A 72,089-nucleotide genomic window follows, 5' to 3' on the forward strand; every position below is an offset into this window, starting at 1 on the left:
TATTAACTAGGTAACTGGTTTTCGAACATAAGTAAATGTTGTTGACAAAAACGTTTTGCATTTGTGTATTTCGGACGAAAAAATATTAACAAAACTTTTTTAGCAAAATTTGTTTTACACAGTTGAATTTGTATCAAATTGTTCTAAATGATTAAAAAAGTTGTCATTAATTATTTTGAAAGTTTTCAAAATGACTGATATAGGTTTAAAGTTTTTTTTTAATTAACTGATAAAATGTTTTCAAATTAATAAAAGTTAATGAACCAACTTTCTTGTTAAGATATTTTACAAAGCAACACGTTTACAGTTGATCAAATACAAGTATACAAAACTTGATAAGACGACTTCCTTTAGTCTTAATACTATAAAAAAAAATTTAACTTACAGCATAGTTGTATTATATATAAATAATAGCAAAGACTTTTAAACTTGGAAACAGAGATGAAAAGTTTATTTCGAAACAGCCTACTTTTAGACAATAACACTTTTTTTTCATTTAGATCTTATTTTTAGATATAATTTGTTGTTAGTTTAGTTGGTTATTAGTTAACAAAAGTAAAAAAGTCTAAACAGTTCACTGTATCATTTTGTATAATTTTTCATCATAATATTTTAAATAACAACTAAGTACGCAAATTAAACTATTTGTAAAACATGAAAAATTGTTTTTTTTTCGATTTTCAGTTTCTAAAGTTTAAAATAAAACTTGTTATCAAAAACTTTGATAAATACTTATCATGATTCAATTAATCCTCATTCTAATTATATAATTTGGCTTACAAACAAAACTTAAATTTAAGTTTTATTAATTTAAATTGAACTTAATTAGAAATACTTGTTAATAAACAATCAGGTGAAAACAAATATAGTAGTTTCAAAATTAGCACTAAATGACTTCTTATTTTTAATTAAGTCTAGGTTGTAAACGAATTTCTAAAGATAAATTTATTTATTTTAAACTTAGAATAGTTTTTTTTTGTTGTTGAAAAGCTTTAGTGTCTGTATACTTGACAAATACCATAAGTTCACTTAAAACATTGCTACAGATAAATGCTTGATTACAATTTTAAATTTTAAAGTAGTTTTTTAAAAGTTATGTTTTACTAAAACTTTTATAAACATTAAGATTGAAATCACTTTTATTTCAAAATATTATTTGTTTATTTGGTTTTAACAGTTCTTTTTCGAACAGATAATTAAATTTTTGGCGCCAATTATCATTTTAGATTACTTTTAAGCATTTAAAAAATATTATAAATTGAATGTTTTGTACACAGTCTAAAAATAGTTGCAGTTTTTTTTTTGTTAAAACAGTTTTTAAAGTTTGACAAGTTTTTTTTTACTTGCTGTACTCAAGCACTTAAATTTTGTAACAGCAAAATTAACTTCGGTTTCAATAAGCATTTTTTTAATTAATTTGAATTTCATTACATTTACTTTAATTCTAGTTCTTCTTTCTTCGTTGTTCCAAGTTTGGTAAGCGTTTATATGATTAGGTATCATAATTAATTAAGTTCATTTAAGTGACATTTTTTTAGAACAGTAAGGTTGTAAACAAGTTAAATTTTGTTTTTTATAAGTTATGCTTGTGTTTATTTTTTTTAAGCTTAAAAAGTTTTTTTAGTTCAAAACTTAATTTAAAATTAATAAAACTATACTTTATTTAACTCACTATATTTTTGCATTAGAAAATCATTTATTTTTTTAACACATATAAACCAATATAACTGGTTGTGCTTGGTAATTCATTAACATAAGCAACAAACTTGCTTAACATTTCCATCCTTTTTTGTCAAACACTCTCTTAGCAAGACTCTTTCTATCAAAAGTTCAATTAAATTATTAAATGAGTTAATGTAAAACAAAATCCATGGTACATACTTTATTCATGCAGAAATATAAACTCTTAAAAAAAGAGAGATGATGTAAGAAAAAAGTTTTATAACATAACAATTTAGTTTTTGAGCTTAAATTAGTTAAATAAAATTCATTTAATTTGTGATTCATTTTTTAACAGTTGAAAAGGTGTTGATATTTTTGTTTTATCAACACGTTAAAATATTTATAAACATTTGTCAGTTAAAGTTTTTTTTTAACCAAGTAACAAAAAAATTATTTATTTACAATTGTTAAGTTTTCTTTAAAAACTCAGTTGTTTTTCATTATCTGTTTTACAGATTAGTCATTACTATAATGTGAATTTTTTTTATTGTTGTAAACATGTAAGTTGGAACAATCAGTGTTGTCAAAAAGCCTTGAATTATAGAAAAAATCGATTTTGAAAATTTAGGCTAAAAAAATCTCAATAACTTGAAATTTGAGAATTTTTGACAAAACCTGGAATTTTTAACAACTTTTACATGTGGAGTAATAAAATTTCGATGTAACACAAAAAGTCTATCGTTTAATATTTCTTTATGTTTTTACTTTTTTTTTATGAATACATTTTAAGTAGCGTAACAGTATCTTTTTAATGTTACTATACTGTTTTAGATAGTTTTTCCTTAAACTAAAATTAGACCCAAACATTTGTACTTTAAAGAACCTGGAAGGAGCTTCAGAAAACCTGTAAATTTTTTTTTTATAAAGGTTGAAGATAGCGCAAGTATATTTTGTTTGATATATTTTATGTTAATACAAAACAGCAAAAAAGAAGTTTTTGCAAAACAAATAATAATTTTGGTTTTAAGTATAATGACCAACTATTTTACTTTCTTTTTCTTTAATATCTCTTGTAGGTAAACAAATTTTTATAGTTTCGCAGTGTAACTTTAGTTTATTGTATGTAAAACCTTACACAGAAATTATCATAGTCACTAGTTAGTGCACAGTAATTAAGTAAAGTATTATCTCTTTACAACTTAGGTATCCTATTTAACATGTTGTTTATACCTAAGTTTCTCTTATAGATGTTTTATCACTATGTTATATTTGAATGTACAAAAAACACTTTAAATATCATAGTAGTAAGAAATAAGGCTTGTTTCGTTTTGATTTTGACACATTTTGATTTATATAGAAGTTTTCTGTGCAATTTAAATTAATCTCTATACACACTAATGTACAGAGATTCTTACTTTTGAACCAATTATAAAAATTTAGAAAGTTAGTAAAAACATCTCTAATAAATATTCCCAAGTAAGCAGTATTTGTTGCAGCAGTGGTATCATCTTAAAAGATCGATTAAAGTCTTATTATGATTTATGCGGCTTTATAACCTTCAGAAATTTCCTAAAAACGACTTGTTTGTCATTGAAGAAATAAACAAAATAATTTTTTTAAACTTTTGTTGAAAATGTTTAAGAAATTTAACTGTCCATTCAACCTGACTTATAATAGTAATATCTGCTGTATATATTCATTAAACTGCAAATAAACTTCGTTATTTATTTATTTAGAACAGGGTTTCCAAACAAACAAGCTAGTTTGAAAATTTGAAAAATTTACACTAGGTTAAACCTGTTTTAAACATTTTAAAAAACTCTGGTGTGTGTGCGAAATTTATGTTTCAAATACCTTGAATAAATCTTGGAACTCTCAGAACAGATTTGTGAGTTTAGTGTAGTTTAATAATTGTAATTTTTACTAGTCTATTTACATACTATGTACTTTTTTAAGATGATAATCTTTTTTTTTGGGAATTAAGTTTTTGTTTGTTAAAGCAAGTTTTTAGCTTTTTAAACTGTTAATAAACTTAGGCTGGTTTGATAACCACTTAGACATTTTTGCTTTTAAAGTTGCAGGTATCTAAAAGACTAATTAATTACTAATAAGGAATTTTCTTAAAGTACTAAAACATTACTTATGTTAAAAAAAATTGTTTTAATCTTTTTCACAATACAAATAGGTATTGATTTCATTTAGTTAATTAGTTACATTATTTTAAAACAGGGTTTCCCAAACTCATTTTATAAATCGCCCACTTTTCAGAAATTCGAAAAATAATCGCCCCCCCCACGATTTTACAAAGTAGTTTTTTCTTGAGTAGAAACTTTTGAGCCGAAAAAGTTGTGTTCGAAATGTAATTTAGTCTGGTACTTCTTATGCACGCACTTTTGGGCTGTGTTGAAAGTAATGTACAGGGCTTGAGAAAATAAGTTACATTTGTTTTCTTATAAACCCAGTTAAGTGTATTAAAATACTTAATTACTAAAAAGCCTTGTGTAATCTGTAATTAATCTTGTTTAGATATGAACTGTTTTAAAACTAATGAAACTTTTAGGGTAGTGGTGGACAACTTTTGTAGTCAGCAATTTATATATACTAAAAAATCTTTTCTAGTTTCAACTCGTTTAAAAAATGTAATTGCGGGCTGCATAATTTGAAAAATAACATATAAGAAAATTAAAAAACTCGAGCAAAATTGTAATAAAATGATTTAGTATTATTCTGATCTAGGAAATACTATTGTGAACTGAAAACCAAATTGAAAGTGTATTTCAAAATATTAAGTATCAAAAAACTAAATTTTGATTCTTTTGCACAATTAGTTTCCAAGTTACTTAGCATGTCGATATTTGACTGGATCTTAACCGTACGTTACCCATCTGAAATCTTAATTTAAACCTGACATTATAATAATCTCTCATATAACGAATTTCAGACATTTAGAAGTTAATACTAAGTAACTTGTTTAAGCCGCACAAAGTACTAAAATTATTTTATAAATAGGCATATTCTAAAATTACTATACTAGAGATTAGGAAACTATAAAAAATGAACAGTTTATATTACACATAATAAAATAAATAATAAAACATAATTTATGATCTAGTTTGAGAAAGTTTGACCGACTGGTTGATTATCTCACATGAAAAGTGAACAGCTTCAGTTAATGAAGTAAAGTTATTAATTTTAATGCTAACATATATTATAAGCAAGTTACTTGTAAAGTAAAAAAACTTTATTTTAAACTTTTTAAACTGCATTTTTTGTAATAGAATACCATTAAATAGTATTTGACTTGGAATAACCTTTAGAAAACTAAACCTTAATTTTAACATTTTATTTTTTTTTATATATATTCAAAAAAAAAAATCAAAAGTTTTACAGTTAATTCTGTGTACAGAAAGCAATCGATTAGAAAATCCTTTTAATTAGCTTAAAGTCTTGTTTTGTAACTGCAGCAGTCTTTTTAATGGCTTATTTAATACTGTTTTAAATTTTTTTTTTAGTCATTAGCCTATGATAATTTACCAGAAGAAAATAGTGAAAAACTAAAAGCTAGTGTTGAACTATTAAAATAAACAACACATTCTAATTGCTAATATATTTAAAATTAAGATAAAACAAAAAACACTTGTATTAATAATTTAAAATTCCTTAATGTATGGGTTTTTTAACGATAATAAATCAAGTTAAAAAATAAAATTGAGTTTAAGAATCTTTTAAATGAAAAATTTGAAGTAATTTCAAATAGAGACCTCAAATCTATACTCTTTTAAAACCAAAAAAAAATTAAAATAAAAACTTTAATGGTCATCAAAATTTATTTATTTATACAGATTAAACAAGTAATAACAAAAAAATTCAAACAAACACTTTAATCACTATGCTATAAAAACTTTTAATGTAATGTAAAACGACAAATATAAACTACAAAATTAACCAGGTCAAAATAAAACTAATATCAAATTTAAAACATAAATGATTTAATAAATACAGTAGAATTCCGCTTGAGTTGGCACTTTGAACGAAATCAAAATGTGCAAACTCAAAAATTATTACCTTTTTTTTTACAAAATGATAAATTTAAATATATTATATGCAATAACGTTATGCATAAACATAAAATCAACTAAAACATAAAACAAACATTCATTTAAAAATAGATCTATATAAGATATTAAATATTATGTATTTTTTGTTTTATTAATACTTAGTTAGTAATAGACTTTATTTAAGTTAAATTTTAGAAAATATAAACTTGCACTTTTTTTTTTTGGGTAAAAAGTGCGAACTCAAGAGGAAGTCTACCGTAATTAATATTTATTAGGCATTATGCAAATCTGTTGTAGAAGAAATAACTTAATAAAATTTAATTATAAAAAGACCCCTTAAATACAATACAAACAAGGTTAAATAAAAAGTATTTTGAAAGATTAAATAATACAAAAAAAATTTCATAAAATAATGTCTGCTACTGAAGTCTAATATAATGTGAAGGATGAGGTTCATGACTGCTTGCAAGTTTTTCTTGTCTGATTCTTAATCAGTAATAAAAAGCCTCCTTTACAAATATCTAGATTAGATCTCTTGCTCAAGATGATGATAACTGATCTAAAAGCTTTCTCAACAACATAGCTAGAGGAAAAACTATAAACAACAATCTATATTCCTCTCAAATGATTGGATACTTTTGCCTTAGTTTTTGTTGAGTCCAAAAGCTTTTATTTCGTTCTTTGGAAAAATTCACTTTTAGTTCAAGGTCAGTCACTTTTCAAAATACAATTGGAAATGTCATGAGGTAATATAACTATCACCTCATGATATTTCCAATTGTTTTTTGAAAAGTCACTAAGTTAGAAAAGAAATACAGTTTTACAGGGTTGCCAATTTACCTAGAAACTTAATAATATATAACATAGATTTTTATGAACGATTTATGATCCAAAATAACATATATGTCAGGTTATAAAATGGTTAGAGGGATTCCGATCGTTTATGATCTATGTAATTGTTAAATAAGAAAATATATGAATGAAAATATGTAATTTACTTGAAAGTAGGAGTCATAAGCACTTGACTTTTGTCTCTATATTTTACATAAATAAAATAAAGTTTTTTTGTTTAAGTTTTACCTCAGGGTCAAATATTTAATAGCAAGCTAAGATTAGTAAATAGCAATTAAAAAATTAAAAATTTTATGACAGCCCAAAATTTCCAAATCGCCCCCTTTTCGCCCCCTTACTAATTATCGCCCACCCTTTCGCCCCCTTACTAATTATCGCCCCCCGACTTACTAAAATCGCCCACTTTGGGAAACCCTGTTTTAAAAGAATAAAAACTATTTTAACAGCAAAAACTGTTTTCAACCGTTTATATTTTTTCTAAACAAGAAAAACTGGTAGACAATATAAAAAGATTATAAAAGTGGCTTTTAGAAGTTTTTCACGCTCGGTTTCTATAGAGTGTTAGGTTGGAAGTAATATTTAATAAAAAATATTAAGTTTAACTAAAAAACTGTTTAAGATAGTACAAAATTTGTTAAGGCTTGAATATATAAGTCTATGTAAATTTTGTTCCATTAAATATCTATAACTTAAATAAGCATTCTATGCGTAGCTAAAAGTCATTAAAAATAATTATTTGAATAAAAAATTTTAGTAGTGTGACGAAAACTAAAACTAAAAGATTATTTAAAAATCACTAAAACTAACACTGCAGCCCGCGGAGATTTTCATAACTTGAAATTTGGCCGGCAGGCACCATTTGCCTGCTGACCCCGGGTATACAGTCTAAAAATAGTACCTTTTTTTCTTTTTTGTTAAAACAGTTTTCAAAGTTTGACAAGTTTTTTTACTTGTTATACTCAAGCTTTTTAGGTTTGTAACAGCAAAATTAACTTCGGTTTTAATAAGCATTTTTTAAATAGTTTGAATTTCATGACACTTACTTTAACTCAAGTTCTTCTTTCTTAATTGTTCCAAGTTTAGTTAGTATTTATGTTTTTAGGTATCATAAATAATTCAGTTCATTTAAATGACGTCTTTTTTAGAACAGTAAGGTTTTAAACATTTAAAATTTTGTTTTTTATAAGTTATACTTGGGTTTGTTTTTTTTTTTTCTTTTTATATTGAGCTTAAGAAGATTTTTTAGTTCAAAACACAAATTAAAATTAATAAAACTATACTTTATTTAACTCACTATGTTTTTGCATTATAAAATCATCTTATTTTACAAACACATATAAACCAATAAAACTGGTTGTACTTGAAAATTCATTAACATAAGCAACAAACTTGCATAAAATTTTCATTTTTTTATGTCAAACATTCTCTTAGCAAGATTCTTTTTATTAAAAGTTCAATTATATCATTAAATGAGTTCATGTAAAACAAGATCATTGGTACTTTATTAGTGCAGAAATATAAACTCTTAAAAAAGAGAGATGATGTAAGAAAAAAGTTTAAAAAAATTTTGGTTTTGAGCTTAACTTAATTTACTTAAACTCAGTTAATTTGTGATTCATTTTTTAAATAGTTGATAAGGTGTTTTTATTTTTTGTTTTATCAATACGTTAATATGTTAATAAACATTTATTAGTAAAAGTTTTATTTTCGACAAAGTAATAAAGAAAAGTTTATTTTCAATTATTTATTATTTATTAAAAATTCATTTTTTCTTCATTATCTGTACTTTGTTTTTTTTTTTTGAACAATAAATCTTAAAATGCTCAATATAATATTTATAAAAAAAATCTTATTGAACAGTGATATTTTATTATAAATTTTAAAAAGCATATTTAAAGACCAATAATTACTATTTATACAAATAACTTTAAAAAATCATGTAATTTTATTACAGGATGAATATTTTTAAACTCTACTATAGACTTTTTACAAGCGTGAATTTTACAATAAAGGTGCTTATATATCTCAAAAATAAAATACAACTTGTGTAATTTGAAAATCAAAATAAAATTAAATAAATTGATTTAGAACAATTTAATTATCTATAATGAAACCTAAAACTTAATAAATATACAGTTTTTTTTTTGCAGTATTATTTAAGCTAATAAACCTCGCTTAGTTGTATAAGCATAAGCTTATTTTCACAACTTATATTTCTACTGTAAGTACTAATCACTTCCTGCGTCTATTTAGTTGTAAGTTTTTTTTTTTTTTGAGAAGGAATTAAGCAACTTAAGATGTTTTAAAGCTACTATAAAATTAAGTGCGATATAAAAACTTAACTTTTTACAGTGAAAAAACTATATAAGGTTTTCAGAAAAAAGTTGTATATTAAATAGGTTTTGCATCGAAAACTTATTTTATTTTAGTTTGTGTGATAGATTTTAATATCAAAAGACAACTACCTTTTTTTTACAATTAGAAAAACTTGTATTTACTGTTACAAAATTTTAAAAGTTATACAAAGTTATAGAACTTAAAACTTTTTCCAAATATTGTTTTAAGTATGTACAATTGTTTTAGTTTGCAAAATTTAAACTGGTTTTAAAACAGAAAACTTAACAATATATTTAACTAATTGAAATACTTATTCAAGTGTTTAAATTTACTATGGAACTACGTTATATAGCTATCCAACGTAATTATTTTAAGATATTTGGCTGTTTTAATAAACTAATAGTTATTAGTCAGAAAGTTTTGATAAGTTAAACTTTAATAAAGTATTAAGAGTTCTTCGGTAGTTAAAATTTCAAATTTATTTAAGAGTTGGACAGCTTTTTATTGATATTTTAACAAATAAAAATAATAAATTACATACTACTTACAGAGTTTTCAACAAGTGTGTATAGATTGAAAACCAAATGAGCCGCAACGCTGAAAAGGAGATTCTGTCGTTTACCGCGGTATTTTTCGGTTTTGTCTTCTTTGTATTCGGCCAATGGACGTCGAGCATGGTGAGCGTTACATCGCTGTCGTATGTGAAAGACTGGAGCGAGCTGAAGATACCTGAACAAATTTACAATAAAAAATATATTTGGGATGAAGACGCAGTACTTATTGAAAAACTGACTAGAACGTTTGTTTATCTATAAATTGTGTATAATTTTAATAAGTTATTCAAAGCTAAAAAAACTAAATAACAACTTTTTTTTTCTATAACGTAATACAATCATAAAGTAACATAAGTAAATTTAATATAACTTTTAGATAACTTTTTTTAAGTAACTTAAAAAAATGTAACTTTATTTTGATAATCATTTAAAAGATAAAAATAAAATTAATATACTTTTCTACTTATACTATGGCGTTTTGTGTACATATGTTTGAAATAATTTTTCTTTAGTTTGACTTAAATTAGTTTAAGTATAACAAAATTTCAATTTTTTCTAATTCTTATTAACAAAACACCGTTATAAAATTGCAGAACTGGATTTGGAATCTTCACAGGAAATAAAACTGTAGGTTAGTGAAGTTATATTCACATAGCTAGTTTTAAAAATTTATAAATATTTTACAGTTTTTTAGCAATTAATTTTGGATTAAAGTATTATTTATAGTTTGTTTATTTGTAGCTGTATAATATTTTATTGAGATCATTTCCGGCAACATAAAAAGTGTTTTTATGTTGATTAAACAAAGGTTTTAAGTAAAATTTTTATTGTGATTAAGTTTATATATAAATTGATATACATAATATTTAGAAACAATTATGTTTAAGGCCAAACGTAAAGAATAGTATATAAAAGATTTTTTTTTTAGTTTTATTAAAGTAAAGATGAAAGACTCAATTTATAATAAACAAAAAGTAGTTTAAAAAATAAACCAACAGTAGACAAGTTTTCGTTGCCAATAATCAAGCAGTGGAGAAAGCTGTCGCCCAACCAACAAAACAAGAAGCGCGTCAATCAGAACGAGCAGTTTTTCAACGAATACCTCGTTTCGGTCAGCGCTACTTGCAGCTACATCGTCAACGCGTTCTCATTGGTGGCCTGCATCACCATGCTGGTCAACTTGGGGATGGGAGGAAGCAGAAAAGTGATTCTGATAAATATTTTCGCCACCATCGCAGCAGGTTTGTGGAAAAGTAAAGTGTTTGGTAAACTTGGTAATAATTAGAAAAAATACTATTATTTAAATATTCTCTGAGAATTGATAATAAATATATATTTCTTTGCGGCAATATTAATTAAACTTGGTATAGTAGTTTTCGATGCTTCATAAATTAAGTAGAGCAAACCATATAGTTTGATGACTAGACATTTAACTTGCAAAGTACATGGAACAGTGTTTGTTTTTATTTGAAATATATAAAACTTAATTTCTTCTTCTAGAAATAAAGTTGTAACTAGAATCGTAATTAAAGTATTAGAACTTATACCTAATTTACTTTTAGCTAGGTAGTAAATATTTAAATTTGGAAAACATGTTTGTACTATTTGTTTGTAAACGTCAACGTTTATTAGTTTGAAATAACAAACCTCGCAATAAAAACAAATCGGCTTTACTTGCAAGATGTTGCGTTTTACATATAAAACATATTAAAATAATTTAGTTTAAGTTAATAAATTATAACAACGAGCACTTTAAACTTTTGTAAATAAAGTTATGTTTGTTTCTGATGTTTAGCTTTGAAGTTTTTGCGAACAAAGTAAATCAAACCAGACTAATAAATCTGTGTATATTGAAGTAAACAAAATAACAATTCAATAAAAAATAGTTCAAAACGTTAATTAATAATTTTTACAATACGTTATTATATGCTAATTAGGTAAAGTTTGAACTTTATTTATTTTTGATTATTAATCTTCTGGGAAATGTTATTGTTTCTTCAAACGCACTTTTATTGTACTTTAAAAAATTAAATGTGATTACAAATCAACTTACTTGCAGAATGTTTTAATTGAATGGTTTAGTTAAAATTTATGATCTAAAATATTAACAAGTTTTAAAAAAGTGTAAATAAAAAACGTTAGACTAAATGAAAGCTATAAAAAGATAGTTTAAATAAGTTTAAAGTTTGTTTGTTATGAAAAACATGTTGCTTATAAATATTTTGTTATATCCTTTGGGAAGTAATAAAGAATTTCCAACCGTATTTTTTGTAAGCTTACCATTTTTCGTATAACTGGTTTACACTAAACAATGCTACTTACTATAAATTTAAGAAAGATTGACATAAAAAGAGAGTTAAAAAAAAGTTGGTATGAAATTATATCGTGTAAAGGTGATAGTGATTTAAAGTATAGAAGTAATTAAAACATTAAGCGTGTTTAGTTTTAGAGAAACTATACTTTTGTTTTAGCTTATTTTAGCGAATGAACTTTTTTTAGTATAAAACAGTTTTTAATTTAAGTTAACAAACATACTGGTGTTTTTTGAATACTTTTAGGAAGAAACATTAGATTTAAAACTAAAACTTAAAACTTAATCTCTTTTCCAACATAAACTGCAACAAACTTTTTTTTTAAACATCATGTAAACAATTACTTTCTAGAAATGTGTATAAGTACCTATTTGAACTTTAAATTTACTTGTCTTGCATATAAAAGACTGATTTAAATACGATGGTTTGTTTTTATAAGTATGTTACTATCAAAACATATGTAAAATTATTTTTACTTAAGTGGTATAAGTACTTCAACGGTAGTATGTAGTTAAATAGTTTCTTAAATTGTTTTAAGTTTGTACCGATGAGAAAGTTTTGAAATTAATTTGTTTTAAACAGTTGTTGTTTGCAAGTGTTTTAAGTTTTGAAATAGATGTTTTATTCTACATAAGCTTTTTCTTTGTGCAAATAAACTATTTATGCTAGCTAGTATATATTTTAATCCTATACCTTTTCAAAAAATTTAATACGACGGAACAATGTTAATGAAAAAATATTTTTAAATATATTTAGCTCTACATTTGACAATTGCTTTTTAAGTTTTACCATTTTTTTTTAATTTATAAAACTATAAAAGATTTTGTTTTTATTTTAAAAGCCTAATCATTTATAAGAGTAAAATAAGAATTAAGACTTTAAATATAAGCTTAATTCAACTGTGTTTAAACTTTTACCTAAACCAGGGTTTTTCAACTTTTATAAGAAATAGGCAGGATTTTTAGACAACAAGTGATTTGCAGGCTGCCGTAACTTTTAAATATTGTACTAAAAGAAACTTTTTTTATAAAAATGCTAAAAAAAACTTTTCAAGCTTTTATATTTACTAAGGTAATAATTTAAACAAACTTATTTTCAAATAAAGTATACATCGGAACGGAACCGAAACCTTAGTTTGCCCACTAATGCTTTAAATAAAAGCTAACACTTTAGATCAAAGTTTTAACTTACAGTAGCGAAGCGTGGTCTTTTTTAGGGGGTGTTGCAGATTGAATTTTTCATGTAAAAAAATCCCCTAATTTTGACATTTAGATCGAAATCTTATAGGTTTTATAAAGGAATCGGCAACTTTTCAAACCAAATAGTCTTTAACATATCAGTTTAAATAAGCTTTTATTCGAACATAAACAATAATATACTTGCAAAATATATCTCATACCTTTATATATCATCACACTTTTTTGAAAACTATAGCTACTTTAAAAAAAAATAAAGTTTTATAAAAATGTTTCCGTATTTGCACAATTATAAACTTACCAGCTTAAAATTAACACTTAATTAATAATGAACAACAATTTTTACATGCAAAAACTTAGGACAAGTTAAACAATGACAAGGTTATTAAAATCTACTAACAAAAAAACAGCTATTTTTTAGAATAAATACAAAATAAAAATTAAAGTTTATTCAGATTAGCGTAAACGTTGTAAAATAACTAACATTTAATAATTTCTATTAATAAAATATTTTTTTAATGTAATACTAACATAAACATCTAAATATTTTTGAAATTAACAAAATACTAAACAGCAAAGTTTAGTCTAACGTAGCTTTCAATATACGTAATAATAAGTAAATCAAAACTTATGTAAAATTTTATAGTTGCAAACTAAAAAAACTAAAAGTTTTAAAATAATCTACAAACTTTAATATCTTATAGAAAACAATTAAGTCTATAAAATAAGATGGAATGTAATAGTTTGAAAAATAAACAATTATACTAAATAAACTAAATAAAAAAATCAAAAAAGGTAAAATAAAACGAAAACTTTTTACTAGATGTAACAAAAGCTCAAGGGTTCCACCCCACGTGACGCCCACGTGACGATAGTAAGAAATTACTATAAGATCACTTAACTTTAGCTATAAGGTTTTAACTTTTTTGAACGAAAAAGACTTGATTTTACTTTAATATATTTTCACTTATTTTTAGTCAAACTAACCAAAACAAAAACCATGTGCAGGTTTAGTCAACTTCGGGTTGATAGTTTTGGTGAAGTGTTGGCCGACCAGTTTCCTCCAATCGCTGCACGATGACATTCAAACCGGAAGTAACCAGCACGTTAGCGGATATCAGAACGGAATGTCCTTCTTTTTGATCATTTTCAGCTTCCTATGCTTTTGCACTGCCACTTGCTTGTCGATTTGTGCCAGGAAAAAGTATTCCTACTATTATTCAGCAAAACAATTTGTGGAGTTTGAGTAGTTTAGGATTGTTATTTGTTGCATGTTAACTAATGTCAGTCATTTTTTTTTTAAGATTTTTTAATACACTGAAGTCATACAGTTTTAATAAAAAATGTTGGACTTAACCTAGTTTACTTTACAATTGCTGCTTATGTTTAAAGAAAACCGATTTGATTTAGAGAAATTGTTTTTATTTTTTGATTCTAGCTACTCTTCTTTTTACTTTTATTTTACTGTTCATACAATTAGACTAAATTTTTTATTGCTGTTAGTGGGTTCACAAAATTATTTAATTTAAAACTAATAAAACAATATGATTTAAAGATACTACTGGAAATATTTTTTAGATTTATGTAAAATGAATTGAAACATTTTTACTGTTAATTTCAAAAATTTTTAGTATTTGAACAATATTTAAAGAGTTTTACAAAAGTTTTGAAGTAATTATTGACTAACAACTCTTTTAGGAGAAATAAACACTAAATGATAAAAAAATATGTTCATGTTTTATCATGCTAAAAACATATGCGCGGCATAAAATTTAGAAAGTTATACTGATTGAAGGAAATTTTGCAAAACATATGTAAAATATTTTAGTGAATAAATAGATTTCTATCAAACTTTTGTATACAGCTTAAAAGTTTTAGCTATCAAGTATAATAGTTTTAAATTTTGATAGAATTTTGTTTGTTTTAAAGTTTTGTTAAGGTTGCTCTAAATATTATTTAAAGTCTAAATATTTATTAATGATAAAAAGAGTTTAATAAACTACATAAAATTTAACATTTTGTTATACTAAATAAGTAGGAAAATAATTAAGTCATTACCATAAATAACTATTCGATTGAACAAAAGTTAGTTAAAATTATGTTATCAAAAACTGTAAAACCGTTTAAATTTTTCCTTAGCATTAATTCCGCATAATTAAGTTATAAAGATAAGGGTGGCATTTTTATTACACTACTTATTTCCAACTAAAAAAGGTTTTGTATAGAAGTATAAAAATTTTTAAAACAAAGTTTTACTATGACTTTGTAAAAAACTAAAAATATTTTTATATAAACTATTTGCTAATACCAGTTACTCACTACAGATGTATAAAAAACAATTTATAATTTTTTATAGTAAAAGAATGTATTTAAAACGAAACCCAAGCATTTAAGTGTGGCTTCATTAAAAGAAACTAATTACAAATTATTGATACAAGTTTTACATGTACAAATTTTCTTACGTCTCAATAAAATAAAAAGAAATACGCGGACCATTGCCGATAGTTGGCTTGTAGTCAGAACTAACAGTTTGGTAAACTACTAACCGCGAACAATACCTTGCCCCTTCAGCAAGTGATGTACGGCCCGAAACTATTTATTATTTTATTTTAATTACTAAAACAACCTTTAATTTTCTCATCAACTAAATAAAAAGTAAGCATTACTGCTTAATTTATGAAATATTTTCTAATAAATATTCCTTACCGTATCTCATAGAAATTTACCAAAACACACCATTCTACACTTTGTTTTTTCATTTAAACTCTATTGTCGTATTCTGCTTTTAATGATGTTAAACAAAGTTATATTTATATTTAAACTGTTATTTTATCTTACGTCAAATAAAAAATCTGGTTTTGAAAGTTTTTTTTTAGAAATTAACAAATAAAAAGTAAATGTAAACTAAACTAACTTAAACTGAAATAAATTTTATGTTAAATGAGTAGTCTTTCAGTTGTTTGTTCTTATAACTTTTTAAACAAAAACAATAGATTTAACAGTAAAAATTTAACACAGCAAAACTTCGAAGCAACTTGATGAAGTTATTGTTGAGTATGTAGGTATTTTGTGTTTTACTTAATCAAATAATGGTTTATAACAAGTTATTATCAAGCTGTAACCTTTAAATGAATGTAACTTAAGTTAAGAAATAGTTGGCTATGTTTCTTTAAAGGTCTATACTTGCTAATACTGGTTTATGTTTTTTAATTTGATATAAATGATTCGTTTTTGATACTATTTGAATACTAAAAAAATATCAAACACTTAATTTAAGATGCAAATAGTTTTACTTTTATTAAACAATTTAGTAATTAAATTTAGCTCTATTTTGCATACTAATAGATCACACTTATTTTGCATACTGTGAACACATTCTTAAAAATATATAGTTTATTAAAACTGAGAAGTACAAAAATCGCCAACTGATATCCACATTGTTATTAACTTAAAATACTTACTGTACATATCATCAATTGAATATGAAAAAAATCGTTACTTAGACAACCTAAGTACTTTGACTGAACAAAATAGATTCGTTCCGTTGTTAACTCCACATTTGAACAGATTCAATTCGTCGGCTAAAACTTTATCCGCTGACAACAAACTCAAACATTTCACCGGCAGCTTCGTTTTGAGGCTAATATCTTTCTTGACATCGACAATCGACCGCATCTTGTGCGATTTGAACCTGAGAACGGCCTTTTCGACGCGATCGTCACTAAAATGAACGTAGAAGTAGGCCCAAGAAGAATAATCCCCGAATGTGAGAACGCAGTTGACCTGCTTGTTGAGCACGTGATCCTTGAACGTGAAGTCGTCCGCGTACACGCTCAGCTGTGCCGACAGGTGGGCAGGAACCTCAGGGAAATCGTGCAAACGCTGCATTTTCACAGGAACGCCAATCTCATCGCTAATAAGCTGTTTTAATTGGAGCGCAGTTGTGGGCAGTTTGGTGTTTATTGAATGCTCTTTTCCTTCCAAGTGCACGAATGCTTGCATTTTATAAACCGATGAAAGCTGGAAAGTGTTTCTACAAATATAAACCCTGATTAATATATTTAATTATACTCAAGTTGACTTTGTATGTTTGTTAATAAAAAACCTTCATTCAAGTTAAAAATGATACAAGTTTAATAGTTAACTCCTTTAAAATTTGCTAATTAAAACTAAGTACATATCATAAAAATTTATCTTAAGCCAACTTAAATTATCTAAATTCTTCAAAACAAATACTTTTTCTTAATTTTTATCACTAGACCTACCCTTAGTTACTAACTATTGGTTGTTCTTCAAATGAAATATTTTAGTTGTGTTGTAAATACTTACAAAAACGTATGTAAGCTAAATTTAATTAAACTGTTTTAACATTAAGAGTATATTTTGAATACATAATGTAAGCTAAAGTATTTAGCTGTATACTGTATTTTACTTTCCTAAAAGATGGTGTGCAATTATTAAGAAAATTTTATAAAATCCTTTACCTTCGACAATAAAAAGACAAACTTAAGCTTATGGGTAAGAACCTAATATGCACAAAGAGGTACTTTTGCACGGGTTAAACTTTTTTTTTTTTTTATTAACACTATTACCCCTAATCCTTACCCTCGGTCGGTATTTTTTTTACAATCTTTTTAATTTTATTTATGTTTTTTCATCTCGTGCAAAAATTACCCTTCGTGCAAAAGTAACCCTCCACGCAAAAGTGACTTCGTGCATATTAGACCCGTTCCAAAAGCTTATAAAACTAGCAGCTGTTCTATACTGATTAGTTAGAAGCTACAAGAACTAATTTGGTTTTTAACATGATTGGATGTTCAAGTTGTTCTTAACAAAATATTTGTTTATGTGAAATTTAATGAATAATAATGAAAATAATTCTTAAAGTTTTTAAGCTTGTACATTGCATATTTTCGATGCAAAAAGATTAAAATTGGTTTTCCAAGGCATAAAACGATAAAAAGTTAAACTATTGAATGTTTTAATTTTAGATTGATAGATTTACTTTAGCAAAATTTTAGTGTCATTTGCCTTCTAAATAGTTATATAATAATGTTATATTAAACTCTACTTTTAGAATAACATTTTAGTTTTTTCTTGTCAATATTAAAGGACAAAAAAAAACTTAAGGTCTTCTAAATAAAACCACTTAATTTAAAACGACTAACGTAACCATTTATCAAAGTTATGACATAAATTAAAGTAACTTTTTTGAACATTTTAATCCTATAAATAAATATATGATAGAAGTCACATTGTTCTATAAGCATACCTTGTTTTAAATCTTTACACAAAAAAAATACTTATATTTAGCAAGATTATAATTTTGTGTAAATTAATTAAAAACACTTTTTTAGAAATTACGTCTAGGTTTTTTAAAATCCAAGCTTTTTTTTTCTTATAGTATAAAGTTAAGTTTAAAATGCATTAATTCATGTTAACAAAATAACTAATATTAATATAAAATAACTAAAATAATAGTATATCGCTGTTTTTAATTTATTTGATTTCCTCACACCTTTGGTTTTTACGGTAAACAAAAAATTTATAAATAAAGCTTTTGAAGTGCTTATCGTAACATTGTTTTAAAGTCATAGCAGTGATATAACATAAATAGTCGTAACCCCTAGTTACAATTTAAAACTAGATTTTTTAATCGTTTTTCAACAATTACCGAATTTTCTGTAAGCTTATGCTAAATAAACAGTTTCAAAATAATTGTACAAATTAAAATCATATTTTAAATTGACAAAAAACAAATATAGATAGATATCTAACACTAGTAATCCATTAAGAATAAATAGCTTAAACAGTAATTTGTTTATTAAAGTTTACCATATAATTTGAAGAATTGCTACAAATTAGTATATCAAAAGCTTATATGTTGATACCAATCGCTTTTATTTGATGATATTATATAAATCAAGATTAGTTTTTTCCAATACTATTTACTTCATACTTCCCTTACAAAGTATATTGTTTTTTTTTTAAGTTTTATAACTATGTTTTTTTAATGTCAAGTTTAAACGAAATTTTAAAACCATTTTAAAAATTAGATAAAAAATAATAAAATAAGATACTTTTTCAAACAGTATTAGTTATAACTGTAGTTAGGCTTGTTAAATATGTATATGCATATACTCGATGACCAAAAGGTCTTTCTCCACACCAATCCACTGACCTAAGATGTGAGCGTTCGTATTTGTCTTTGTTTCTATACAAATAACTTTTTGTCAATTTATATATTGAAGTAGATAATAAACTAACATTAATTATAAAAAATTACATTGTTATAATAGTTAAGTTTAATTTTTCTGGTTATGAAGACAACCTGTTAAACTTTACTGTAAGTTTACAATTAAGCTACATAGATCTTAACTAAAGCATTTTTCAACTTATACAAACCAATATACAGTAAAAGAAAAACATTTAAAATTAGTAAACAGACAATTTGCCAAACTACAGTTATAACTAATATTATGTTAAAAAGTATATAGTGTTTTCTTAGTTTTAGATTTATTTAAACTTTTCAAAGATTAAAAACTGTAAAGTACAATGAAGGTAATCAACCAATTTGTAAAAGTATAAACAGTTATTTGATAAGTGTTACATAACTACTTTTTTTTTTTGCATTTCCAAATTTAATATTTTTCGCAGTAAGTAGAAAGGAGGCGCAGGTAGTAAATATTAATGTTTTGCCGAAATTCAATTCTTCTTAAATTAAGTAATTAGTTTTTTGTGGATTTATACATTTTTATATATAATTTGTTATGAAGAAAATGTTTGCGGTAAAACATGTTTTTACAAAAATAAAGAAGTTTCAAGGATCATTGAGAAATATTTACCATTTTTTCTTTAAAATAATTGGTGGTAGTTTTAAAGTATTCTTTATTAATTTCATGATGTTTTAAAACTGACATTGATTAAATAAACGTGAACTTTTAAAACAAAAACAAGAACTTTTAAAACTTAAACTAAATAAGTAAAAAAAACATTTATAACACGATTTTAAGAATTTTTGTGAGAGTTGATACTCATAAATGCAAAACAACATCAAAGGCTTTTTATGTTTTTAATACTGTGTGCTATTACCTAAACTACAAAATATGTTGGTTAATAGCAATAAAAGGGTTATTCTCAAGCATCTGTAAAAATATAAAAAAAAACCATAGCATTTCGTAAAGATCATTTTTGCCAAAAAAATGTTTGTTAATGATTACGAAAAGTTTTTTATCATAGATTATTTAAATGCTAAAAGTTGTAGCTCACAATTATAAATAACAGTTTTAAATCTATGTTATCCAGAAGTTACATTGGTACATATGTACATATATATCCTCCGCCAGCCAGTTTCTGCCGCCTCAACACCTCCTTGCTTGCGATCTTCATTGGAAATTTAAAATCTTCCCAATGAAGAGTCGCTCCGACGTCACCTTTCAGCAGGAACGACGACTAGAGCAAGACGTGCAGTTGGTTCAGGCGCGTCCAATCTAAAGTCTTCCTGTTTCGCTGCGCCGAGCTCGCGTCCAGACGGTAGAAGCTGAGGTTGTTAACAAGGCGCCAAAGTACCTGCAAGTTGATAGGTCGATAAAAAAACAGTTATTTTTAACACTAGTCTTCTATTATACTTAATTAAAAAAAAAAGAAAAGTTTTTCAATTAAAAACAAAAATACTTCAACAGATTTTCATCAGTATGATACAGTTGTAATAAAAAAAGGGAAATTTTTAAACTTAAAAAGCTTTATAATTACATCAGAAATTAAACAATCAAGCAAAAAACAAAAAGTAATAAAAAATTTATAAAAAACATAATTAACTACCAGATGAGAGTAAATAATTCCTAACTTAAAATAGCTTAACTAAACAAGGATAGTGAATGATCGAAGTTTTTCTACTCACATAACTTTTTTGTTTGTTTAAATTATATGTCTGTAGATGGCTTCAATTTTGATTAGGTCAAAAATATTGTTACACTTCTTAATATTTTAAATCTCATTTCATTATAACTTATTCCACATATTAGATTTTTGAATAAATGTTCGGATATTGATGATCTATTTATAGCATTTGAAGTTACTATACTGATTGTCTTTGGCTAATTTTTGTGAAGTTAGCTTATACACTTTGGAACGTGCTCTTTTATTTTAGTTTCAAGATGTATATAATTTTGACAAAAAAATTGATTGATGTTTAATTTTATAGAGTATTCTTTGAATTAATTTAATTTAATTACAGAGTTAAATATTTAATTTTATACAGATACGATAGATTGTTTTAGTTTTGTGAAATAAGGAAAACTTACTTAGTGGTAGCTTGTGGAATAAGTTGAGGATTAAAGCAAAGTTGAATTATATTATTTTACAGACAATTAAAAATAAACTCATTGAAAAAATTATCTCTTCCTGCGTTGAAAGCTATTGAAATATTATTAGTTTAATAATTAAAACCAAACAGCAGTAACTTGAACAAGAAAGCTTAAAGATTGTTGGAAAAACAAAGTTTTCAGAGAACTTTCTTTTCTTTTAAGTTTGAACCTTACCTTTTGGTCCTTTATGTTTCGAAGACTATTATGATTTTTATCAAATTAAAATAGAAGTCTATAAAATATGATCAGATCGTAATAGTTTGTAAAAATCAAAATGGTCTCCTACCCCTAATCCTTTCATACTTCTGAATATATGTGAAAGCAATTTAATTCATTGTAAAAGGTTTATAATATTCTACATCAATTTTAGAATTAAAGTAGCTTCAAAATACTTGAATTAAGAAAAAATGTTTATCATAAATCTTAAGATTTTTGATAACTTCATCTGATTCAATGTAGGTAGTTAAAGAAAAATGACTCAAAAAATGTTATATCGCAGACTATTAAAATTAAAAAAATGTCTTATCATGTGAGAAGAGAAATAAACTAACTCATAAAACAATTAATTCGTTATGAATTTAAAATTTGCTTTTAGAAGTTATCACATACAATTCAAAATATACACATTATTATGGTTGTGCTCATAATTAAGCTAATTTAATATATAAAATAAACTTCGTTATACCTCTTTTAATAGAATTGGAGTCCAAATGTGTACATACAGTAAAATAATGTTTTTTAATCTTCAACTATGATCCAAATTGAGAGTTTGCTGAGATTAAAAACTTGGTTTCAAACCATATTACTAACAAAGTTTAATTATTTTCTAAACTAATTTTATACTAAGAGTTTTTGTTCAAAAATAATAATTGTTCTTACATTTTTTCTTCATTTTATTTTCTAATTTTGGTAGTTATTAAAACTGTATTTATACTTTAGCTAAAGTTAATATAGTAATTATATAAATAAACTGTGATTTAGAAACAATTTTAGTTTTAATACTATCAAAAAATAACCTTATCAGATTTGACAGAAGCATCCTTTGAAAAAAAACTGTTATAGAGCAGAGAAGAACAACATCATCTTCATTTCTGTTTAAATTTTAAATATTACTTTAAATATGTTTTTTAAATATAATCAGTACATTCTTTTATTTAAGAATTTTAAATCTTGAACATAGTTAATTAAACTTTATATATTGAATTGATTTTATTATAAAACAAGTTTACAAGTATATATTTGAAAATACTTGCAAGAGAAAAAATCAAAAAAAAGTTGTCCATCAACTTCAAATTAAAAAAAAAACTATAATCACAGACAGGGTTGCAATTAATTGAAGTCAAAACAAATTTGAGTCACAATGAGTTTGCCAACAAATATAAATAATAAAAACCTTTAAAAGTATTGACGGCAAATATTGGATACTTTTTTGAATAACTGGGCTTTAATGTTACTCAATAAACACTAATATTAGAAGTTTAATTAGTTTTAAGTAGGGTTGGGCAATGAATGGCATGGCTAATAGAATTTTCTGGCCTGTATTGTTCTGCTTGCAAATAACTTGTGCAACACAAACAAAATTAGTTTTTAAATAACAACTTTTTTCAAATATGATATCAATTGAATTTTTAATACAGTAGATTATTTCATTACATTACGATTTTAAAATTTTTCCAAGTACTTTTATAGTACAGCTTTTCAAAAAAAAGTCTGAAAGTATTTTCTAACAATTCTGGCAAACAAACAAACTTTTATGGTTATTATAGTATAACTAGCTCACCAACTAGAACAGTTTTTCCACCCCTAGTTTCAAGTACAACAACATGTTTTACAGAAAAATTATTAATACTATTAAATTTTAAACCTAAACTAGCTCGAAAGATACAAAACTAGCATGACTCAGCCAGATAATGAAAAAATTCACTAAAAGTTTAAACTATCTTGATAGCTTGTGATGATATGATCAAGCAGAAGCTTTTAGTCTTCACCAGCGTAAAATGTAATTATTAAATAGATAAAAACTATCAAATATATAAAACTACTAACTCATGAGTAGCTTGTCGTGTATCATCCTGGTGATGGGCTCCATCACCACCTTGGACCCCTTTGCAGCTCTTTGCACTTGGTGAAGACGGCTCCCGGTCTTTCCCTACAGTGAAAATCCAGACCGCCCAGGATGTTCTTGTTCAATGGCCCGTTTGAAAACCAACCGTCGGGTGGCGGCACATCTTCCAATTTCTTTTGTCGGCTCATTTCAACTTCCACTAAATCCGCCTCTCTGGAGTCTTTGAGAGGAATGAAAAGGCCCATGAGTGAATCGCTTTAATTAATATTTATTTTTAACCTGAAATCAAGTTTAAATGGTTGAAATTGTAGAAATTTTAAATTAGTTAATGAAGTTAATTTAGTTAAAACTATCAAATGATTTTTTTTACTTTAGTAAAAGTGTTGATTTTAAATAATACAAAACACCGTTACTACCTATTGTTACAACACACATTTATTGTACATGAAAAGAAATGTCGATTTCAAGACAAAAAAAATAAAAATCGACCAAAAAAATGCTGATAACAATACTTAGGTAAAAATATAAGATTATTTTCATACACTGTTATAATAAACGGAGTAGATACTTTTTATTTTAAAGTATTTGCAAAATAACTAACATAAAAAAAAATTGTTTGATTTTATTTAATGAAAAAATAGAAGGTACTTTCAAACTAAAACACAAATTAATGATTCCAAAAATAGTTGCGAAAATCCTTATTTAAGACTTTACCAAATATTTATATGGTACTTTTTACAGAATAAAAAAGTGCTTAAAATTTTACACATTTTTTATTAAAAAACAGTTGAAATGTAACTTTCTAATATTTTCTTAATTCTTATTATAAACACATAATTCAAGTTATTTCATATTTTTATAAACTACATTGTTTATATCATTTATTTGTAAATTAAGAAAAAAAAATCTTTAAATACTTCAAAGTAGAAAATTACTTATACTCAATCAAGTATTTATATATTCACAGTTTATTAATTATACTTATATCATAAAGGATTTAAAAGTTAATAATTTATAAACTATAACAAAGTCATTTTTTGAAGAAACTGTGTAAAAAGCATTAAAATTGATTACTTAATTAATGTATCAAATGTAAAATATTTGTATGCAAGTTTTAGTCTAATTTACAATTTTTCAACATTTGTGAAAAATGAAAAGTAAAAATTATGAATAAATGTTTGGTGAAGCACAAAAAATAACAAAAATTACAACATCTAAGTAGAACAAAAACAAAGCTGCATATTGTACAACTGCATATTTAAAATTTGTAGGTGATAAGCTAAAATAAAACATGTTATAACATTAGTGATGATTACTATTTATTTCTTAAATGGATTGGTAATGATATAAGTGAGATAAAAATATAAAGAAAATGTTTAGGCGACAAACAATAATTAATGCACGAAAATAAGTTAAATGTATTAAAATGGTACAAACTTTTTTTTTGAAAATGATTATTATAATCTTTGTTAACAACCTAGTTGTAATAAAAATGTTTCTAAAAAACAGTCAAGTATTAACAGATATATTTACTATTTTATGTTAAGTAGAAAACATTAAAATCTCATCAAGTTTTACAAAAAACTGTGAAGTAAAATTATAGTAAAAATATGCTAGTTAAAATTCTTTAAATAAAAGTTATGACATAATGGGTATAACAAAATAAATCTATCAGGGTTGCCACAAATCAAGCTAAAAATATTTTGAATTTTCTTTACGCTTTGTTCAATTTCTTAACTATTTTAATAACGAATTAAAAAATACATAAACACAGACTTGAATTTATGTTTTCAATCTTAACTCTATACATGTTAAAACAACAATTATTTTGCTGGATTCAATAATACAACTTCCATTGCACTATTTTGACCATGTTTAGGATCGATGTATATTTAATAAACAGCTCTATAAGCAAAATACTTGTATCTCTACCACATAGTAAATACACACATGAGATCATAGAGTGTTTTAATTTATTTCAAGAATTCAATTAGGCCTTAAAAATAAAAGAATTACAAACGCCAATTTTATTGAATATAACTTAAGCAAAATGCAGTTTATAGTAATGGTAACTTTCTTATTAAGAAAATGTTAATATCAAATTTCCTGATATTTTTCAAAAACCCCCTTTTTTCTGACTTTGTGGCAACCCTTATATATTCAAATAATTAAATAAAAATTATAATTGTAGAATTTAAATAAGTAGACAAATGATGTTAATAAATTTAAGTCCAGTAAAGTGCATAAATAAAATATTTAAATATACTCTAATTTAAATGATTAACAACTTTAAGCTAATAATAAAATGTAAAGCTCAGCAAATAGAAATTATAGAAGCTTAATCATAAATAACAGATATAAACAAAAGCTAACCAAAATTAACTTTTAATTTTCTTTTCAGTAAGTAGATTGAAAAAGAACTGATCATCAAAAATCAATATGAAAAAACTTTAATCATTAAAATTAAAAAAAAAATCTTCAATTAATCTACGAGCAGGGACTTTCGTAGCAAGCCATCCCAACTTCATCCACTTCCACATCGAACACTTCCACATGGGGGAAATCCCCCTTTATCATACCCCTCACCTCCTCTTTGCTCATCCCCTCCCTCAGCAGAACGTACATGAACCCGCCCCCGCCAGCGCCGCACAGCGACATTCCCCACGAAACCTCCCGCAAAGCCCCGAACAACCTCCTGCAGGTTTCCGGTTCGCACCCTGGGGCCATCACCTTCTTCTGCGCCCAGTACTTGTCCACGGATGCGCCCAACTCGCGCATGTTGCCTGTTTGTGCAAGTTGTGGTTTATTTGTTATCTTTTTTGGTAGTTTAAGTTTCAATGATAATAAGTTGCTTTGTCAAGTTATGGCATAGCTCTATTAACTTTGTTAAGCCTGCCGGGTCCTTTTGTAGTAAATAAGAAATATTTCAAGTTATTTAAGTAAAATTTTCTGCTTACATACTAAAAAAGTTATTACCATAAATAGTTATTTTTATTTTGATATTTTTTTAACGAATTAATTAAAAGTTAGTTAATGTTATAATTACTGATTAAGTAGGTCGTAAGTTTAAAATAAAACGCTTATTAATATTTTTATTAGGAAACTAAAATTTACCATTGGAGTGTTTTAAATACCACTCCAAAAACTTACTTTTATTTTATTTATTAGTTGGGTGTACTAGAAAAATATTATTGTGTATAAACAATTGAATGACAAACAGAGTACAAATTTAACTACTTTTGATGTTTTTAAAATGTCATAAGCTACTTTCAACAGAAAATGAGCTTAACGTTTCTTAAACATCTTTACCATTGAAAAAAATGTTCTAAGAACTTTATCTTTAGTAAACATAATTTAATTACAACTTAAAATGCTACGTGTTACTGAAGCTTCAAAAACCAGTCTACAAAATATCAAAGTAGCAAACAACAATAAAGTAGGTAATAAAATAGTATTTAGCTTGTTTAAATCTAACAGATTAAAACTTATTTATAAAACAGCTGTTAAAAACTTAACAAATAAACTAACTAAAACTTTATGAAACTAATCATACGCAGTTTTTTGTTTTTAGTATTGGTTTAAAATTTTCATGTTATATGTGAGTGTTTAATAAAAGTTTTATGCAACTTAAAGAAGTCTATGAAATTTGATTTAGTTGTATAATATTTATTCACCTGTTTTGGCTAAAAAACATGAAATGCATATTTTAAAGACTTTAAGCCAGAAAACATGGACTTATTTTTAGGTAAAATTTAATATCTAACTTGTTGTAATAAATTACTGAAAAGTCTTATCTTTTAGTAAAACTTTTATTAAACTACAATTAACTTTATTTACAAAATAAAAACTAATTTAAAAACAATAAAAAAGTTTTAATAAAATTTATCAGCAAAAGTTATTTAGTTTATGAAACAAATTTGTAAAATAATTGAAAAGACTGCCAAAATAACTCTTTTTTTATTGCAAACTCTTATTTTTAAGCTTAAGAAACAAATACACAAAATATTCATTTTCAAATTGATATCATAAAACTTGTAGTTACTTCTAAGCACAGTTAAAAAATAAATCAACACTGAGTATTAATAAACATAAAAAATATATAAATAATAAAAATACCACAGATGTTTTTGTGTCAAAACTTTATTCCGACTAACGGCGTTTAACTGCTCTTAAATAAATTTAAGAACACATCTACTGAGTCTCAAAAAAGCTAAATAATAAAAATATTTAGTTAAAAAATAAATATAACATTTTAGTTATATAACTGAGAAAAAAATAATTAGTCTAAAGTAATTAAATAAAAACAATTAATAATTAAAAACTTTAAATTAAAAACTTTTTTAATTTGAACTTCTTAGCAATATATTCATGTAAGAATCAAACCTTGTTCAAGAGCCACGGCGCAATCCTGCGCATTTCTCACCAGCTGCTTGCAGTTTTCAACCACTTCATTGCTGCCTCCGTACCAGTTCCTTATCACATTCTGCAGCAGGTTGCGCGCCAAGCGGGGCTTCCCCGTGTACAAGAGTTTCAAGTGGGCGTTCAGGGCAAGCTTGGTTGCCACCTGTTTGCTCTCCACCACCAAAGGGAGCCCTTGACGGCTGGTGGCAATTTTTATTCCTCCGATAAGACCGCCCACTTGGTCCTGCCAACCCCCGCCTGGAAAAAAATAATTGATGTTGTTTTCAATGTTGTATAACATAAAATTAAACTTTATTGCTTCAATTAAATTAAGTACTAAGGATCTGATAAATTAATCGGCGGATAAAGATCCTTAATTAAAGAAACTTAACTAATTATACTTCAATAAAACTTACAATATACTAAGATAACTTTAACTACCATTTTAAAAATTAAAACTTTTTAATAGCACATATAAACGTAATAGACATTAAGCTAAGAAAAAAAATAACCTGTGGTAAGCATTTGCTCCAAAACTAGAACAGCATGAACAACTGAGCAAGTGTCAACTTCGACCCCTATTGACTGAAACAAAACTTTGAGCACAACGCCAGCCAGAATGCTGCTGGTTCCCATCCCACTACCCGTTGGAAGCAGTGACCAAGTTTGCAGTTCAAAACCTCCTTTTTCAAAATTCACAGCCAACTGAGAAGAAAATGAACTTACATTTTGAGGGTCAATTATTCTTGTTAGAATGACACAAGCTTTGAGCAAGGCAGCTGGAGAGGAAGGTTTTTTGTAAGTGAGCAGGTCAACAGTTGACTTGCAAATAACAGTTTGTGTTGGTTCCATGTCTTTGCCAAGCAAGCAAAACTTGATTACTGGCTCTTGCAACCTGCGCAACCTTGCTCCTATTGGCCGTTTTCCATTCAAAAGCACTGCAACATTGACAACACAGCCTCCGTACTCATAGCATATGGGAGGTGTGTCGCTCCACCCCCCAGACAAATCAATTCTTGCTGGAGACTCTGCCACCAACCATTTTCCCTTGCTCAGTCCTCTGCTAGAAGTTTTGTGAGCACTTACTTGCATGCAAACTGACATCACAGAGTTACTTATCAGAAGCTGTGCTGCGCCTTCATAATGCCTTGCTGCTCTTATCAACAGCATTTTGTCTTTCATCCACCTTTGTCTCACCTTTAGCATCTCTTTAATGCCAAGCTCAAGCTCGTTGTTTTTGAGATGTTGGAATGCTCTTTTCCATTCCTTGTTTAATGAAGGTCCACTTCTTAACAAAGTAATTTTTGGAGCCATTACTTCTAAGACATCAGCAGTGCAAGCCAATACTCTGGCACATATGTCTGGTCTTCTCTTGTTATTTTTGACTGCATCTAAAGCATTTTGATCTAAAACATTCAACAGCCAGTCTACATTACCGTAATTAACAAAATATTTAAAGTATTTACTTATCTTGTATGAATTTTTGTTAGTGTTACTATATCTAGTATTTGTGTTTAAATCATCAATAATCTTTAAAGTTGCAACTTTACAAAATTGCTCTGACCTAGTTTTAAACTCCTCTTTGATGTCTACATGTCCAATTATGTCAGCTGCTGATAAGTACCAATACTGCTGACTACCTTGCTTAAAATTGTTGGTCAAAAAACTACCAAGAGAATCTTGTAAGGTAACACTGTATTGGGTATGAAAAGTTGGATGAACTTTGCTTAAAAAAGCTGAAATGCCACAGCCTTCAATTGTAGTTTTATTTTGAAAACTACTTATTAGCTCATTACTGCTTGTTTCTTTGCTTAGAGGATGGCAAAAGTTTACATCATTGTTGAAGATTAAAAAGCTGTCTTTAACTTTGTTGTTAGGAAACATTGTTTTAAGTTGAACAATCATCAAACTATCAGGAATTTCTTTGCTATTTAAGCTTTTAAAACTTTCAAAATCTAAACCATTTAGATAGCAGTTCTTACCTATTCTAAATCCTTCTGGTATTGAACAATGCATGATAATTGTGTTTTCTTCAACAATTGTTCCCTCACCAATGCTGCTATTGATAACAATTGATTTTGAACTTACTTTAGTACTGCAAATATCTAAATTACTGTTTTTATAACTAGTTTTAGTTGCAAGATGTGAATGAACAATATTACTATATTCAAATTTTGAATTAAATGATGATGTATTTTGTAGAAACTTACAAAAATCTAGTGGAGAGTATGTCATATCAATGTATTTAAATGTTGCTTCTTTCATATAATAACAAGTAGCTTTGGTACCTTTAAGAGTGTTCCACACTTGTGATCGTGTCAATTCAACTATCTCATTTACATTTTTATCACAACTTTGTTTTCCAAAACTACCAGATCTGCTTCCAGAAACAAAATCCAGCTTGTTTATGTCCTCAACCATGCACAAAATTATGTCAAAAAACAGGGACAACTTTTGCGGCTCAATCTCATTGTCAGCTCCGTAGTAAGTGCAACTGTCAAGTGGAGATAAAGTGTGCATGGACAAAATTTTTTCAGCTATGGTCACAGGAAAAAACACTATTCCTGAAACAATTGGAACTTGTTCAGTACCATCTACCTTGCATGCTTCAACTTCAGCCTTGCTTCCCTGAAAAATAATGTTTTTTAGGTCATTATTTTCATTCAAACAGTATACACCATGGTTTAAGGCATAGTCTACTGTACTTGGAGCACTAAAGCAAACTGCAGTGTTTTGATTGGACTCAAAATACGACTGCTCAACTGTAAACTCTTCAGGCACAGACAACATCATGTCGCTGCTGCACACCCAAAGTCCACTATGGGAGTTGATTGCAATATTTTCAGTTACAGTGTGAAGGAGTAGGTCAAAGTTGGTAACTAAACCAACTGAAGACTCGTCTGAGTAGGGCAAGCAAGTGAATGCCCTTCCGCATGAGTCAAAAATAAAATGCCTTCCCATGTGAACTAAAAGTATTTTACTATCTCTCAGAACATCAGAAGTCAAGGTGTGGTAACCTTCTTTTGCAGACAGCATTTCGGAAATTACCAGCACAGCATTTATTGTGGCACCGCCACTTCCAATATTAGGCTGCGGGTCAGCAATGGCAACAGTGGTGGTTTCTATGGGTATACTACCATACTTTTTCATCAACTCAAGCTCTTTTCCAACACATTCTGCAAGCTCAGGTGAAAAGCAGGTGACAACAATAGCAGTCCAGTGGCTTTTTTCCATTTTGTAGTACTGTTTGTTTTTATTTTTTAAATTAAGCTTATAATAAAATAAACTGTGTTTTTAAGTTGTGTTTTTGCAATTAAAATTGCTTATATCTTTTTGAAATTAAAACTACTACTAATATAACTTAATGATTTAAAAATTAGGAACTATTTGTTGTACTATGAGAAAAATGAGTAATTTAGCCACAGTTATTATTAACATATTTAGATGCAGTAAAAGACAAGAAACTGTTTGTAATTTAAGGACAAAAATAATTGTGTTTTACTTTACAACCAATTTGCAAAGACAACATTTAAAAGCTAGTCTAGTATTTTAGACTTCAAAAGTTACACAAAATTGTTTAGTAAATATATTAATGAAAAAAAAATCAAGTTTAAATGTTTGGAATTGGTAAAGAACTTTTCATTTTTAAATTAAAAAATAAATGCATTAGAATGTCATTATGTGATTTAAAGTCTTTTTATTTATAAAACTTTAACTATAAGATGTAACGTTAAAAGACGTTAAATCCTGGAGATCCTGATAAGCTAAGCTTATCGGAATAAATACCACAGATGTTCTTGTGCTAAAACTTTATTACAACTAACGGCATTTCACTGCTCTCAAATAAATTTAAGAACAGACTCCGTAGATCTGTTCTTAAATTTATTTGAGAGCAGTGAAACGCCGTTAGTTGAAATAAAGTTTTAGCACAAGAACATCTGTGGTAAAACTTTAACTACTTACAGTAGACTACCGCTTAAGTACGCACTATTTTTGGTACGCACCCCGCCTTAAGTACGCATTTATCCAGGAAGACAAAAAAAATATTTTAAAATTTTTATATATTTTTTATGAATTTGCCTAAATTTTCAATCATCAAGTTTTTCCAGATTATTTTATGTTTCCAGGTAGAATGGCCAACCTGCTGAGTTAGCCTGAGACTTTCACAACTTTTAAATTAGGGTGGGTAATCCTCAGTATTTTAAGTGGCCTGAGATTGTGACAGTCCTGTTATTAATGTTAATAAACTAAATACTTATGTAGTGGTTGCAAAAAAGTGAATAGAATAATGATATTTGAGCTGTAATGCTATAAAATAAATCTAGATTACAAAGTTAAAAAAACCTACAAATACAACATAGTTGAGTCATAATTTAATTTTGATGTACACAAATTGATGTTTTAAAAATGTTTGGTAAACACAATGTAGTTTGGTACTTTTCCGCTAACAAAACAAAATATGGAAAATATAGCTTAATATTCTTTTTTATATCATTGACTGACATTGACTTTCTATATTAAATGTATGTATTAATTATGTAGAAACTTTTTATAGAAAAAATAAATCAATTTAAAATCTATTAGAAAATTTTGCAGATTAGAATTATGTATTAAATGTTATTTAAAATAAAAAGACTTCTTTATTTGGCTTAATTATTTGGTGGCTAGTTGCAAGAAAGATAACAAACAACTAAATTTCATATTATACTGTGTCGTCAAAAAGTACGCACTACCCGTGCTAAGTACGCACTTTTTGGTCGGGTTCAATTTGCGTACTTAAGCGGTAGTCTACTGTATTTACATTTTTTTAATTTATATCAAATGAAGTTGTGTATTTTTTATAAATTTACTTATCATTATTATATTTAATAAGACTTTGTTGTTTCTTATAGTTTTATTAAGTTAAGCAACTGAGGATCCTTCAGAACAACTTTAAGTTTATTACATTTTGCTAGTAATTTTCATTCTAGTATGTTTTACATTTTTAACATGTACTATTACAATATAAAATCTAAACTAACTTGACTATTGAAAACTGTTTAAATGCAGACAAATGTATATTCAATATTTGTTGTAAAAAGATCTTATTTAATCATTTAGCTCTAATATTTATCTTACTTAAACTTCGAATAAATCTATAATAATAAGTAATATGTACAGAAACCCAAACTCATTTCTCAGTTTCAAGAAATATTTCTGCAACAACTGGACTTTTTGAGTAATAGAAACAAAATATATATTATTGATATGGGGACGGGTCAAATATGCAAGACACTTTTGCATGAAGACACTTATGCACAAAGGGTCAATTTTGCACAAAGACACTTTTGCAACATAAGGTCAATTTTGCACGAGTGACAAGTTTGCACAAGAGGAAAATTTGAAAAAAAAAAAATCAATTAAAAGTTTATTTTAAAAAAAGTCTGACCAAGGGTAAGGGTTAGGGGTAACAATGATACTTAATGAAATATAAAAACAAACTATTAATTAAAAAAAAACTTCAATCTGAGCAAAAGGTGACACTGTGCAAAAAGTCTTTGTGCAGAAAGAACCCTTTGTGCAAAAGTGTCTGCGTGCAAAACTGCCTCTTTGTACATGTTAGACACCTAGTGATATATACCTGCATATTGGCAACCCTGTAAATAACAAATTTGTATTTTGTTAATCAAGTATTTTACCAGTTTAAATATAATTTGAAAGAGCTGATTGTAAGTTTATTTTAGTGACAGTACTAACAAAACTAGTTTTGGTGTATTTTTTAGTTGCTGCATCTATAAACACTTGATTTGAGATTTAAGATTCAGGATTTTGTTAAAATTTTGGTTTTAAATGTTGACGTTTTAATCTTGTGGTCGTGTACTAATTTACAAGCCACAAGGTTTTTTATTCAAAAATAGCTTATAATTGCTTTTTAGTTTTGGATACTTTAGTGTTAACTTTTAAACAGGCAGGTAACATTACACATGATCATACTAGCTTGACTTTTGCATTAAGTTTTTGTTGAAGGTGAGAAAGTTATTATTGATGTTTTTCACTAAAAAAACTTAATCAACTTTATTTTTGTCTATGTGTTGACCACTGGGTAATGATCTTGCAATGTTAAGCTCAGCAAGGTTTTCATTGGGACTCCTAAGACTATATGCCACACAATGATTTAATTTTTTTTTTTGTATGGTAAAAAAATGTTAGTCTTACTCTTCCCTCTACATTCACAACAATAAATGTTTTTGATAAAAATTATTAACAGTTGATATAGTCTTATTTAAATTACATTTAAAATGTCTCAGTCTAGTTAAGTATTTTTTCAAATTTCTCCAAATCAAAACATAATATTTAGAAAAATCATATAAGTTTAGTTTTAATATGATTTATTTAATTTGTTTTAGCTGTGCACAGTCTTGTTTGCAGCATGCTTTACAACAAAATGGTCATATATAACTTTTTATGGGTATCCTGTTTTAAGAAAAGATATCTTTAAGAAAAGAAAATTATCTACTGAAATCTATTGAAAAAACTTTTGAAAACTGTCTATTAGATTTACTCTTTATTTTAGTTCTTACTGTTATACTAATGGCTTTGAAGTTTAAAAGTTTTAGTTGTTTTTTTTAGTATTTTTTTTAAAAGTTCACGTTTATTTTAGTCATTGTCAGTAATAAAATATGATTGAAATTAGTAAAATAACTTTAAAACTATTACAAAAATATTTTAAGCAAAATTAGTAAAAATTGCTTAATAAATAATTCTTTGAGCTTCCTTACTTTTGCAACATCATGTTTCACCGCAAACATTTCCTTTACAATAAATTATATAGAAAAGTATTATCCTATTGACAAATCTACTCTCTAAATTTTAAGGGAACTAAATTCCAACAAAAACTTTATATTTACAACCTGTGCATCTCTTACAAAAATGGCAATATTTTGCCGGAAAATTGTTTTAGTGATAAAACACTTTTCAAGTAACTAGTTATACTTATTAAAATTAGTCTATTTCTTTCACTGTACTTTACAGTTATAAAAGCTTTGACACATTTAAATAAATCTGAGACTAAGAAATATAGAATGTTTTTATTTTCTCATGCAAAACAGTTAAGTTATAACTGTTTATGCGTTAAATAGATATCACTTATATAATTAAAATGTTTTTACAGTTTACAACAAGCTTTAATTTATTCATTTTAAACTGCTTTTTCACGCATAAAAATTAATCATGTACAAAAAGTATTTCATAACGATTATTTTTAAACTAAATTTAATTTTGTTTAGTATTATTAAAGAAAAGTAATTGCTACAATATATAAGCTGTTAATGTACTGATGAGTAGCGACTCTTCAAAAAAATAAGCAATTTTTAGTAAATACCAACTACTGAGATCGGTATTGGATTTTAAACAACAAAAAATATATTTTTAAACTGTAACTAAGTATTAAGACTGTCTATAATTTATTATAACCATGAGCATGACTTCAGAACAATATTATGGTAAAGGCTTTAAAAAAACTTTTTTTAATAAACACACTTGTGAGGTATTAAAACTAATTTTATACACCAATAATTTATTCATTATTTTTTTTTGCACGGTAATATTATCTTTTAGCGTATTAGTATAATAATGTCGTTAACCACTTCAATCTTCTAACAACTAGACTACATGCGCTTGCCAAAGCGCTCAAGATTTATTTTAAACTATTAAAATAATCTTTTGCATCTTAAACATAAACTTCTAGTAAAAATGGACTAGAAAACTAGCACTTTAAAACTTTGAAAAGTCAAAAAAAAAAAATTTTTAATCTTAAAATTAACCGGTAACAAAAATTTCTTAATGATTAACTCAAAAGTTATGTTGCTTAATTAAGTTGTTTTATGTAAAAATATTTAAAGTAAAGCGTGCTTAAAGGTAATGTATTTTTTTATAATATGTTTAAAGTTAATAAAGAAAAACAATCAATTTTTTTTATAATTTTATTAAACTACGTACAATGTTTTGAATTAGGTAGTTATATTGTATAAGTTTCAAGGTTTTTTGCTCTTTTATATTGACATGAAACAGTCAAATATAACTAAAAAAATGTATTAAATTTAGAGATTAATAACAGACTAATTATCTAACTATTTAAAGGTATAACTAACACTAAAATTTTGGTAAAATGATTATATCAAGCTAAAATTAAGTACATATTATTGCTTTTTTTTCACTTTGTTAACAAGAATAGTTTTTTTACTTTTAGCTTTGAAAAAAAAAACAATAGCTAAGCAAAAAAAAAAGTAAAATAGCTTTGTATAAATCAGATTCCTTAAAGCTTTTCAAAATTGTAATAGACTTTCTATACAAAAATGATAATTTAGAAACAACTTTAACATCTAATTATAATAAAAATCAAATTTATTCGTTAGCTTTCAACCAATCATTAAACAGCATTTGATATCTGCAAAAGCTTGTTTTTGTTAAAAAATAGTAGAGAATTTTTAGAAATATCCCGGAACATTATGTTACTGTTTTCAGAAAAGGAGTAACATAATTAATTATATAAACTGAAACTAAATATTTTAGCGTAAAATATTCGTAAAACGTTATTTTCAATATTTAAACGATTTAATTAAGTATTGCTTATACATTTTATAATAATATGGTGTGAGACTTGATTACCAAAAGCCTTTCTTAACACCTAAACATTGACCTTTGTTCTTAGAATTCATGTTTTTCTTACTTTATTTAATGTAAGTACTTACATACAACAAAAATTATTTTCTATAATAAAAAACTATTTGTTAATTACAGTAAAACAGAAAAAAAAAAGATTTATTTTTAGGAAGGTTAATGATTAAAGCTAACTCAAGCTCAGTTTTAGTAATATTTAATTAATTTTTAAATTATATCATTCTGAATAAGTCTAAATTCACATAAATATGAGTACAAACCAGTATACTAATCAAGGTTTATATTTGTAGAAACACTTTCCAGCTTTCATCGGTTTATAAAATGCAAGCATTCGTGCACTTGGAAGGAAAAGAGCATTTAATAAACAACAAACTGCCCACAACTGCACTCCAATTGAAACAGCTTATCAGAAATAAGATAGGCGTTTTTGTGTTTTATATTTGTTGTTTTATATCTATTATGTTTTAAGTATGTAAAATAGTATTACTTAAGAAAAAAATCTTAGCGTAATTTGATTTTATGTCGGTTTTTACCTGCATCTATTTTTAAGTATTAAATTTACCGATTAATCTATATATTATTTACAAGTTTTAACCATCTATATTTAGGTATTTTTTTATTAAACTGTTTTTTATGTCAGGTAAGAATGATTTTAATTTCATAACTTGAGACACACTAGTTTTAAACTATTATTTGATTAAGATTAACAAAAAAGTACCTACTTACTTAACAGTAACACCATCAAATTTCAAAAAGTTAAACATGGAAAAAGCTTGTTTACTAGTTACTTGATAAGTGAGTGTTTTAAACAGTTCTTTACTTTTTAAAATAATTAACAAATGTTGCAAAAAAATATATCTGAAGTACCAAAATAAAATATACACACTGTTATAAATATTACTTTTATTCATTTGATTTAGACACTACTGGGTTTTGAAAATATCGCGCTTTAAGTAAATTGTTCTCATTTAATTTTAAATTTTTCTGAATTGTAGCTCGTTAAACTGGAATGATTGTTCAGTAACCTGCTTCCTTCCCTTCGGTTCTCTTGCCTTTAAAAACTTTTTCAGAAACTGCTGCTCTTTTTCCTTATCTTGCACTAAGTGAGTATCTAAAGAATATTTTTTGAATTTTTATTGTTTGTTGAACGATAAAAAAGCGCTTAAAAAGTTTGGTCTAAGAAAAAACTTTTCGGTTATCGAATCGTACACCACAAGCTTTAACAATTTCTTACGAGCTAAAAAATTTAAAAAAAATGTTATAACCTTTTTAAAATAAAAGAAATAAAGCAATCAATAAAATGAAGGAATAGAAATAAAAACTAATTGAAAACTAATTAAGTTATGTGTTCTGTTAAATTAGTTTTATTCATGATATAGTTAAAAAACTTGTCTAATAAGATAAAAATGAAAATACAGTCTAAGCCTAAAACTCAAAGAATAAACATAAAAGTAAATAACATTTCTAAAACAAAAACTTAATTTATAAAACGAGATAAACAACATTAATAGCAGACATTGAAAAATAGGTCAGAAGTTTTTAAATAAGGTAAAATTGTAATAAGCTGAAATACTTCAACGAAGAGTTTATTCATTATTTTATGCAAAAGGTTTAACTATTTTTTTAAATTGATTGAAATACTTAAAGAAGTTAATATTTAAAAAGATAAAAAAAATACTTTATAAAGAAGTGAATTTGACCATAAAATCAATTTAACGTTTATAAATAATGATACAAAATGAAGTACTGTAACATTTATACACTACACACTTAATAGGTAAAATATAAAAATTAATAAAATAAAGCAATAACGATGAATAATGATGACATCAAAAAAAAATTTTCTATTATATTTTATATTTATTTTAATTTCTGAATACTTTTCTAAGCCTAAAAATATAACTAAAAAATAGCAAATGATATTTGCAAACATAAAAAAAATATTTATTTTAGGTTTCCTCAGAAAATTACATTAGTTGATTTTAAGTTAACTTGAAATAGTAGTCTCAGCTTACCATTTATTTATACACTGAACTCCCTTTTAAAAAGTACATTTATCAATTATTTTATATGGGCATACTAGATAGATAAATATATATATACAAAGAAGTTTGTAATAACTCTGAAGTTGGTACAAAATAGTAATTAATAATCTAAAAATAGCACGATAGAAAATGCTGATAAAAAATAAACGATAGAAAATAATAGTTAGATAATAATGTTAATAATAATAATAATAATAATAATAATAATAATAATAAAATAATAATGACCATAAAAATAAAAGATTTTATTCTTAAATTCTTGGCTTAACAAAGCATGTGGTTCGATATTGTAAAAAAATCTTATATTGTAGGTGAAAAAATTTAAATCTATTTAAAACTAGTGTTACTGTTTTTGATAAGGAAATAGTAAAACTGTTAAAAAGTTAACTTGATATATGTTATGTAGTACTACAATCTAAATGAAAATTTTCGAGGCATCTAGTTAAAAACAACTCAAAAGATCAACCAAATAGTTTTTATATCGTGATCTACAAACAAATTTAAATGAGTAAAGAAGTTCAAAAAAAAAACTATAACCTTAAAATGTAAAACTTGTTTTGTTGTATACATTTAGTTTTTATAGTTGATAAGAACTCAAAACACTCAAATTACTTTAAGGTAATTAGTCAAACTACTATACACATGACTACATACTTAAAGACTTTAATAAAAACAAGCTTGACACAACAGTTGAAAAAATTCTTAAAAAATTTAAATATACAAACTCAGAGTGTTCTTGTTTCTCTCCGGAGCCCACGCTTTCTTTGGCACCGCCACTTCGGTTTCTTCATTGAATCTTTTCTCGTATCTTTCTCTCAAATACTGCAAGTTCCTGCTGTCTTCAGTGTTTTTCTGGGCCTTGTCGTCCCGCAACACAATAGGAAAGTGCCTTTAAAAATGTGTAGTTGTAATTTTAGGCAGTTTAGTTTAGTTATTAAGGTTTGGTATTGAAGTGTACTATAGATTTTTTTTTAGTTTAATTCACAGAAACACAGCTTTTTACAGTTGTGTTATTGTTCAATGACGACCAGTTGTATGTGTACTTGATCAGAGACTAATTAAATTATTTTATTGACAATCTTTAACAGATTAATAAAAAAGTTGTATACACATTTCAGTTTTTATTGCAAACCGAGATAGAAACATCAAACGGACATTAAATTCTATTAAAACGGACAACTAGCTACTTTTTAAATTAAATTTAACAACGATGATTAGCTTAATAAAATAGAGAAAATTTTATTAAGTTTTCTTTAATTGCAAAAAAAAATTATTATCTAAGTTTGTTCTCTAATAATATACGAAAAATATTGATAGCTTTGATAAGCGTAGGTGAATAGTTTTATAAGATATAATTTTTAAGCCCTGAAGACGCTTAATCATTCATACTTGTACCAGTTTTAAATAAACACAAACAGAAAGATACTTTAAAACAGTGTAAATTTATTCGTAACCAAAAAAAAAAAAACTACTAAAACCACTGGTATGTTATTAACAAAGTTGACATTTTTTGGATGTTTTTTGCCATTTTTTGAATTCAAAACAAAGTATAAAATTTTAAAACTTACGTTTCCTTTTCATTTTGAGTTTTAAAGCATTTTGCAAGCAGCAGGTCTTTGATCTGCTTGTTATCAACGAATTCCCTGCTGTAGTGAGACTTGTTCTTCCAAGTTGTTTCAACACCGCTGAGCAGTTCCCAGTCGCTAATAAATAATAAATAGTATAAAAATCGTTTTCTGTGCCTTTGATTTAGCTTAAACGATGGCTCATGAAATTATCATTACAACTAGAAAAGTCATAAAGATAAATGAAAAGCTTATGTACTATGTTGGTCTTTAGAAACGTTGCAAACATTTTTTTAAACGATTTTGCTTAAAAGTTAAATTAAACATTGAAAGAAAAAATTATAAGTTTAAAACTTGATACGAATTTTATGCACCAATTTATTGGTGTTACTGTGATGTTCTTCTATCTTTAGTTGTTAAAATTTAACTCATAATAATGTGATATGTAAGGTTATAAATTTTCATACATACTTATAATATTTACTTAAAAATAAAACCTACTTTGTCAGAAAAAAAAAATACAGTAAAATTTACGATGATGTCTTTAAAACAGTGTTCTTAAAAGACGATGATATTTTCTTGTTTTGGTTATTTTATCAATCAGTGGTCAATAAATATTATGAAAGAGGTTTTAAGTTTGTTAAATAATGACGTTTCTGACAATTTTTTATCAAATTACAAGTTAACTACTCGATTTCTAAAAGTAAAGTACATTTTGCTGAAAGTAAAACATAATTCAGTAGTATGTTAAACGCCATAACTTAAATCTTTAAGTATGATTTTTCTGAAAAAAATTATGAGGTAAATATGTTGTGGTACTAGAAGACGGGTTTTCTATTAGTTATTTTAGCTAACTCATTCTAAAACAGCTTTAGTAAGCCTTTCATTAATTTAATATCTTTTGCATAGAATAAAGGCTGTGAATTTTTTTTCTTATTATTTTGACTGTACAAGTTATTAAAGCAGCTTAAAGTTAAAGCACTAATGTGCATTGAAAACTATTTCTTGTGTCAGAAAACAATAAATTGCATCTTGTTTTCGTTTACACTCATTTTTTCTTATTCATTTTAATATATTTTACAAACTATTCAAGCACTAAGCAGTTTTACAGTGCCCTATGTATTTCAACATATTACTACTACAAAAACTTGTGCAAAAAAAAAATCTAAAATTACATTTAAAGTATTAAGCTAAAAAATAGTTGATCTTGAGCCATTGAAAAAAAAATTAACCTGAAAAATCGGAGGACAACCAGCTTGGAAAATTATACTCAATTATTACTTGCTTAATGAACTTTACTTAACTTTTTTTTGCTGTACTTTTAAACTTATAGAAGTTATAGTTATATTTAGTAATAAAAATACAAATGTTTTCGGACATTTTTGTAGTATGAATAGGCATTTTGATTTGAATTTAAACCAAAAAAAAAACTTTTTGATATTGATTAACTGTACAAGTAAACTTTAAAAGTTTTTTGTTATACGTTATTAAATCACTAACCTTTCTTTATTGAATTCCATTTTCAATCGCGATAATTTTGGTCAAAAGCTTATTTTAATTTAAAAATCATAGAAATAACTAAATGTCATAGCAACAAAAAGCATAACTTATAAAATCATAAGCTTTTCTTGATGTATGTTGTGTATATAGAAAAATAACAAAATTAATAATAAATTATTATGTTAACTAATTTAAAAGAGGACTTTACAAGAGACGGGCCACATATATTTGGAAACGTCTTTCACCTACCATATATTTATAAAAAGTTTTTGTGGGCGGCAAAAACTTTGGAAATTAAATATTTTTTAAGATAAAACTTTGTAAGACACAAGTTTGAAGTGAAACTTTCTATACTTAAGTCTTAATGTGAACTTGATATTATACTAAGAGGACTAATGAAAATAATTAATACAAAAAGGGTCTTTAATTAAATTTACACAGCTGTAATAAACCAATTCATTTGAAGTTTAAGTTTATAGAGGTTTATATGAACTTATTTAATTATTCCACAAATATTACTTTTTCAGACATTTTAAAATATAAGATTCCAAAACATTTTTAAAATATACTTATTGATTATACTCATGTGGTAAACACTAAACTCTTCAGGCAAAAAAAAAAGACTTTTGTTAAAGTTGTTTAATTTAAACGTATGTATTATTGTAAAAATATATAACTATTATACATCTTGCTAGATATAATTTATTGGTATGGTATGGTAAATGTATTAATGTACAAGTATTTCAAATTTTGCAGTGCAAAGACATTTTACATTTTGTAACCTAAACATTCTTGAACTTTTTTTTTGTTTGATGGCTACTTTATTTTTTATCCCCAATAAATCAAAACCTAAAAACTCTTAAATGTAAAAATTACTAGTCAAGCTAATTTAACTTTAAAAGAATGGTAGTACAACTATTTGACAACATTTTTTCAAACATATGGTTATAAAAATTAGTTAATATACTTTTAAAATCGTGTATATCGAAAGTAAGCTTTAAATTTGAATTGTTGTTTTCAACCATTGTGAACATAAATTACAACATAAAGTTGTTTATGTATATCTTAGATATGAGAAGCTAAACTGTATTTCAATAGAAGTATTAGGACTTAAATTTGAAATTGTGTTATAGAATATAAAGTAAAAAGAATATAAAATTTGTCTTAATAATAACTATTAAGTCTATGTAAGTACAACAAGTTTATGAAAATACTAACATACAAGTTTCAAATAAGAACTTGTTCTAATTACATCGATTTATTGATGGTTAGAATTAGTTAATTTTTATAGATAGTTTATAATAAAAAAAAGTTAAGATTTTTTTTTAAACTTGTTATTAAAACTTTAAATAAACAATTTTAGGTTGTGTTATTAGTTCACTTGTTTTAATTACAAGTTATATCTTATGACTGTTTCTTTTTTGAATTATTTTAAAACAGTGTAGAACAAACAAAACTTATTATCAACTAATTTTGTAATCAGTTTTAGTAACTACTTAAGTATTTTTTAAACTGTACCTCAATAATAAATCTCATTTTTAGATAAATTGAATTTAATTAGTATTTTACTTATTTGAATTATAAGTTGCTACCTTTTAGTTGTTTTCTATTTGACTTACTTTATTACAGTGTAAAGTAAATTAAATTTATAGTTAACAAAATTTGTTAAAAGCTTCTTACTAAGTAAAAAAATACTTTAAAAAGGAAATAATCTTTAGAAAAAAGTAGCAGTTGCTTGACATGTTTTAAAACTAGTAAAATCATTTTTCGTTCTTTTTTGAAAAAACAAGCTACTTTACCGTAAAAAATAAAAAAAGAGTTATAGGAGTAAAAAAGCTTTCTTTTAAAACATTATAAGTTTGGTTATAGAAAAGAATTAATAACTGCAACTTTTCAAATAAGTTAACAAATTTTCGAAACTAAATACTCCTTGTTTACAGATTTTATTAAAGTAAAATGAAATACATAATTATTGTTCTTGCAATTGTCTTAGTTTTGACAGTTGGCACTAAAGCAGTAAAAAGTGAGTTTTGTTTTTATTTTTAAAGTTTTTGTGTCTTTTTTTATTTTTTTTTTAGTGATTGTTCAGCTTAAAAGTTGATTAATTCAGTTATATTCTTTAAAGCATGCTTTTCAAAAGATACTTGTGCTGAATTAGTCTTCTTGTACAACACGAACTTATTCATAACAACACATACATAACATTTACCTGTTTTTTCACCAGAAAACAAATGCTTCTACCCGTACCACAGCGCCGGATGCAGGAGGTCGATATCCGAGTATTACTACTACGACATGAAGACTGACACGTGCCAGAAGGTGTACGGGAGCGGGTGCTGGCACAACGGCAACCATTTCAGGAGTGCCGGGAGGTGCATGGCGCAGTGCGGGACGAACAAGGTGAACCACGAACATTTCTTCAACTCAACCGAAGCGCTCAGCCCTTATCCTCTGAAAAGTTGGTTGTACTTTATGTATAGATTAGGAACAAACTCTACGAAATAGTAAAGTTAAGACAATACTTAATCTTTTATAACATGAAATATAAGAATCAGATATAAATTTTAAAAATAACCAGAAATGTGTAGAATAAATTCTTTAAAAAACTAGTTGTTAAATCGTATTTTTGTCTAAAATAATCTTTTAGCTCTAAGAAATTAAATTTGCTAGGGTAAACCTTGAAAGTTTAAATTTTTTTTTTTTTTTTTTGAAAATACCGTTCGATAGTTTTCAGATAGATTTTAAATAAGTACTATTTTATTAGGTCTTGCTTGCTTTGAAAAATTTCAAGTGTGTGGAAACCGAAAAGGAAGAACGCCTGTTTATTATTACGACCAGGAAAGCGGTTCATGCAAACTTCATGAGAATGGTACCGGATGTTTCGCTTCCAACAACCACTTTTGCCTGTCTGGTGGATGCGAAAACTTGTGTCGCCCTAGAAGTTTAGATATGTATAAATCGTACCGTTAATACTTAATTTTTAATTAGTTTTTGTTTAAGTTTAAAATAGAAGCTAATGTTTTAATAGTTGCTTTCAAAAACAAATACTTAAAGTTTTATGCTAGTTTAGAATAAAGAAATACTTGTTTAATAAAAAAGTTTTAGTTTTAAAAAAGTTTATTGGCAAAACGTAATTAATTGAATTGCTTTTGTATTTTTATGCTTTTTGGTAGTAATTTTGACAATAAAAAATTCAAAAAACTTAAGAATGTAATTGTAGTTGTTTATGTATGAAAACAGCTTAGTAAAAAAATAGGTAGGTTTTACAGTGAAATGTTCAGCTTAGTTTGAAAATTTATAAAATAAATTTTTAAATTGAACTGAAAGAGAAATTTTATCGTGAGTTTTACACCAAAGTTGATAAAAATACGTTTCATCTTTGTGTCTCTTTAGGGCAATGAAACTATCAAGTATTTTACGAGATGAAATACAATTTTAAAGTTGACTATTTTTATAGATCATTTAGTATTTGTATTGAAGACTTTATAATCCAAGTTAATTAAGTTTTATAACCTGTAAAGGAATTTAATCCAGTTTAGATTAAATCATAAATTTTAACTTCTGAAAAGAAAAAACTTTATAGCAGAATGCACCAGACACAAGAGCTTAATAAAGGGGAACTTTATTTTAATTTTAGTTGTAGTCTTGTGTACAAAATACTAAGTAAATGGAAAATAGTTTGAGTTTAGTTTTATTAAACGTAAAAAAAAATATTATAACTCTCACATTTGTAAATTGGTAATAATTGTGCATTAAAAGATTAGTGACTAAAACAATACTATCATTGTTGACTGCTATTCAAGTTTAAATAAACCCATTTCATTGTTGTTACGAGATTAAAGCTAGTTAATATGCAAAACAATGACAGTAAAGGCCTAAAGTTTATAATGACTACTTAATAAATGTAAAAACAAAGTTTTGTATTTTGTTATATAATCATTTTAAAAATACATCGGTGGCTACAACAGACAGAACAGGTTTTATTTTTTTTGTAGTAGTAATATCTATTCTATCATAATTATCTAATAAATTAATAAGCAAAGATATAATAAAAAGTTATGAGACAGTGTTTAAAACCGTGTTATAGTATTAAATAACCAAGTCAACAATGTGAACTTCAAGAGTTGTGAACATCTTAATTAAGTTCTTAAACGTTTACCTAATAATAATATTATTATTATTATTGGAGTTTGTTGTGCGAAGATGGACTCGGGCATAAAAACCTGAGCCTCTTAAATAATACACAAGAAAAAAGAAACAAACAAATAACATTCTATGAAATTTAAAAAACTAAACATAACATAGTAAAAAAAAATTACAAACAAATAGTCCTGTATGATCAAATAAAACTTAGTATGCACAAAAAACAACAAAAAAAAATCCATATATAAACTTATGCATTGACTATAAAAGATTACACATTTACAAAATTTATATATAATAATTTACAATCTATATATAAACTTGTTACAAGCTTAACTGATATAGTTACTGCTTTGATTGTAAAAGCTTAGCAAGGTAGCATTCTAGTACTTACAATAAATGATTAATTAACTTTAAAGTATATATAACAAATAAAATTTTTGCGATGAGGCTTAATACTTATTGTATGATGGCTAAAACATCTCAGTTTTGCTGACATTAGACAAAGTATTGCTCTAATTAATACTGACAATGTATTACAAGTTGAGTTGTGAAACAATTAGTTACGTCAACTTTTAAGTGCTACCACTAAAGAATTATTCAGTGTACTTAAACTTGACTTGTTAGACATGAACAGCGGTTTATGGTGACTATGCCTGACTAATGAGTTTTTATGAGAAAAAAATCAGATTGCATAAGATCGTGTGAACATTGTTTATGCTTGTACGATGTAGTTTATTGTAGTATATAGTTTTATTGTTATAAAAATTAATATAATCTGTATGATAGATATTTTTATAAGCAATCTGTACTTATTATTTACCATTAAATAGAGTTTTACTTTATTTGACTTAGTTTTAAAACAAAATAAATTTCTAGTTTTAAAAATTATAAACATTATTAGTCAAAAACACTTAGAAGATCATTTATATCAATTATAACTCTAAACCGTTTATTTGTTCAACGTATTAAATACTTTTAAGTTGAAGTTTTCAATTTTGAAAAGTTTTGCTTAAACTTTAATAAGTGTTACAGCTCAAATAGAGCTTTTTTAAATAAAAAACTGCAAAACTTAAATTTTTTAAATTTTGTTGGCTTAAATTTAAGCTAGTCAAATCAAGTTAGTATTATCTACGGCTGTGTTTTCAAATACTTGTTTATTTTATTATAGAAAACAACATCTACTTGGGAAGTTTGTTTAAACAGTATTTTACTACATGTAGTTTCGAAGACCAGACGTTTTTCTTTCGCTTATTAAGTAATACAACATATTTAAGAGCTACTTAAGATTATTTATATAAACGACTACGTAAATTTTTGAAATGTACTAAAATACAGATTTATAATTTGGCAAACTCTTACTATGTTCCGTTTTAATGCGTGTTTTCATTTGTTCTTTATTAGTTTTTATTTTAGACGTAGTCGACTATTAGTCTATTATGCATTGAAGTAACCTGTTTTATATAATTAACTGTTATTCTGAAAATAATAATTATTTTTGACTCAAACAATTTTTTGATGGTACTTTTAACTTTATAAGACTCTAAAATTCAAAAAAAAACCTTAGATTATTCAATCTATATATAAAAAAAACCATAAGTTTTAACTGTCGCTTAGATGACAAAAACCACAACAGGTTTTAAAATTTGCATATTTCTAAAGAAATTCAATAAGGTGTTGCACGCTTTTAAAACACTCACTGTTAAAGTTAAAAAAAGTGAATTTATTTTAGTTGTTTACTGTTATAAATATGTTCAATAAAACATATGTTTTGCATAAAATTTTGTTCATTTTTTGCTGGTTTTATTTACTAACATTTTAATGTAATCAAATTTATATGTTGTTTATTGAACGATAAACAAAGCACTCCAAAAGTTTGGTCTAAGGACCCAGTGTACGAAAAATCGAGTCGTACACCACATGCTTTTACAATTTCTTACGAGCTAAAAATGATCTAACGTTTTAAACCCTAAGAAATAAAACAATCAATAAAAATGAAAGAATAGAAAGGAAAATCAAGCAAAAAATAACAAAGTTATGTGTTTACTTAATAAAGTTTTATTCATGATGTTCTCAAAAACTTGTCTAATAAGATAAATTAGAATACAGTCTAGCCTAAAATTAAAAAGATTACAAGTAAAAGTAGAGAACTTTTTAAGGCTGAAAAATTTACTTCAGCTTAATTTATAAAACGAAATAAATAATACTAATAGCAGACATGACAATATTTGAAATATAGGTTTTAAAGAAGATAAAATAGTAAAAAGGTTAAGTACTTTTACGTTGAACTTTATCAGTATTTTATGCTAAAAGTTCAATTTTTAATTGTTTTAAATTTTCACTAGTTTTATTGTTTACAAAACTGAATGTTTTCGACATTTAATTATATTGTTGTGTTTTAAGTTTCTAGCTCACTGAATACAAATGTTACATTTGTTTAAAAAAACTCAAGTTTATTAGATATTGTGAGTGCTCAATAAATTTAAATTACTGAAAAGACATTACTTTATAAATTACTTTTATTTTTTATGTCGATACTCTACGATGTACACTTTTTATTTTTGCTTCCAGTTGTAGTTACAATAATGAAAATCAGTATTTGTAGATTATTAAACACGTATAGCTATTTTTATTCACATAAACCTTAAATAAGAAAGAAAAAAAGCTAACCATCCTTATTTAAATTTTTAATTTATCATTTTACCTTTTTTTAATTTTAAGATAAAATGTTGTTTGTGTCCTACATATACGACCGTTACTATTTTTTTAATTTTTAAATATTTTCTACTAATAAAAATACATTTATTAATTATTGCATTAATTAACATTGTAAAAGATTTTAATAAGCTCATTAAATAATCATTTGCTGTTGATGGTCTTAGTTTAAAATAATTCTAACTTTAAAATACAATCAATAGATATTGCATTAAAAGAAAATTTCATTTAAAGGATTAAAAGGTTTTTTAAAATATAAATTTTTTGGCGTGAACTTAGTTAAAGCAATTTATGGTAAACACTTTTTTAAAAATTCATTTATTTACTTAATTTATGCATTAACTGCTAGTCACCATTACTTATTTGTTTGCTTGCTGGACATTACACAGAAAAATAAACAAATTTATTGCAAATAATCAATGTCCGAATAATTGCAAAATATTTTGAAACTTTTTCGGATAAAAGCTCAATGGTCAAGGTTCTATCACGTAGATGAAAAATACAATATATAATAAGTTGGTCATTTGCTGTCAGGCGCAGAAAGTTGAGAGTCTTATCGTAATACTGTTCAGTGAATTAAAAACATAAAGTAAAAGTTTATCAAGTAATTTGGTTCAAAATACTTTTTACGTGGGTTTTTGCTTGTTGACGTTAAGTAGTTTATTATACAAATACTTATAAAAAAAGTAAGGTTTTCATCAGTAGTTACTATTTTAAAGTGTTAACGGATACAAATAGCAACTCTGTAATAAAGTAGTGGATATTTTAAGATGTTTCATTTAAATAAGTTTTGTTTTTGAAAAACAAATACACTATTAATTTATATATATCCGTGATCAGTTTACTTTTGCAGTATTTTATTATACAATGACGTGCTTAAAGCTGCTTTGGTGCTTTACAATTGTCGTAGCTGCAACTAGCGCACAAGGTTTGTTTTGTTTTTTACAATCGATTATTTTATACTTACAAAAAATGTATTTATTAAGAAAGCTTAAGTAGGTTATAAATAAATTCTGTTAAGCTTTATTATTTCAAAGTTAGCTAGATTTTAAATTTCAGAAATATATATATTTTAATAAAAAATACTTTCAGAAAAATATTTCAATAAAAACTATGTAATTAAAAGATATGTTAAATTAAAAATAAAAACACTTAAAGAGGCTTCATTTAAACAAGTTCGGTTAATTTTAAAGAAAGTGTATACTTAAATGTAAATAACAGTTAAAACTAAATAATGTTGTTTAATGTCTCATTTATGTAATTTTTATATTCTAATGTCATTTTCACATTTCAGATGTGCTAGACGTCGAGTGTGACTTCAACACAAATTTTTGCGGCTGGACAAATTCACCTTCGGCTGATTTCAACTGGGAAATTAAGTCGGGTCCTTCACCTGAAATTAATGCCGGTCCAAATGGCGATCATTCAGGTGCGTATCATTATAAAACATAACTAAATTTATTGTTAAAAGTTTTGTCTTACTAAAGAAAGATAACTCAGTACTATTTAGGATAATTTTTTTAGAAGGTCAAAATTGATTTTAATTAGAAACAAAAATTGTTTATATTAATTGTGTAATGTTTTACTTCTTTTTTCAACTAAACTTTTATATTTTAAAATAATTTTAAAACGTACAGTGCAAACTTAGAAAGTATCTCTTAGTATTTTAGCGATGTTAATTTTTAGCTTGTTAACTAGACACAGTAAGGTTATACGTAAATAGTAAGGTACTCAAGAAAGATAACTCAGTACTATTTAGGATAATTTATTTATAAAATCATTGTTAAGTAGATATAAAAATAAAGATTCCAAAGTATTAAAACATCAAGTCAGCTTTGTTCAACATAAAAAGTCGATTTTTCTTTCAGGAGACGGGTCTTACGCTTGGTCGCTGGGTAGCGGTAAGGAGCCGCTCTCATACTCGAGGCTGGTCAGTCCCGTTTACGAGGCGGGTAACGACAACGAGTGTTTGTTGTTCTGGTACAGCATGCACGGACCGGACATACAGACCTTCGACATCAACGTGGTCGAGAAGGGCACGGGGAAGCGGACCACCGTCTGGTCCAGATCGGGGGACCAGAGCACTGGATGGAAAAAAGTAAAAAAAACTTAAAATTATTATTGATTCTATGAACATAACTTTAAAAAGCAAGAAATTAATAGTTTTGAACTAATTTTTCAAATAATAAGAAGTTTTTAATATAGTGGTGAGCTATTTTTTTTAATTTTTAGGAAAAAAGTTGAAATATATTTAACTATTCAAAGCATTTTATGTTTACTGAATGATTTTTATAATAATATATAAGTTCTGTACATGAAAAAGCTAGATTTAGTAGTTTATTTTTCAGTTAAAAAGTAACCATTGAAAATTCAAAGTGATTTACCTCACTTCTGGCACTACAATACTTATATAACTTGTAAAACAATTGAACTAAGTATAAACTAAAAAACTTTGAGTATTTTTTTCTTGCGTAAAATTATAAAAACTATTGTTACACAAAATTTAAAGTTTAAAAAATAAACTATTCAGACTTATCTAACACTTCCACCGGCCGCCCTGCAGATCAAACTGGATCAGATTGAGCTGGTTGGAGTGAGGGGAAGTGATGATTCCTCAGGAATCGGTATCGATGACATCATACTGAAGGGAAACGGCTCTTGTGACGGACAATCAGGTATAAATAGTAGTAAAGTGGTAAAATACTTGTTGCATAAAGAGCTTAAATAAAAAAGCTCATTTTGTAAGAATATAAATTACAACAAATAACTTAAAGTGATTAATGTTAAGAACTAATACTAAAACACTTTTTGCATAATGAGCTTTAAAACTAAAGCTCATTTTATACGAAAATAAACTACTAAAAAAAAATTTGAATTGATAAAAATGTTGAAATTCTGAATAAATAATTAGTTTAACTTTTTGCTTTGGTTTTGTTTACTTTTTTAGAGAGAAAACAAGTAGCAACTACTGGATTTTAGTCAAATAATCATACAATTTACTATCAAACAGGCAAGAAATCAAGCACAAGTTGCGCAATGGAGGGTGAGGGGGCTTGCGGGTTCCGTCAGGACACCACTGACGATTTCGACTGGGTCTTTCAATCAGGATCCACGTCGCAGATAGGGCCACGCACCGACGTCACCTACAACACCCAATACGGTCTGTTGAGATTATTTGTTTGATGAACCCGTGTCTGTAAACCATTGGTATTAGTATTAAAAAAAAACTTTTTGTTTGTGTTGGTGTTTTTAACTAGACAAGTGAGTAGGCTTGTCAGATTCTTAAAACAAAGCTTTCTATGTAGTTACAAATTTTAAAACTACTAAAAAAAAGTCATCCGCTTTTATTTCAAGCTGTCTACAAAGCTTATTGAAGAATAGTGAGAGAAGTTTTAGTGAAAAATAGTGAGAAAACTAAAACTAACAGGTCCTTTGTCTATGCTACATTAAAATTAATAAAAACTACTAAAATGAAATACCAAATAAATATTGTTACGCTTTTGTTATCTTATTTTGTTAGAAGTCTGTTTGCATATAAAAGCATGTAATGGTAATGTAAAAAGCAAAGGGTTATTAACTAATTATCTACTGTATTTCAATAGGTAAATTTAAGCTTTTTTGTTTCGTATATGTTTTTAAAGTTGTCATTTAACTCAATTAAGTAGATTTTTTGGTTATAAAAGTTAATTATATTAAACTATTCAAAAAAAAAGTCTTCCAATAACTTATCAAGAATCTAACTTCGTAATACCATAATAAAATAGCTCATTTATATTTACTTAACTTATATTTTCATACAAATGTAAAAAAAAACTATACTTTATTATACTGTACTTATACAATAGAAATATTTAGAAATGGAAATGTTAATGATAAATAAGAGTTTAGACCATATTAGCTTATTATGTTTAGACCCGTGTTAGCTTATTTAAAAGAATATAGCTTCTGTCAGTACTGTTACGCGATTTTGAAACAAAGTACAAAAAGTACACATAAGCAAAAAACAAAAAACTTTGCTAGGAACTTACGCTTTTGCTGGAGGTTCAGCGATGGAAGTGGCGGGGAGCGAAAGCCGACTGATTTCGAGGGTTTACCAGGCGAGCGACAAGGGGGGTGAGGGGTGCATCAAGTTCTGGTACAGAATTCACGGAAAAGACTCCAGAGCCGGAAGCTTGCAGGTTTATATTTCTAGTTGCTAGTAAATGAAATACGTAACCTCTAAATTTTGTTCAGTAACAATATTGTAAAAATGTTAATTATATTTTTGAATTTTTTTTGTGTGGGATGTGTAAATCATTAAAACATTCACCTAGATATTTTTATTTCTGTTACCAAGGTGTTTGTGAGAAGATCGGGGGATTCGGGCCGAGGCACCCAGCTTTGGGCGACTCAGACCACCAGGGGTGATGAATGGCACCCGGCAACCGTCATCGTACCCGCATCGCTGATGGTAATCGACACTGAAGTTTGTCGTTAATTTTTGTGATATTTTAATGTACCAGTTGCAAGCTTTGCTGTTGTAAAAAAATCTGAAAGCATTGTTTCTACTTGATTAAATAATGATAATAAAAATATATTTTATTCATTTGCATCAAAAAAAAGTTCAAACGCCATAAAACGTATAAAAGACTTGCTAATATTTCAAAAGACTAGTTTTATAAAATCTTTGATTTTTCCAACAAAAAGATTTATTTACAATTTATCAGCATCAAATGATAAAATAACTAAACTTTCAGACGATCTTCCAAGCGAAGAGCAGCGGACTGGGAGGCGAGATCTCCATCGACGAGTTCCGCTTGACATCCGGGTGCTCGAGCGACTTGGGCTGCACCTTCGAACCCGACTACCACGGCGTCATCCAGTGCCCGTGGAGGAACACGGCGCCCACGGTGCAGAACGCCCTGTGGATCAGCGGCAAGGGACCGACCGGCGCGAGCGGCAAGACGGGTCCGAACGTGGACCACACCACAGGCACTGCTGAAGGTTTGAATTTTTCAATTATATTTAATACAATATTTTTATAAAGTTTTGAACGTTAGAGATAAAAAAACTTTGAAAAAACTGATGTTAAGGTTGTGACAAATAATTTAGTGTACTTTTTAAAATGTCAGTCCAAAAAAAATCTTATTTAAAGTGTACGTACATGCAAGTTTTATACTAATTTATCGAGTTAGATGTTTAGTATTGGTAGGTTTTTAAGTTATTTAAAAATGTTTTTCTACAACTGCTAAGGTGTTATTTAATTGTTCTGCTCGTTTGACCTTCTTCGTCCGAACGCACTGCATGAATTTTATCTTCAAAAATTAATTTTAAACCTGCAGGAGGATACATGTACGTGTCGTCTTCGTACGCGCAGAAAGGTGACAAGGCGGCGTTGGGTTCCGAGTTCATGTACAAGCCGTTCGACGGGCACTGCGTCAAGTTCTGGTACCACATGCACGGGGACGGGCAAGGAACCCTGAATGTTTGGACCCATCAGGTCGGTTTTTGTGTTAAACACTTTTATGGTCGATTGATTTTTATCATGAGCTAAACTGTTGAGTCTGTGTGTTGAAGAAAGTTGGAATGTAAGTTCTTTTTCATAAGAATTTAAGAAATCTCTTAACTATATGAAAGTTCTCTAATAAAGCTAATTACTTTATATGTTTATGTAGAATCTTGCTATCGTATGTTGTGTAGATTAAATACGCGTAGCACTTTAAAGTTAAATGCTTTAAACTTTATAGGAGTCATTGACCAATCCAAACGGAGAATACAAGAAAGTTTGGTCCATCAGCGGAAATCAAGGCAGCAATTGGAACGAAGGCAGAGTACAAATATCTAGTGAACAGTATCACAGAGTTAGTAAACTTTACATGGTAAACATTTTATACAATTTACTTTATTAAAATGGTTAACCTTTAGGTCATAATCGAAGCTGAAATGGGAGTTTCAGGCTCGAGCGACGTTGCTATTGACGACATTTCTTTTGTGACGACCGGATGCGAAACTCTGCCGCCTCAAGCGGACAAATTTTCAGCTGACGGCGGTAACTCGGCTGGCTCAATTGTGCCGAGCTTCTTTGCCACTGTAATGTCCTTTTTGATCTCAAAATTTATTTTTTAACACAAAAATGTTTTTGTACAAAAGAATATATTTTTTAGATTTCATTAGGCAATATAAGTTAATATTCCAGTGTGTCTGAAGACTGTTTTACAATGAAATTAAAATCTTAATTAAACAGTTATAATTATAAAATTTAATAAAATTATATGAAAGTTTTAGATTTCATTAGGCAATATAAGTTAATATTCCAATGTGTCTGAACGCTGTTTTACTCGTTTGTTAAATTTCAATAAAGTTTATGCATTGAGTGTTCACATTTTTTATATTGTGTTTATGATTAAGTAAAAGATAACTACTCATTGCATTTTAAAACTTGTTTAAATAATGATTTAAAAGCCACAATTCAGAAATAAATTGTTTGAGTTAGGTTTAACTTTTTAAATATGTTAAAAAGAAGGCAGACATACGAGTTTTATTGAATATTAATAACGATGGAATGCAAATTTTCATTTTTGACAAAAACATGAATAAGTAGTAAGTAAAATATTGAAAAATATACAGTTGACTTTTTAAAAATAATTATTCATTTAAATATTAAATGTTTAGCGTGCCGTGTACTATTCACTTAACATACATACTAATTTTGTTCATGTCTTTCTTAACTAATTGGAACTAAATTAAAACGTAATATAGTTCATCTTGAAAATTTCTTGTACCACGTAGACATTTATATCTGCGAAAAAGTTGAAAACTGTGCAACGTCGGCAACATTATAAAACTGTAAAGTTTTTTGTCAAATATAAAATATGTCTTAGTTTCAAATTAGTTCGTATTATAAAATTATTAGCAAGCAAAAGTTAATTGAACATTTGAAAAAAAGTTTTTTTTTTTTTTATACAACAACCTGTTACTGTTGAGTCAACAGACTAAGTCTTTTTTATTATTAATTACATTCATTGTATGTCAAAGATGTTTAGACTGTTGAAATATGCAAGTCTTAAGTTTGATTTTTTTTAATAATTTTTTTTTGTTACATTGCGACTAATTTTAAATGGAAAAAAAATCAGCTACTAAAAAAGGTAAAAGAACTGTTGAGTAAATATGTATGTTTATACTTTTAATTGTTTGAAAACAAAATTAAACTAAAATAACTTAAAAAGCTTGTTTTAAACTTTTGTCTAAAAAATGTTATCACAAAAAAAGTATTGAAAAATATCAAAAATAAAGTTTAAATAAAAATCTATTTCAATTAAAGATTAAAAACATTCAAACTGACAGTGAGTAAAAATAAAATAATTTCAAAGCTTTACAAGCTCAAATAAATATGAAAAGTTGTCAATCAATGCTAATGTGTAATGAAAAAATGACAGTGCTAAAAAAACATTTTGACAGTAACTTGAAAAATAGTTTGACAATGGCTTTTTGTTCGAAGGAATTTCAGTTTTGCTTATATAATAAATACAAGTTAGTATAATTTGAAAAGAGGCAAATTACATTAAATTGTAAAAATTAAAAAATTAATACTATCTACTACATTGATCTAAACTTTAGTTGAAATGTTTAAACTGGGAACGGGTCACTTTTGCACGAGCGTCACTTTTGCACGAAGACACTTTTGCACGAGGGGACACTTTTGCACGAGCGTCACTTTTGCACGAAGGGTCACTTTTGCACGAGGGGACACTTTTGCACGGCGACTCTTTTGCACGAGTGACACTTTAGCACGAGGGGACACTTTTGCACGGTGTCACTTTTGCACGAGCGTCACTTTTGCACGAGGGGACACTTTTGCACGGCGACTCTTTTGCACGAGCGTCACTTTAGCACGAGGTGACACTTTTGCACGGCGTCACTTTTGCACGCAGGGTCACTTTTGCATGAGATGAAACTTTTGCACGGCGACTCTTTTGCACGGAGGGTCACTTTTGCGCGAAGGACACTTTTGCACGGCGTCACTTTTGCACGGTCGTCACTTTTGCATGGCAACATTTCTACACGTCAAAACTTTTGCATGACGTTACATTTGCATGACGACATTTTTGCAAAGCGTCACTTTCGCGCGGCGTTATAATTTCACGGGTATACTTATGAACTGCAAAATTTTAAATAATCAGTCAATTTTGAACGGAACTTCACTTTTCCACGCTTCAAACTTTTATTTTCTTAAATAAAAATATAAATAGATTTTTTTTTGTCAATTTAAATAATATTCGCTTTTAAACGCAAGTTGTTTTGAATCAATAAAATGTTGTAGTTTTTTAATGAAATTTTAATGTAAAGTTTTTATGAAATTATTTTTGCAAAAATTTATTTTAAAAACTAAGTTTCGGTCTAATACCTCGTCAGTGCTTAAATAAATTTCTTAAATAAAAGTTTTTATTTTAAGTTTTACGGAGAACAATATAATTACGTAACACAATTCATTTATTCATATTTATAATCTTAATCAAAATAAACTAGATGAATAACAAACAATTTTGAATAATTTAAATAAAAATTATCTGAATCTCGTTAAATTTTAAAGAGAAAGATAACCTTAATTTAGTAAGACTTTGAAACACGAATCTTGAGTATTATTTTTTATCTATATTCTCTTGCTGTTAAAATTATCAATATATAGTTGTTAAACAAATGGTTAAAATTTATTTCAATTTTAAACGATTGTTAAAATAAAACAAAAGATTTAGTTAATTTTTGAATTGTAAAGGTATTTCAGATTTTACTTGACGTTTATTTTTCAGTCTATTTTTTAATTTAGCGTGAGAATATAAAGAGCAATAAAATGATTTGAACTTGGATTGTTTCAGCATTATAACTTTGCATGATCATGATAAGCCAAAGAGAAAGTAACATTTGGAAGTTTGAACTTATGTTAAAAGAATATATACCATATTAGTCTTCAACTGCTGCAACATTTAAATAATGAGGCTTGGCAGAATTTTTTTTTTTATCGGTCAGTTGAAATATGGAACAAACTTACAAATGAATTAGTTTCTTGCAAAAATTTTAAAGAACTTTGATTGAAGTTAAAATCTTTTTATCAAAGTTATATTTGTGTTAGCAAAATTAATAAGTAATTTTTATCAACCGTTGATTTAACTTTAAGATTAAGCTTAGTTTATAATTCAGTTTATTATATTAGCAGCACCTTTATTCTATTAATAATGAGTCCTTTTTCAATGTATTTAATGATTACTCATCTAGCCAGTCTATTTTTAATGTCCTTGGAGCGTTAGGTTTTTATTTTTGTTGTTAATAAATGCGTTTAAATATTTGACGTTCATCGTTCTACATCAAAGCGTAAATAAGTATAAGTTTGTGCTTAACATTTTGCTTTTTATGTTAACCTATAAGTTTTATATCAAACTATGTTTTAATCTTTGTTTTAATAAATAAACTTCTTGTATTAATTTTATTTTTTTATTATGTTTCTTTCAGTTTAAGTGGTCTAGGTTTTGATGCCTAGGTCCATCATATGGACAATAACTTGTAACTGTGTAGTAAAATATATAATATGACATAGTTGTTGACTAATATATTAAAGTTCAAAATAAACTAGAACAACTTACTTACACTAAAAGTATTTTTTATCCTAGTTTCTAAATTAATTATTTTTATTTGTCCCTGGTATGAATTTTTTATAAACAATTATAATTTATTTTTCCTTAGTTTGTTTCTAACATTAACTTTTACTGTTTAAGATTTTAAATCTTTCATTTTTTGCCTTTAATATAGGTATGTTAAAAATTTGGTACTAGCTAAAGAACTTTTTACCAAAATGAAAAATTGATGTTCCGTGCGAAAAAATCATTGTGCCAAAATTTCGCTGAGCAAAATCTTCATCGTAAAAATGTGACATTGTGCAAAAAAACCGTTGTGCAACAATGCTGCCGTAACAAATGTTGCCGTGCAGAAGTGTCTCCTCGTGCAAAATAACGCCGTGAAAAAATGACCCTGCGTGCAAAAGTGACGCCGTGCAAAAGTGTCCCTTCGTGCAAAAGTGACCCTCCGTGCAAAAGAGTCGCCGTGCAAAAGTGACCCTACGTGCAAAAGTGTCCCCTCGTGATAAAGTGACGCTCGTGCAAAAGTGACGCCGTGCAAAAGTGTCCCCTCGTGCAAAAGTGACTCTGCGTGCAAAAGTGACGCCGTGCAAAAGTGTCCCCTCGTGCTAAAGTGACGCTCGTGCAAAAGAGTCGCCGTGCAAAAGTGTCCCCTCGTGCAAAAGTGACCCTTCGTGCAAAAGTGACAGTCGTGCAAAAGTGTCCCTTCGTGCAAAAGTGACGCTCGTGCAAAAGTGACGCTCGTGCAAAAGTGACACCCACCCGTTTAAACTATAACTTACAAAACAGCTTTCTGTCGAAAAATAATTTAAGGAAAGAAATTAATATTAAAAGAAAAAAAAACAAAAAACTACAAAAGCATGTTAAGACGCTTAAATTGATAAACAAATAACATGTATAAGAATCATGTTTTACATACACTGTTTACCATACATTTAATATACAATATTCAAAAATAAACTCCCAGAACTGTCTGCTTTTTGATTTGTTAATGAGTGTTTCATTCGACCAGTTTGTCGTCAGGGTCGATTCTATTGAACGGGTTGTTCGGGGGCACTGTGGTGACCATTTTCGAGAATGGGCCCTGCCTCGACCAAATCGAGTACTGGGGACGCCTTGTGATTTCCCTGGTAAAACAATATTTCAAATTAAATGACTTACTCCTATTCAAACAAAATTTCAGTGTCGCATGTTTTACAGTTACTTTAGTATAAAAGTTTTCAAACAATCATATAGACCTAGTCATGCTGTGAAACAAACAACTAACCTGTAAGTAGTCGCAGACACAGATCTCGAATGATTTGATTGGTTGGGAGCAATTGCGGACAGCCAATGGTGTCGTCCGGTATACCCAGGCAAGTCCACTCTCCTATATATAAATAACAAGTTGGTTCGAGTTTTTAATTAACATTATTATTATGATTAATATTGTTTATCGAACGATAAAAAAAGCGCTCAAAAAGTTTGCTCTAACGACCTGGTGTACAAAGGAACCTTTCGGTTATCTAGTCGTACACCACATGCTTATAAAACTTCTTACGAGCTATTAGATTTAATCTTTTATCATTTAAATATTTAAATCTTTAGTAATAAAACAATCAGTTAAACGATTTTTATTGTTAAAATATTGCTGTTACTCGATTTACAACTGTCGATTTAAATTACTATCAAGCCTAAATTGTTCAAACCAACCCCGCATTAACTGGAGGTTTTGGCTTAACGCTCCTCATGGTCGTGAACGGTCTTATCTTCACGTTGCATTCGTCTTTTTCCTCAATGTTGTACGCTCCTGCGCAACCCCTGCGTTGGTGTTAAATGTGTTTTCAAGGTTTTGTATTACTTATTTTGTCTTAAAAAGTATAGTTGTATATTAAGCTAAGTGTTTGGCTTTTGAAACTTTCAGATGATAATAAAAATGCAAACATTTTACATTAATAGAAGTAGGATGTATTTTTGATATTTTTTTATTTAGAAAAACGTTTAAACTTAGTTATTTAAGAAATATAACTAAAACATAACTTTTTCTTACTTTTGAAATGTTATCAACTTTTAACATTACTTCAGAGAAACATGAATTAAAAATTTTAATTCTAACTAAAAAAAACCAGTTAAACAAAATAACTTACTGGTAGCCTGGTATTTGTTTTATTCTGCTAAAGTGACTCTTGCTGAAATTAAAAACAATTTATTTTATAAATTCTAGTTAAATTAAAAAGGTATGTTCGAGATAGTATATTAAATTTAATTTACGATTAATGTTTCAAATTGGTTAAAAAAAAATATTGATTGTTTTATGTTTACGTATGATAATATATTTTCAAATTAACTAGCTTACAATAATTAGAACTGATTTTGACCAAAATTTCACTAAAGACATCATACTTTATAAACTTTATGAAATAAACTTTAATTTTATTTACTTCTAAAGAATCAACAGTGTTTAGATTAACTAACTATGTTTTAAAGTTAAACTAATGCAGTTACTGATGCAGGGAGAAAAAATCACTAGTTAAACAATTGACTTGTGTCCTGGACCGATTTGCGAATTATTTATAAATCTAAATGATATGTTTTAAAGTAAAATGAAATTGAAAAACTAACAAATCAGGTTTGGTATTATCAATTGATCTTCTGGTTTGTACTTTGTCCCATGAAGATCCAATTTTCTGAAAGTTTTGGATTAGTGTTCTTTTTGTATATTAAATGTACTTTCATTAGGAAGGTTTTAATTTGAGTATTTAAGTTGTGCAACAGTAAAACAATAAGTTAGTATTTATATTGTCAGTTACTTATAAAGTTTTACTAAAAGTTTTTTACTATTACTCTGCTTATAACGACTAAACAATTTTAAATCAAATTTAAAGAGCTAGTATACAGGCCTACAAAATAGCAAGTTTAATTCGTTTTGCGTACTAGAGAAAGTACATGAAAAATATTTTTTAGCTTTCATTTATTTACTTTTTGGATTTTAAAATACTTTGATGTGTTATAACTTTATGCATTTAACTGTTTCCTTTTAATTTTATGTATACCTTTATAGTTATATTTACTTTTCAAGATTTTATTAAAAATCGTATGTTAATTTTAAAAATCTGAGTATTAATTACAGAACCCAGTCATTAACAAATTAATATTTGAACCTTAGCAAATTTTAGTATATGAGCTTTAAATTGGCAAAAAAAAAAGTGATTTATTGAAAATGAAAAGCTTGAAAAGTTATCATAAACTCAAGTCTTTACTAACAAGTTTGCTATACTTTTTTCTGTAGAATTTTTTACTAATTTTTTATATTATTTTAAAAACCTGGTATATATCAGGGCTTGCTTCGTATCTTTTTGGAAATACATTGAGTTGCATCGTAATTCTGTCCGCTCTTTTTTCCTTTGTCGTGGTGCAAGGGCGGATTTTTCTTGCAAGTTTCGCATCCCAGTCTACTGCTTCGTAGTTTCTAAATTTTACTTAAAGTTTATGTAAAATTGTAAGCAAACACAGTGTAATATTGTATAGTAAGTTATTATTTGTTTTGAGAATGTAACTTTTTTATTTGAATTAAACGTAAAAGTAAATGGCAGAACTTTCACATTTAGTTAAACAAAATTTTTATCTTTCTTACATACAAAATGCAAAAAACTACTTGAGAACTTACAGCCTATAAGTTAGTCTTAAAACTTTAGTGCTTTTGTATTAGCATTTACATATATGCTATAAAAAATTACTTTTGTGTTGTACTGCGATACATGTAGTTTTTAGCTATTGTGTCGTTTTGATCTTTTGAATTGAAATTGAAATCGCCTGTTTTCAAACTGTCTTCTTCCTTGCATTCAGCTTTAACTTTTTGTTCGCTTGTCCATCCGCCGAAACTCGCTCTTATTGCTATCTCTGATTTCTTAAAAATAATTTAAACAAATAAGTCAACTTACTTTTTTTAGAAAACATCAATATTAAAAACAACAGTTTTCAGTGGTTTAAGTAGTTACAAAACTATCTCTGATAGTAGTAAAATTGGTAAATAATTTCAATTAAAACTTGTTAGTTTTAAACTACTTATAGGTTTAATTTATTAAAAGTTACAGTTTAATTTTAAGTTTATTTTGTAGAATTTGCCTTGTTTAAGAAGAAGTAAAAACCTTTTAAGTATAATTTTTTAACATAAGTTTACTTTTCACACAAAAACAAGTTAAAAAACTTTTTAATCATGAATAACTAGTGCTTTTTAAATTATTACGAGAGTTCGGCCCTTTAAATAAAATTTACACTTATTCAATTTAGTTCTGTGTTAAGTAATAACAACTTGTAAGATCAAATAACTTTATTTTAAATGAATCAATTTTTTATACTTTGTATGTTGTAGTTTAGAAGCATAAGCTACCTCATTTTGAATTGAAATGCAGGTTAATATATAAAGTTTTAAGTTTGATGTTTGCTAAAACTGTTCAAAAATAAATTTTGTTTTTGCGTAAATCCTAAAAAGAGTTTTGTCTTAACTGAATTATCAATGCATAATTTTTATTAGAGATAAATTTAAATTGGGTTTGATTGATCAATAGCCCCATTAATCTATAAATAAAATTTATGTAAAGTAATAAGGTTTTTGATATAAATTATTTATACTTGAAGTTGATAAATGATTTAGGGATTTTAAGTTTATTTCAAAGCTAAATTTTAGCATCAGTTATACTACCAGTGCTATTCAGTCAAAATAAACTTCTAAAATCACTACATATGGCTGTATTTATATTTAAAATTGGAAACTAATTAGGCTTGTAGCTTTATTAGCTTATTTAAAGTGGCTTTGAAAATTTCAACTTAATAAAACCTTTCTTGAGTTCCACCTGCTTTCAACACCACCCTCATTAACTTCCTTGTTCCAGGGAGAATCGGGATCAGTGGGAGTCTGGGGTCTTGAGTCTGTTTCCACGTCTTTACTGCTGACGCTTTGTGCAACCAGTTTCACAATGCTGATAGTAACAAATTTTATCAAATAAAGTACAAAACGGTTAATAAAAATAATAACATTTAAAAAAGACCTTTTATGAGAAACTTATAAAACTAAAGAGTGCATTAAAATTAGTCACTTGATAAAACTAATTTTAAACACGTTTGAGTTTTCTTTGAAACATAATTTTTATATTAGTTTTAATAAAATACCTTCCTGCGGTCGTCTCCCCGTCATCCGCGTCTTTTCCCGCGCTGACCAACCCTGATGTGGGGTCGACCACTGGGTGGTTGTCTCTGTGTGGAGCCAGCGAGTAACCGCTGTGCGGCGCTGTGGAGTTCCTGTTGAACTTGACGAACGCCGAGCTGTTCCTGTTCCTCGCCTGATCACAAGTGAGTTGTTGTGACGTGGTTAGTTTTTGAAAGCAAAGTAAGAAAATTGCATTTAAAACAAAGAGTAAAACAAAATTTGAAACATATTAAACGTTGAATGTATTTTATACAATAAAACTTTTTTTTTGACAACTAAATATAGTTTTTTAAAAGTTTCAAATATAAAAAATCAACAAACCAACTATTAACTCATTAAAAAATAATTTACCTTGCAACTTTAAAAAAAAATCAACAACACAACTGAAAAGCTACTAATTATGAAAATTCGACCTGAAAGCTGGGAAAGTCGTAGTTGGATCCGCGCACCGTCGGAAACTTCAGGTGCCTCATGGCCCTCTGAACTTCGGAGTACCTCATGAACGACCCGACGTCGTCGGAAGTGAGCATCCTCCGCATTCCCGGATGCGGTCTCAAGCATGTGTCGGCCATCACAAGTTTTTACAAACAAACAAGCATTCTATCTGAGAGTGGTGAGGTATTTGATTAAATTTGCTTAAAGCTTGCTTTTTCGAAAGAAAAAAGAATGGTATAAAACTTTAAAAGTGCTAAAATCTTTAAAACTTTTTTTTTTTAAAGTTTAGATATTAAAAACTATAAGTTAAATTATATCAACTGGAAATTAAATATTTACGAATATTTAATTATTACGTGCTTAGTGTAAAGTTTATATGAATATTAGATTTTTTTTATCTATCAAACAAATCATATCATTTAGATAGCTTAAAACAAATTATAATACTTAATCAAATAGCTTTTCAAATTCATATAGTATTAAAGCAACAGCCAGCCATGCTAAGGTTGTTGTTATAACAACTTAAAATTTTGACCACAGTCGCGCTAGAGAGTAGATATTTCGATTATTGCTGCATACCGAAGTACTTATTTGGACCTCACTGCTTTGATATAACAAAAAAAAGAATATTAAGTTTTTTACAAAACCCTTAAGAAAATTTTGATCAATTTTCGTTTAAAAAAATTATAAATAAAAGTAGTAAATTAAAAAAGAAATTGTCAAACACTTTCGCATATTTTTTTTAATAAATTTAAATCTTTAATGTAATAAGTTTTTAAATAAATAAACAAAAACTTTAAATTTTTTTAAATAATTTTTTTTAAATACCTAGTAAATGTAGTAGTAAGTAGTAATTAGCAATACTCACACACATTCTTACAATAATTATCTTAATAAGTGATTAGAAATAAATAACATGAAACTCAAGTAATTTTCAAGATATTTTTTTAGCATTAAGCTAACTATTGAAAAAAAGTATCTAAAAACATATTTAAGTTATTACGCTTATAGTATAAATTTTATTTAAAATAAGTTTTTCATCTAAATTCCAACATGGGCCCGACGTAGCTGATTTACTAATAAAAAGTAATAAAAGTAATAATAAATCTAACTCTTATTTTGATAATTTTTCTAAGCTGTTCTTTAAATATTTAAACTTCTAAGAGTTTATCGTCCCACACTTAAAACAATTTTTTAGTCAGAAAGAAGCTTAAAATTCTAGTTTGTATAAATTAATTTTGAACAACCTTTCTCAAATTACTGTTTATTGTGAAACGTTAAACAAAAGAAATGAAGATAGGAAATAAAAATTTGTAAGAATGAAACAGTATAAATAAATAAAAGTCGTTTTATAAATAGTCAAATAAATAAAAATTGTGGTGTTTACAAGCTAATTGTCTAAATGCTGATAAAGTATTAAATTAGTAAATATGAAGTTAAACAATATTTACAATTCAAATTTTTATCAAAAAAACATTAAAACGTTTGAAAGTCTTTCGACGAATTTTAACGAAGATGCTTAAAAGGAAACATTAAAAAAAAATATCTGAGTTAAAGCCTTTCGGCTTATAGTACTCTCAAAAAATATATAAACGCAAACTATGAGAAATAAATAATACGTAAAAGCATATATATAAAAAGACTTTAGTTAAATACGCGTACAACAACAAAATATAAAACTACGGATATTTTGTTCTACTGTTGATGTTTGTTTTTTTTTACTTGATAAAAAAAGAAGTTTATGAACTTATGTAATAAAACTAGCTATTTTTGTGCTTAAAAATCAACAGTATTTTGTAAATTTATCTGGGCTGATTTTAAACTTGATTTTAGATTTTGTCGATTTTAAACAACATTTAGATAGTTCATTTAAAACCATGTGAAACAAATAAAAAACGCAACAGGATTTCAGCCAACCTTACTTATGTACTAAAGTATGAATAGAACCTTTTGAAAATAGATGATTTTATTGGGTGGTACGTTTGCTTCAGAACTCTGTAGAAACAGATGGTTATAAGACTTAAGAATTCTGCATTTATGTTTTTATTTAATTTAGGTTTGGTTATTTTAAAAAATTTTAAATTTAAGCAAAGCATAAGTTCACAAAACCAAATTTACAGTCTTTGTTAATATTTTTTTTAAACAAGGAGTAAGACAAGGCCAAAGAAGGAAACAAATAAACCTAATCTATTAAACTAAAAACTAAACAAAAAACTAAAATAAGACCTTTAAACATTAAATGAAATTTCTTGAAAAATGTTAACCTTACAAATTCAATAGTAATCACCGATTCAAATTTATTATTGTAAAGTATTAAACTTCTCTCTTACCCTTCCAACGCTTCGCAGAACATGTCTTCGTAAACGAGCCTTGCTCTGTTTTTGACCAGCTGATCGATGGAGGGCAGGCAAGAGCAGTCAGTAGAAGGAAACAGTTCGATGTGGAAGCTAGTAAGCTTCGGCCGACACTCGACTGCTTCCAGAATAAGAGGGACCGAACTTTCTGAAATGAATTTTAATTCATACTTTGATAGTTTGAACTAGTAAGTTGTTTGCTACTTAAGAAGTTTTCAAGACAATGCTGTTACAATTTTTAACTTTTTTTTGGTACAAATATTAATAAATATACAGTACATAAAAATTATAAACGTACCTACAACCATTTTACGTTTGTTTGTAAACATGTTTTTCTTTCTAAAAGATTCTGTTTATCAAATTGAAAAAATTTAAAAACAATAAATCAAAAATTTTTAAAAATGAATTACCCAAGTTTATTTTTGTTAAGCAAAAAATAACAAATTGAAAATAATATACTTATGTAGTAAAATATTCAAAAAATTTTTAAATTTTTAAACCTAGCTAAGTATCTCAAGTATTTTTTAAAAGTTAATGTATATTTTGATTCTCTGGTTTATTAACTTTACTTGTAGTTATTAACTTTTTTTTATAAAAATTGATTCGAACTAAAAGAACTTTAAAATTTAAGAAAAGTAATAGAAATTAAACTTTTTATTAGCTTAGAGTTATAAAACTTTAATATAATACATTGTAAACTAGATAATAACAAATAAATATGAGAAAAATACTTAATTGATGATATTACAATACTTTAAGCTATAAGTAAATTTATTAATGGTTTACTTCGTATTGTTTTAATCTAGGTATAGTTTTAAGTGAATTTACGTAAATTAAAGTGTAAAAATTTTTATTATAATAATAAATTCATTCGTATTTCACCTTAAACAACCTTTTTTTTAAATAAAGTTTTAGAAGTAAATAAAAATAACAATTTAAAGAATGTAAACACAATGGAAAAGCTTAAATTAGTTATAAAAACCAACTTTTTATTCCTATCACAAATGGCAGCTTGATATCTTTAAGTTTCAATTTGTACTTTCCATAATTACTAAGGAGAGGAATTTTTGATGTAGGAGTTTCACTGTTAATATTTTTTAGGAATTTTAATTAAAAAATTTTGATGTGTGCTTAAGTTGAAATAAAAACTATGTTTTAACAGAAAAGTTTTAAAACTTTAATTAAAAATTTAAATATTTTTCATATAGTTTATTAATAGTTTTAAGTTTCATACTTCATATAGTTTTAAATTTTTTTTTTTGTATTTTTTAATTTTTCTCAAAGTGTATATTACTAAAATTCCGTTATTTTTTGTTTTAATATTTTGTATATTTTTTAGTTTACGCAAACTTAACTATTTAATAAAAAATGTGTTAAGTTACAAAACGAATAAATTTGAAGTTGTGTATTAACATAACTTTTATCTTTTACTTATTATGTGTTAAACAAATCTAAATTATAATTGATCCAGACAGAATTAATGTTAACTAAAAATAAATTGAACGAGCATACACTTCTGTCAAATTAGTCTTGAAAAAAATAAATTTTACTACTCTGTTTGTATATAGTTGATATACATTAAAGTATAATTCTTTTTTTTACTCTATCGAAATCAACCAAATCATACATTCTTTTAAGTTTTTAAATAACAATTAAAGAAAAAATCGAACAATTAAAGCTTTTAACAATTTTAATGCACCCTATCACAAACTTTAAATAAAGCACAAACTAAACGTACATTGCCAACGATGCAAAGTACATTCCCTTGATTTCAACGTTCTTCAGAACGATGTTGAGTTTGATCTGAGATATGTATTGTGACGTCATAATGGTATCGTTGATGTGAAACGACGAGTTGTCCGCTTCACACATCGTCAGTTCGTTCCTGGTAAGATTTATTTTGTCGTTAGACTGTGAACAATCATATACCTTAGTAGTTTCAAAAATGTAAGCAGACAAAAGCTTACTTGTGTTTGTTTGTTAATCAACATTAGAAACTTTGATCTTATTTAGAAAGTCATTGTTCTTGAAAAGCAAAAACAAAGTACATAGTTCAAAACTCATATATCAGTTATTATCAGTAATCCTGATTTAAAAATAAAAGTTTAAACATAAATAGTTTTTAAGAATTATTTACTCCGAAAATAATATGCAAAGTTTTTTTGCTGTTGTAGTGTACTTTAATAAAAAATTAAACTTATATCTTTCTTACCTAGCCGTATCAAAAGAGAACTTTGAGCTGAAACTTTCGTCTAATGTGACCCTTGGTAACCTTAAGTTTGTCAAGTTTTTGAATACTGAAGTTTCTGTAAAATAATACTAGATTTTAACAAAATGGTTTGAAAACAGAAAAAGAACTAAGAATGTCAGTATATTTTCATAAGAATCTATTTTTTAAAAAAATATTGAGGCTATCCTAAATAGTTGTAGAATCTAGTACATAGTTTTAAGATTTTTAAAGAAAGCCAGATATTCATTTAGTTTATTAACAAATAAACCGACAGTGTTGTTTAGTCAACAAGCTGTTTTATTTATACTTATTTTGACTATAACATTTTTACAAGAAGCGAATGTTTATTTTAAAAACTTAATTTAAGTATACATATAAATAGTTACTACTTTTGAACAACTATAGCGCCTGTGGTTCTATAGGATAAAATATAAAGTTTAGACAAGATAAAACAATATTTAACATTATCTGTATTTGCAATTAAAATTGCTTAAAACCAAGCAAAACTTGTAGATGTTTAAATATTTTAATGTTGTCACATTAAACAAGAAAGTTTTGGTTATTGTATCAATTTTCTAAACTGGTTTTAAACATACTAACACTAAAAGAACTTTATCATACATAGAATACAACAATTCTTAATTTAAATTAAAACACAACTACAAACCTTAAGTTATATGTTTTTTTACTGAAGACAAATTATACTTACCTAGTAACGATGCTCTTGTTAGCTTTATAACGATGCTAATTACTAAAGTAGAAATAATGCAAAGCTTTAAGTTTAAGTTTATCATACTATGTTGTTACTATAAGCTTCTGTAAAAATAATAACAGTATATAAAACACATTAAATAAACAAAAAGAAGGTTTTAACAAAACTAAGTGCTTTCAGAATAGTAAAAAAGTGTCTAAATATACAAGAAATAAAATCAAGTTTTGTTTTTTGTATCTGAGCAAAAGTTTTAAAAAACTAAACAACAATATTTTCTTAAATTGTTTTTTTTTTGTGAAATTTTCAAAAATAACTACAAACTAAAAGGTATCAATAATTCTGCACCTAACTTAAATTTAAATCAAACATAAAACAATAACTTAAAAGCTTTGCTTAAACCAATTGAATTGTTATTTTAGCAAAAAAAAAGACGAAAAAATCAAACTTTACGAAAAAAGATGTTCGAAACGTTCAAAAGCTTTGAAAATAAAAACAAAAAAGCGGTTTCGGAAACTCGACTCCTTTTTGTTTTCGTCAAGGGCGGCGGTCAAGTTTTAAAGACTCCAATTTGCGTGTCGCGTTACGACAAATTGCAATCTGCGTTGGTTCATCGGGCCACCCAAAAACAACAAGTCGCCTCGGTTACCTCTGTTCAGAAACAAACAAAGTTTCGGCTTTTAAACAGCAATTTAAGGATTTAGAGCGGTTGTTTTGCAATACGCATTTTCAACTCAGTGTAAGCTTTCAAGGTTGATTGTAGAAATTTTTTGCCAGGTTTCGACTGAAACTCACAGTTTGTGTGTGTCTATCAAACTTACTCGCACTTATAAACACTTTTACATCGATTCATTTAAAAGTGTTTCATCAACAATTTAAGAAAACTCATAAAACAGTGTTTCCAAACAAATGTTAGTAGTTAAGTAATTTAGCACATATTTGTAACAACTTTGTAATGTGTAAATACTATGCTTTTGAATAAAATGTTGAATTATTTTTTTGTAAAATGAGCTTATTTTAAAACTAAAACTGCGGTAGTTCTGTTAAAGTTTATTTTGAAAAGATTTTCACATTGATTTTTTTAGCTAGCAATTAAACAAATAAAACATCACTAGCATGTTCATAGATAATGAAGTTAACAATTTTTTAAAGCCTCATACGTTTAGTTATGATGGTTAAACTAAGATATCATGTTTTTACTAACAAACTTATAATAAAAACGAAACCTACTTATTGTTAATATCTTACCGTGCATTTGATGTTTTATTTATATATGCACTTATGTTTGTTAAAGAAAAAACCGACTAAGTGATAATCGTATATGGTTAAACTGTGTTAATTAGTTTAAAAAAAACTTACATTCAAACTGTATATGGCAAAAAAAATAGTGTGTGACCAAGTTTTTGTTGTAGTATTTATTTAACAGCATTTTTAAAAGGCATATATTAAAAAATAATAAGCAAAGTAAATTAGAATAAATTGATACGAAATATACTTTACTAGTAAAATAAACTATCGAAAAAAATTTAGTAAAATAAAACAACTACTCAAAAGTTACTTGTATGAAGTTGAATTTTATGAACTTTTATACAAATTTACTTTCTAAATCCTTGAAATTTTTTTACACATTTAATCACTGTTGGTTTTTTAAATGATAAAACACTCTACAGGATTCTTTGCATTTCTATAGAAATGTTTACAATCGGAAGTACTTAATTGTGGGTGCAACAAGCACTGAAGCAATTTCGAATTTTTTTCTGATAGAATATTCTAAAAAATATATATTACGTGATAATAAAGGCCAAACGAAACCTAAACAGAATATAGCATAACCATTCAGTTTTTAAGAATATTTGATTTCCGTTTATTGATTTTAGCTTAACTTAAGATATAAATTTTATGGATAATCGCTAAACTTTAAAAGACGAGGTTGAAACTAAAAAAAGTTCGGCATAAACTAATTCCAATACTATACTAACATCGTTTAAAAAGTTCATAAAAGTCAGGTCATTACATGTGTTTTCACAATAAAGTTCTACAATTGATTTCATTATAGTTGTTAAAGCGTTTTTTGTAGCTATAAACCTAAAGTATTTGTTGTATAATAGTTTTATAATTTTATTAACTGCAGAAAAATGAAATTGAAAGCAAAAAAAAATTTGAAATTTGACTTTGAACCCCCTGTTTCTTTACAAAATTGCACATTTTGCCACGACATTTCACACAATGATGTCGCAAATACACCATCTCAATTGCCTTAATATTGTTAATTACTTAAGCTACTGTGAAAGAGGAAAATGTCGAGCAGTCATTTTGAATATTAATTTTGTACACTTTTTAGTTACTTACAAAAGTTATGCGCATACTCAAAGAAAAATCTCTTATTTGCAACAATAATAGATTGCATGCCTCTTAGTTAAAATAACTTTTCTTAATTATTATCAAAAATGACAGTCAAACATGATATTATAACAAATAATAATATTATAAATCTTTTTAATGTTTATAATAATTTTTTTATAACTAAGTAATTAAAAATTTATACATTCTGAAACGTTAAATAAATACTATTTCTTTAAAAAAAGTCCTACCTTCTGTTTACATAAAATTAATAAAGTAAAACAGAATAAAAGAAAACAGATTTGAAAAGTAAAAACTTTGTATAAATACCTATACTATATTTTATTTATATACTATTGATGCATAATTAAACTTATACGTTTAGTGTATCAAAGTTTTCGACAAAAATAATTTTATAATACAGTTTTTTTATTACAATTAGTACATACTTTGTAGTTTACCTATAGTTGTTTCAAACAACTTTTTGTTTATGAACTTAAAAATTTGTTAAGTAAAAAATTCAAATTAAATAGATAAAAATTTTGACTAAAGCTGATAATGAAGATTATAACATTTTTTTAAATATATTTATCATTTCTAAATTGAAAATTAAGTTTATAATTTTTTATTATACTTTTTTTTACCTCAAGTTTATACCGCAAAACAATTTTACACTTAGTATAAGTTTAAATTAAAGTTATTAATATTATATTAATATACATCTTGTATAGTTTTTTTTTTAACTCACATAAAACTTGACTAATTTGATTTGAATTTACCAGTATTTGTATGCATGCTTTTT

At 26.5% G+C, this 72,089-nt stretch overlaps 2 protein-coding genes across 2 annotated transcripts; both read right to left on the bottom strand.

The window, feature by feature from the left end:
- Nucleotides 1-25,889: 25,889 nt before the first annotated feature.
- Nucleotides 25,890-31,037, bottom strand: LOC145843076 (L-fucose kinase-like). Its single transcript, XM_082950541.1, has 3 exons — nucleotides 28,316-31,037; nucleotides 27,786-28,061; nucleotides 25,890-26,185 (listed from the first exon to the last, which is right to left on the bottom strand). Exons 1-3 carry the CDS (start codon nucleotides 31,035-31,037, stop codon nucleotides 25,890-25,892), a joined length of 3,294 nt encoding a protein of 1,097 aa, XP_082806667.1.
- Nucleotides 31,038-58,728: 27,691 nt separating this feature from the next.
- Nucleotides 58,729-63,810, bottom strand: LOC145842466 (protein SPMIP7-like). The gene is made up of 10 exons (XM_082949920.1): nucleotides 63,633-63,810; nucleotides 63,183-63,352; nucleotides 62,851-62,992; nucleotides 61,751-61,920; nucleotides 61,338-61,482; nucleotides 60,636-60,700; nucleotides 60,161-60,202; nucleotides 59,727-59,834; nucleotides 59,302-59,403; nucleotides 58,729-59,161 (listed from the first exon to the last, which is right to left on the bottom strand). Exons 1-10 carry the CDS (start codon nucleotides 63,789-63,791, stop codon nucleotides 59,035-59,037), a joined length of 1,230 nt encoding a protein of 409 aa, XP_082806046.1. The 5' UTR covers nucleotides 63,792-63,810; the 3' UTR covers nucleotides 58,729-59,034.
- Between the last annotated feature and the right edge of the window lie 8,279 nt (nucleotides 63,811-72,089).

Source organism: Thalia democratica, chromosome 8 (genome assembly GCF_965202585.1).
Source record: "Thalia democratica chromosome 8, ktThaDemo2.hap1.1, whole genome shotgun sequence".
NCBI classification, from domain to species: domain Eukaryota; kingdom Metazoa; phylum Chordata; class Thaliacea; order Salpida; family Salpidae; genus Thalia; species Thalia democratica.

Coding starts and splice junctions, on each gene's coding strand:
- LOC145843076 (XM_082950541.1), bottom strand. CDS start 31,037: ATGGAAAAAAGCCACTGGACTGCTATTGTTGTCACCTGCTTTTCACCT. Junction 28,062..28,315: donor GGAGCAAATGCTTACCACAG/GTTATTTTTTTT, acceptor ATTTTTTTCCAG/GCGGGGGTTGGCAGGACCAA. Junction 26,186..27,785: donor CGCCGTGGCTCTTGAACAAG/GTTTGATTCTTA, acceptor TTGCACAAACAG/GCAACATGCGCGAGTTGGGC.
- LOC145842466 (XM_082949920.1), bottom strand. CDS start 63,791: ATGGCCGACACATGCTTGAGACCGCATCCGGGAATGCGGAGGATGCTC. Junction 61,921..62,850: donor GCAGGTGGAACTCAAGAAAG/GTTTTATTAAGT, acceptor ATTATTTTTAAG/AAATCAGAGATAGCAATAAG. Junction 59,835..60,160: donor AAACAAATACCAGGCTACCA/GTAAGTTATTTT, acceptor ACACCAACGCAG/GGGTTGCGCAGGAGCGTACA.